This window comes from Rutidosis leptorrhynchoides, chromosome 1, assembly GCF_046630445.1.
Source record: "Rutidosis leptorrhynchoides isolate AG116_Rl617_1_P2 chromosome 1, CSIRO_AGI_Rlap_v1, whole genome shotgun sequence".
In the NCBI taxonomy this organism is placed as follows: domain Eukaryota; kingdom Viridiplantae; phylum Streptophyta; class Magnoliopsida; order Asterales; family Asteraceae; genus Rutidosis; species Rutidosis leptorrhynchoides.
Window position 1 is genome coordinate 456,319,342 of NC_092333.1, and position 72,089 is coordinate 456,391,430.

The 72,089-nt window shown below is 33.3% G+C and overlaps 1 protein-coding gene across 1 annotated transcript; it reads right to left on the reverse strand.

The window, feature by feature from the left end:
• Window positions 1-12,784: 12,784 nt before the first annotated feature.
• Window positions 12,785-18,559, reverse strand: LOC139903828 (NAD-dependent malic enzyme 59 kDa isoform, mitochondrial-like). Its single transcript, XM_071885828.1, has 19 exons — window positions 18,404-18,559; window positions 16,960-17,056; window positions 16,708-16,826; window positions 16,452-16,619; window positions 16,185-16,313; window positions 16,030-16,090; window positions 15,768-15,871; window positions 15,587-15,670; window positions 15,382-15,488; window positions 15,184-15,277; window positions 14,909-15,022; window positions 14,758-14,823; window positions 14,503-14,575; window positions 14,333-14,419; window positions 13,869-13,923; window positions 13,715-13,786; window positions 13,546-13,608; window positions 13,285-13,399; window positions 12,785-13,018 (listed from the first exon to the last, which is right to left on the reverse strand). The coding sequence occupies exons 1-19, from the start codon at window positions 18,557-18,559 to the stop codon at window positions 12,947-12,949; spliced, it is 1,836 nt and encodes a 611-aa protein (XP_071741929.1). The 3' UTR covers window positions 12,785-12,946.
• Between the last annotated feature and the right edge of the window lie 53,530 nt (window positions 18,560-72,089).

A 72,089-nucleotide genomic window follows, 5' to 3' on the forward strand; every position in this document is an offset into this window, starting at 1 on the left:
ATTATTTCATATAATATTTTACATCTTTAATTAAATCGTATTTTATTTCAAATTATCATACACGCGCACATATATATATATATATATATATATATATATATATATATATATATATATATATATATATATATATATATATATATATATATATATACACACACACATATACATATTTATTTACAAGTAATTGTTCGTGAATCATCGGGAATGGTCGAATATCAATTGAATATATGAAATAGTTCAAAAAAATTTTCAGACTCAACCTAACAGATTTTGCTTATCATGTTGAAACCATATAAAGATCAAGTTTAAATTTGGTCGGAAATTCCCGGGTCGTCACAGTACCTACCCGTTAAAGAAATTTCATCCCGAAATTTGATCGAGGTCGTCATGGCTAACACTAAAAGGTTTTTCATGACGAATATGGATTGATAAATAGAGTTTTATCATTATTGATTAATATATATAAAACGATTTGATTATGTGAAGCGTACGAGTGAAGCTGTCACAAAAGATTGAGATAGAGATTTAACTTTTGACGTAGTCATGGTGGATGTCCAGAATTCTAGGAATTTAAGAAAATCTTCTATTCAGAAAGAAAACGTAATCGCATGATTTATTAGTAATTTGTTGGAATTACGGAAGAACAGAAATATCAAAGGAAATAATTCCTTGATATGCTTAGAGCTTAAGTAGAATGAAAGAGTCGTGTAACATGGCACATGATGACGTTATGATCTGTGAATCATCATGTTTCATTAGAACTTTCAGCATGACTTACTGTAATATAACCACGTTGGCCGGACGTCATTATATTATACTAACCCATGCTTCAATTCCCAACACTTCTACACAATTCATTCATAATTTATACTTAGATTTTATAGAAGTTTCCAATATAATGGAATACAGATAGTACGAAGAGGTAGATAATTTCGGACGAGAATATTTATGAAAATATCTACAGAAATATCGAAGATATTTATGATGATATTTTGGAATTTTTAAGTTCGAAGGTTGATGAAGAAAAATTTTCCACAAGATTTTAACATGACCTCGGAGCAAGATATTCTCTAAAGATTTCATCGAATCTAGAATTACCTGGATTCCTTGAATATAGGGTTTGGTCCTTGTCTTTGTCCTTGGTCTCCTTTATGGTTAGCTCAATCTGTTTTTCAGTACCAAATTTTCTATCAAGCGCTCCTAACACTTCCTTCTTTATCATCAACTTTTGGCCATTAAGACCATCTACAACATGCTGCTTCGTCAGTATTTTCAAAGTTAACAGATCTGGATCATCGGTTATCAAACCGAGGTGGTTTCAGGAGAATTGTGTTTTTAGATGATTAAACGCTGATGGTAATATGGTGGAATATAAAAGGTTTTTCGGTAACGAAGGCGAAAAGACAACGTATATATAGAGGTTATAATAAGGTTAGTCCGACTGAAAAGTCGAAGTTGACTTGCTGGAGCTGTGACAAAATTTGCTACTTTGAAGAAGAACTGCAAAGTTATTTTGGGTAATAATAATACTAAAGGAATTAGCATAGCTACGTGTTAAACGTTTACTCAGGTTTTGAGTGTTATATGCATCAATCTTTCCTTTCGTGGATGAGGTGTGGTTGGTTTATCCTCTCGTTTGAGGTGTTTTCAAGAATTATGAAAGGTTTGAACGCAGATTGTAATCGCTAAAATACAAATGAAGTTTAAAATGAAATCAAGTGGCAAACTTGAAGAAATGTTTAGTTTCATATGTTATAATCAATATTTTAATTCATTTTAATTGTCCAATATTATTAGTCCACAGTCGATAATCCACAGTTAACAGTCCAATAATTCATATATAGTTTAATATATAATATTCGAATTAATTAATACGTTTCGTGACCCGTATACGTCTCAGACTCGATCACAACTCAAACTATATATATTATTGTAGAATCAACCTCAACCCTGTATAGCTAACTCCCGTATTACTGCATATAGAGTGTCTATGGTTATTCCAAATAATATATATATAGATGCGTCGATATGATATGTCAAAACCTTGTATACATGTCCCGATATTTAAAGTGCGTAAAAATAAATAACAGAAATTAAATGACGATAAATAAAATTGCGAGAATGTAAATTGCGATAATTAAAATGCGATAAATAAATTGCGATAAATAAATTGCGATAAATAGATTGCGATAAATAAAATGTAATCAGTTAGCTAGGAACAGTTAGCGTGGATTCTTAACAGAATTCTTCTCATAGTTAAATTGTTTGTTTCTATCAAATTTTATTTTGTCCAATGTTTTCTTCATTATGCCACTTGTTGGATTCTGATATGTCAAAATTCAAATATGAAATTAAATTTGAATGAGAATAGTTATTCTTTGGTGAACGGATACGTATATCGGTGATTGTAATTAGGATAGTAAATGACTGTTGAATCAAATTCGAAGAATGTACAATCTAACTTATTAATGTGAAATCTAAATATTCCTCGAGTATTACCTACCCGTTAAAATATTTTCACCATTAACAGTTTGTACGAGAGAATTTTTAATTACAATCTTTATGAAAATATACATACATATATATTTTCTTCAGATGTAATCATGGATTTAATGAGTCAATAAGATATTAAACTCGTTTGATTTACCGTTAGAATAAGAATATATAACCTCTAAAACATTAGAGATTACATATTCGCCATGTCGAACGAAGATAATCGATGTAAAACGATATCCAGAACGTAGATTAATGATATATAGCGATATGTAGAACGATGGTTATGCTCAAGATACAGATTGTGATGTCAAGGCCGGTGATGCGGATGTTGCTGTCGGTGGTACTTGGGATGTTGGTGCTGATGTTATTGATGTAAGTCTATCTTCCAAATTGCATACTGTACTTTCTAGATACTCCATTCTTTCTTCAAACCTAGCATGATGCTCCCTGACTTCTTCCACTAATCCTACTTGATTAGTAGTCGGGAGTAGAGGTTGAATCACCAACATAACTCTATGAATGCGTTCTTCGAGGCGGAATATTCTGACAAAGAGTGTAAAAACGGTATTGCGTATTGGTTGACCGGTGAGTGCGTCAAGTTCTCCGATGTCAGGAGGTAAATTTGGTTCGCCGTAGGGTTCTCCCTATTCATTTCTCCAGCGAGTGAGTATGTCTCGAATCCATCCCCATCTCCTCCAGAAAGAAGTGCAGTCAACCAGTTGGGGCACTTCGGTCACACCACCTTCAAAGTCTTCAGAATCGCCTTCGGAATTATATGAATTCGAATTTGGTACAGGATCCATTTGACACGATCAGCTAAAGAATTTTTGATATGAAATGATTTTTGAATGATATTCTAATTATATATAATATCTATACATACTTCCAAAGATCCCGTGGATTACGGAGGAAATTAAGGAAACGTGTCAGATAAAGTCTACAGTAACAGATACGCTAAGATATGAATTAGCAGATACGCTAAGATATGAATTTATCTGTACACTATCTATCAAACAAGTGCAGGAAGTCGTGTCTAGACTTAGGAATGATAAGCAGGTAATTTTCGACACGAAATGATAAGCAAAACTTTTGACATGCAGACACGGTCGAAGTTCAGACCCACTAATGCATCTAAACAACTATCAGTTAGACACACTAATGCAAGACCTGGTTCGCTAAGACCAACGCTCTGATACCACCTGTAGTAACAGTGGGGACGCATCCCACTCAGTGCCTTCCCAGCTAACCGCCTGGTGACCACTGAGCGTACCTCAGACACTGATTTTATGGCCCACCTCTCGGCAACGTACAGCCAACCCTAATAGGGACCTCGAGGAGTAAGAGCCAATGCTTCATCACAGGTAACACTGTGAGAACCTCCTCTACGATTAACACACTAATAAACGGCATTAAACCAGTTCTGATACCAACTGTAGAGACCCGTCCTTATCCACCTGGACGAAGTCATCAACATTTGGTCCCATTGCGATGATCGAGTCCAAGTAATGTCCTTAAATTGAGCAAATGCATAGCGGAATACTTAATTCGTACCTGAGAATAAACATGCTTTAAAGTGTCAACCAAAAGGTTGGTGAGTTCATAGGTTTATCATAACAATCATTTCAATATATTAATAGACCACAAGATTTCATAATCATAAACATAATACACTCGCAAGTGTATGTAAAGCATTCTAAGTGATTGAGCACTTGGTAACCATACTTAACTATTAATCAACGTCGCATATTCCCTTTATTATGAAATCTCACTACACTGTACCAAATGTAGCCTACAAAACGAAGTACTGTGCAACCGTTGAATACTGGTCGTCCAGTCCAGTTGGGGTTGTCAGGCCCGATAGATCTATCAACAGGATTCGCGTTTACAATACCCATGTAAATAGTAGTTACCAAGCTACAGGGAAATATGCCAGTGGTACAACTCAACGTAGAATATATTTTTAAGTACTTGTGTCTATTTTGTAAACATTTATAAAAGCAGCGCATGTATTCTCAGCCCAAAATATATATTGCAAAAGCAATTAAAAAGGGAGCAAATGAAACTCACCATACTGTATTTTGTAGTAAAAATACATATGACGACATTTGAACAAGTGTAGGGTTAGTCTCGGATTCACGAACCTATATCATTTATATATATATTAACACATATAATTGTAATCGAACGAATTTACATATTAATAGTGATATAATTGTTATCTTAATTAAGTGTTTCATTAAAACCCTAATAAGTTACATTTATTAATATTTATTATTATAATATTAATATAGTTATGTTATACGTAGTAAATATATCTTTATATAACTAATAGTTATTTGACAAAATAATATTGATAATAATAATAACTAAAAGTTGTTTTATTTTACAATAATAATAATAATAATAGTTGTTATGATAATAATATTGATAATATGAAAATAATAATATTAATTTCAAAATAATAATAATGATAGTAATAATAATAATTTTGATAAATATGATAATCTTTCTAATAATGATAATATTAATAGTAATGATGATACTTTTAATATAAATGATAGTTTTTAATAAAAATGATACTAATAATAATATTAATGATATTTTTAATAATAATAATAATAATAATAATAATAATAATAATAATAATAATAATAATAATAATAATAATAATAATAATAATAATAATAATAATAATAATAATAATAATAATTAGATAAATAACTACCTTAAGGAAGTAGCCTTAAAAATAATGCCCAAGTCTAGGTTTGAACCCGCGACATCCCACTAACCCGATAACATCCTTAATCATTTCCTTGCCTTGTATCTTTCTGATTTAATTCATACATCATTCCTTTTAATCCATTATTTTTCTGTTTTAAAACCCATTCCATTAACCTTATCATTATCATATCCTAACTTCATCATCTCCATATCATGATTCATCATCATTTCCGTAATCATAATCTTCATCATCGTTCCTTTAAATCTAAAATCATCATCATATATCGCTACCTCCATCTTTACATACTATATAAATGTCATCATTTACGGTATCTTAATCCCATCATTATCGTAATTATTAACAACCATGCCTTAATCTAGTGATCTTAACTTTTATACTTAATCATCATCAACAATCATTAATCTTCACTGTGATTTTATCTATCATTAATAACATCAACATGAAACCACAATTTCTTATTATATTCAATATTGTAAAATCATCCATACCACCTCATCATTTAATCTTGATCTCATCATTACCATTTTATAACTCGTTTGTTGTTATCAACTATATCATCGTCATGATCATCATTAATAGTTTTGAAATTCATATGCAACTGAAAACTTGCGAGGTATATACTGTAAACGAAATAGATTACATTTGCATGTATATTAGGCTTATTTAAATTGGGTCTTGGCCTAATATCTCAACAATATATACGGCCCAAAGTTGCAACAATAATCAGCCCAAGTGACAAAAGAAATCGGCCCAAGTTGTAGCCTATTTACCCGTTGAAATTATTAAATAGCTGGAATTGTGTTTCTGTCGGTGGAAAGTAACAAATGAAAAGGAGAAAAATTATCATCTTCTTCCTTGTGAACGTAACAGGAACCAGGCCCCTCAATAGCCATTTGTTTCTCCTCATCGTATCACTTCATCTTAGTTCCATTAATATAAATGAAATTGGAATAGAAACGTATCGGTAATTGAACTGTTGCAGCAGTAGGTTGTCGTCAGAAAACAGAAACGCTAATCGTGGGTTGCAGTAGCTTTTTGTATAGTAAACCGAGGATCATGATGGTGGTGGTTTATGATTGTTTATAGTAGCAGCCAAGATAGATAGTTGGGGTTGTTCATGAGACGAAAACAGTAACAATAAAACGGGTACCAACAGTCCTTCGAGGAGTCTCAGATGTGAGGTGTGAGGTGTGAGGTGTTCAGTGATGGTTTCATTATCGTGTTGGAGGTTGACGATGGATATTGTGGTAGTAGTAGAGGGTTGAAGATGGTGGTGATTCTTGGGTTCGTTGGGGTTTACGAGTTCAAAAGAAAAACAAAATAGAGAGAGATTGATAGAAAGAGAGGGGTGAGAGAGAGACGATGAGGGTGGTTCAAGGTGACAACGGTGGAGTGGTTCTTGGTGTTCACGGCTTCGAACAAAAAAAGGAACCCAGCTGCAACAGTGGCATTTGGTCGTCACTTGAAACAGTATGTAGCAGCAATAAAGCTTCGATGGTGGTTCTCGGTGGTGAGGGAAGAGGTGGCGATTGAAGGATGGTTATGGTGACGGTTAATTAGGTGATGAAGGCTTGAAACGAGAGTGAGATGGAATCAATCGTTCCTTTCCTATTCTAAGGATGGATATATGTATTGTATATCTAGTAGTTAAATGGATTACAGTAATATATATTAATATCTATATCTATCAATCAATAATAGATTAGTAATAATGTCCACAATTATATTATATTTAACACTTTATGAATGAATCCAACATACAACAGTGATGCCACAGTGAAGCCATCGGCTTCTTGTCGTAATATGTAGATATTTCAGTTTACAGACTGTTATATTGTGGTTCATTGCTAAACAGTTAACCTCTAAAAGTGTTCCTAAAAATCACAAACTTTTAGATTAAATATAATTAATTATTCCACTCATTAACTGTTTGAAACCTGATCAAAAAGGTTCATCTATAATTTATATTTAATTCCAAGTAATATATACGGAGTACTAAAACTCAACTTTTCAAAGTAAAAATATTTTTAATGATCCCAAATTTTATATATCTTAATTATGGATCATCACTTATTTTTTTTTAAATCACATAAGTTGGAATTAAGTTTATCTACATAATAATCGAATGATCAACGAGGGTTACAATCATTTAATAATTTCATTTATTATATATATAGACCCATTTTATTAACAATTTTATTATTTCATATAATATTTTACATCTTTAATTAAATCGTATTTTATTTCAAATTATCATATACAAACATATATATATATATATATATATATATATATATATATATATATATATATATATATATATATATATACATATACATATTTATTTACAAGTAATTATTCGTGAATCGTCGGGAATGGTCGAATATCAATTGAATATATGAAATAGTTCAAAAATTTTTTGATGCTCAACCTAACAGATTTTGCTTATCATGTTGAAACCATATAAAGATCAAGTTTAAATTTGGTCGGAAATTCCCGGGTCGTCAGAATTTTGATGTCATATGATTATATATAGTGTTTATATATTTTATTCATCGCGTATCTATTATCTCTCCGAATAATTAATCGCGTAGTAGCGTTTTCGCGTTTCGGGCTTCGTTCGGGCGTTCGTGCTAAGAGCTATTAGTCTATGTATCATTTTGGCCCACAAATGGGGCCCATCCTACACTAAATGGCCGGACACCCCATGGAGAGGGGGTGTTTAGCTTTTTTTTCCCATTTTTTTTGATTTTTGCATTCCATTTAACACATTTCCTTAAAACCTAATATTTCTCTCTAGCATTTTTCTCCCTCCATCTTTCTTTTTTTTGGCCATCGACAACCACATCAACGTCATCATCATCTCATCAAAAATTCTTGCTTGGATCATAGGGCTTTCAACATAATCGGGTTGCCTCGTTCTTCTCTACACGCACATATCTTTTATTTCTCGATTAGGGTATAAACCCTAACCCTAGATTTTTAATTTTTCTTTACTTTTCTGTTTTTGATGATTATCTTGATAGTATGATAGTTACATGTTATTGTATTGATGATTGTATGCGTAGAATTGCTCAAATACATATGTTTTCGGTTTGATTTGGTTGGGACAGCAGCATATTCGTTCATTTCTGGTTATATAACTGATATAAAAGTGAAATTGAAGTATCTAGATGAGTTTTTCTCATCAAGACATTAATTTTAGACTCCGGATTCATGTCATTTCGATTCCCGGAGCGTAAGATATGATTAAAATGGTGTTATGTTGAGATTAAACTATGAAAACGAATTGAACCAGGTTTGGTCCGACTTTGTGACCATTTTTAGAGTCCTTAGATTGTAATAGTGTGTTAGGATTGATGATGGGATGAACTTTCATGTTCTGGTCATCGAAATCCGAGTCACGGATCACCCGTTATGACTAAAACACGTTTTTGAGCGGATTAAAGGTCCAAACTGATTAAGAGCTGTAAGTCACGACTTTGTGACTGTTCTTGGGATGTTCTTGAGCACACTAATGTGTCGGGTGGGTTGGTTAGGCGAAGTTATATATAAGGCTCGCCGAAAACTGATTCCCGGGGCTCAAGTTATGACCCGATGAACTTTTGATTAAAACTTATGGTTATTAAATAAAACTTATGATATAAATAATGATTTTCATTATTATTAAATTACTTATGATATAAAAAGTAATTATTATAGTTTAAGACTTATGATACATATTTATTATATCATTTAATTATTACTTATGATTTAATTAAACTTTTAATTAAACTTATGATTAATAATACTTGTATTATTAATGGAAAATACTTATGATAAGTATTAAACTTATGTTATAAGATTATTATTATAAGACTTATAATAAGGATTAAATAATTATTTAATTATTATAAGGCTTAGTTATTATCTAAATATAATTTAATTATTAAATACTTATGGTTTAATAATTATAATTAGAAACTTATGATATGATTAATAATTCATTATTAATTAATAATACTTATGATATGATTTAAATTTTATTATTAATTAATAATACTTATATTATGACTAATATTTAATTAATTAATTAAATACTTATGTTATATTAAATATATCATTTAAACTTATGTTAACTTTAATAATTCATTTTAATTTAATTAAACTTATGTTATGACATAATTATACATATTTAACTTAACTAACATTATAACTTATATTATTATTATAACTTATACTTTTAAAATTAATGTTGGCTATGTTTGACCGAGGTTGACTTTTGAGTTGACTTTCGATTGACTTTGACTTTTAGTTGACTTTTGTTGACTTTCTAAATAAGGAAACTTTCCTAACTTAAAACTTTCTAAAAATAGAAACTTTCTAAATTTGGAAACTTTCCAAAAATAGAAACTTTCAAAAAATAGAAACTTTCCTAAAATAGAAACTTTTCAAAAATAGAAACTTTTCAAAAATGAAAACCTGCTAAAAATAGAAACTTTCTAAAAATAGAAAGTGTGTGTCCGTACGCTGTTTCGATCAAACCGATGCATGTTGAGTATTGTTCTATGTCTACTTGCAACATGTACAATAGCTATCATACTAAGACTTGACTTAAGTTAGTTATTTATATCGACCTGCTTTATTTATAGGTCGGCGTTATGATCATTCCTGATCACTTTACTTCGATTGCTGTTTGCTTATTTGTGTGGTTACTTCGTTTGCAATTAAGGTGAGTTATAGTCCCATTTTTCTATTTTAAATCTTTTGGGATGAGAATACATGCAATTTATTTTATATTTTGGACACAAGTGGAAGTTGGTTTAAATTATTCATTGTGAATCGAACAAAAATATTCCCTAATCTGGTAATTTTAATCACTGATTTCTACTGGTGAACGCGAATCCTATGGATAGATCTATTGGGTTTGACAACCCCATTTCGAGCTAGTCGCACTAGCAATTTATAATCGGAATGTTTAGTACTTCGTATTTAGTTGAAGATACACTTGTTCGGTGTATATTATTTATTGTGTTTGGCAAGGGTAAATAAATGGTTAAGTGGTTACCAGGTGGCTCACGGAAAATGAAATAATGTTTTTATATGTTTTCTAGCATATAATTTTGTGGTCCAGAAAGGAGTTGTTATGTTTTCAAACATAAATTTTATGGTTTAAATTAAATATTGTTTGCAATATTAAACCTATAATTCACTCAACATTTTTGTTGACAGTTACTCGCATGTTTTATTCTCAGGTTCATGATTGATTGCTTCTGCTGTGCTTAGAGAGTCTGCATATTTATGATGGCAGCTTTTGTTAAACATTAACTTGCATTCTATTTTGATACATTTAATAGTGGATGTTGTTGACTTGTTTTGGTCAACTTTTGGTTAAGTAATAATGTACGGTTTTTCTAAACTTACATATTTTGGTAGGTTTTCTTTATAGGAAATCATTTTTAAATAAAGAATGCAAGGTTATTTATTAAATTCATATAGAGTTATGATCAAGCTGTGGGACCAAGATAACGATGGTCGTCAAGTGTACTTTGACAGGTTGTTAAATATGCTTATCGAACACATTTGGAACCATCCACCTAATTATCGTGTTCGAAATCATCTAGTCATGGGATCTTCAAACAATCAAGAGGTGAGACCTTCTCACATTCAAGATGACGAAGTCGAAGAAGAATTCGATGAGGACTCCGAAGACGATGAGTAGTTCTATTGTATTTTTTGTTTTAAAATGTAATGTTTTTTATTTTAGTTTTAATGTAATGTTTTTTATTTTAATTTTTAATGTAATATTTTTTATATTAACTAGTAATGTAAATGTAATGTAATGTTGTTTAGTTTCAATTATAATTATAATGTAATGTTATTTATTTTTAATTTTAATGAAAGTAGTATATTTAAAAAAAAAAATTTAATGTAATGTTATTAATTTTAGTTTTAATGAAAGTAGTTTTTTTATAATATAAATATTTTTGAGGAAATATGTCGTGGTTGTTAAGATTTTTCGTCAAGATTGTGGGAGTGGGCTTAAAGTTTGAGAGTATTTGGGTGATTCTAGTTACAGTTACGGGTTTGTTAGTGATTTGTGGTGATGTGTTTGGTCTTGTGATTCACTATTATCGGTTGTTTATGGATCTTGGGGACATTGGAAGGAGTTTTTAGGTGAAGTTAGGCGTATGGGTGGTTTCGTTTCCGTGTGTGCAAGCATTTGGAGCGTATCAGTTTGTTTCAAGTTTTCTCATCGGCGCTTATAGTTTGTTTCAATCGTTTGTTGCATTATTGTGTACTATATTGCTGAAATAGTTTGTCTCTTCTTGATTGGGTAGATCATACTCTCTCCGTCCCATATTAATGGTCCAATATTCATTTTAGGTTGTCCTAAATTATTATTTCACTTCCATAAATAAATAAGAATAATAAGGTAAAATTATTAGAGATTTTCTAACTTATGCCCTAGGGCATGTTATAACAACCATTTATTAAAGCAAAACCTTCCATGAATAATATAATTTGTACATAATATGTTTACATATATGGAAAATAGAGAGTTCATTAAATGCATATTGTATTATATTTAGAAAGTTTTAGGTGTGTTTAATGATTATTATCTTATGCCCTTGGGGCATGAGTTAGCCATTCCCAAATTATTATGCCCTTAATTTTTGTATATAAGACCAAAATATATTGAAAGAGTAAGAGGTAAAACCGTAAACTAAAGAAAAAGTACAGTGTAATGATGAAATTTCTTAAACTGAGTATTTTTTGTCTAGGACTATTAATATGGGACGGATGGAGTATTTGTGTAATTTGATTCGTATGTACGATAATATTGTTTGGTCAAGTAGATCGTGGGATCTATCTAGTCAAGCAGGTCGTTGAATTTGCATCATTTGTATCATTTCTAGATCATTATACCTATTTTTATTTAATTTATGGTTTTTTTTGCCATTGATAGAATATTATTGAGAATAAAGAGTGGATACTAAAAAGATCGTTAAAAAAAAATATGTAGCATTTGTTGGCAAGATGGTACTTGATGCATAAAAGTAGCATTTATTTGTAAAAATGAATGACTTTTGAATGTAAATCAAACTTCTATCACATGACAAGTTTTTTTTTAAATGGATTTGACTTGTATTTATATGTGTCAAGTACAGTTTAACAAGTTTTCTTAAATTGAGAAAAAGAAGTCTTATATAACTTGATGATTATCATTTTTAACAACTAGACATGGATTGCATGATCCAGAGTCCAAACTACATATATTATAACTTAATGTTGATGTTAATTGATGAATTTTGTGAAAGACATAGTAACTCTTTTAAGAGAAGTTGATGAATTTTGTTAATGTTAACTTGATAGTTAGATAAGCCTTCATGACAGTCTAGCTCTTACACATGGAAGGTTCAGGTAAGACTCATTTTATATCCAGAGGAAGACATATAACTCTTTCAGAGAAAATCGAGAACAAATTCAATAATCAAATTATAATGTAACACTGTACAGTGACAGCTACAAATACTCATCAATGATCAAAAATTGGTTTCAGTTACATAAATAAAAAAAACCACAATGATAGACAAGTTGAGTCACCCTAACCTCTACTTTAGCCGCTAACTGGACCCTGTTATATGTTCAATCAGACTTAACTAAACTGCAGGACATACGGACGGTACTACAATTTGTAGCTAGCCTCACTCAAACCACATATTATTTCTCGTGAACAAGGGGACTATAAACGGGATACCACATGTGCCTCGTTACATATTCCACAGTTTCTTCCTGCATTCAACAATAACATTAGCGATTAGTATTTCTTATATCCAAACAGAACACAACAGGCTTAGGTTGAAACAGATAATTGTAGTACAAGTCCGAACAGACCCTGCTAATGTGCCATGTGCCATTATAATAATAATTACATAAATAATATGATACATTGAAATTCTAAATATTTGAGTAAAATCATTTAAGAGATATGTTATATGTTTTTTTTTTTTGAACGGCAATTTTTTGGCATCAGTAGATATGTTATATGTTATACGTACTTTTGACATGCGTGTGAGCTCCTTCACTCCCACTTCACCTCGTCCTTCTGCTACTTCTTCATTGACTGCTGTCCGAAGCACAGCAGCTCCTACTTCAGCAGTAATATCTCGAATACTAAAATCATCATCATAAAATTAAAATCAGATAATAATGTAATAATGGCAATTGAATAAAAATCTTGTTTTTTTTCCTTTTTTATATTTCCAAATGCAGCTTGTTCAGTATTGCTAACTATTATTGGAGGACGAAGAGAATGATACCTGTCGATCGATGGGTAGAATTTACCCTTCTGAATCTCTTCCTCTGTCATATATGAGGCAAGACTGAATAAAATGATAAAAAGAAATCAGTTAGCAATAAAAAAAAAAGTATCCGGAAAATAATGTCATCATCTTAATCAAGTCAAAAATGTGTTTGATTAGTTCGTACCATTCAGACGCTGCTTGCAACATTCCATCAGAGATAATATGAGCACCAGAAAGCAAAGCTCCCAAGCCAATCCTGGATCCGCAAAAGATATACATTTTTAATAAATATAATAACACTCGAACAAACAAACATCGTACCAGAAATAAGTACATACCCGGGGAACAGATACATATTATTTGCTTGATTTACATAGCCAACTTTTCCATTTCCTGCCAACGTGTAAATAAATCATCAAAAAATAAACAAACACGAAACAGCAGAACCAAATATGTACAATGGTGTCAACTATGGTATGATTTGTATGCAAACATCATGTTACCTAGACTGGCAATTTCAACCCATTGACTTGGCAATGAGTTGGCTCAAGAGGTAAATATCAAATACAGTAAAAAGAAAAAAAGAAAAAAAAGCTACTTATTAGTGAAACAAGAACAAAATTTGTAAATATACTTGACACACATTATCCATATAGGAAGTGTTTGATCAACCCAGCCAGGCCGGTCCATTTCAAACTGAAAGATATAAGTTACCCATTTTGACCCATGACCCAATCTGCCGGACCATCCATTTTCATCCTTATAGGTATAACCGAACGAAATGCAACAAAAAGAAATATACCAAGATCAACATTCTGAAAAGGGCTTCCGCTTCCAAAAACTATGTTATCTCCAGCATATTTAAACGCATCGGCAGCAGTGCATTCAGCTGTATCAGAAATTACATTAGTCTATAGAAACCTGTTGGGGGTCCCACAAATGGACATATATAAGGGCTTTACGAACACGAACCGTTATTTGTTGGATTTGACATGGCAAAGATAGCCGGTTTAGAGGAGTCAGAATCTCGCATGGCTTTCAGCACCTGAATGTATGACAAGAAGCAAAGATCTGATTTTTAATGAAATAAACAGAAGATTATAACTACATGTAATCCTGATCTTAACTCATTAATTGTGGTTTATAAAGATTCAGAATACTCTTTTAAAGAAGCAAGACACTAAACTTAGAATTATCAAGAGAAAAAGACAGAAAAAAAGTAAGCACCTGTTCATTGAAAATACCTCCAACTCCAGATAAGCCAACAAGGACATGAGGCTTGACCTTTTTTACCTGTGAATCATCAAATGTTAAAGTCCCCGTATGCAGAAGAATTTGTAAAAAAGAAAAAAAAAATCGATTATTTGAAAACATGTACCACTTCAAGGATACCAGATCCCTCCCGAAGACCTACGCTTTCAACCTCTTCGACGGCTTTCGCAAATGGTGCAGCTGATGGGTTAACACCACTTCTCTGTTTTGTGATTAAACCCTGGAATCAAAACTAGAACTTATCAGAAGCGAACACTAGTTTCGTGAACGATCCATAATTAATCCAGAAAACGCTCATTTTTGTGACATGCAGTGTGTTTATTTTATTATATATTTATTTCAATTTTGCAATTAATGAATGATGGAAATTTGGAAGCATACATCTTTATCAATTAAGTAAAACTGGGGTCTTGCTTTTGTTCCTGCCATTCTTGAAACAGCCTGATACGCCATATTAAGAACACCAAGCCCTGCACTGAAAAAACAACATACACAATAAGAGGTTTTGTACACTTCTATATAACACCAATAGTCTTAATAATTAACATAAAATACTAACAAAATCGAGTTTTGCACTACCTTCCAGCTCCAACAACAACAATCTTTTGGTTTACAAAGTCAGACAATGATTGACCTTGTGCTCTAACAGTTCCGAGCAGTCCAGCTAACGCAACACCGGCAGTCCCCTAAAATTACAATTAAAATAATCCTTGATATTAACATGAATGTATATTCAGATGTTTTTTTTTACAAAATCAAAACTCAAAATGATAGATAAGCTAACCTGTATGTCATCATTAAACATGCAGTACTTTTTTCTGTATCTTTGAAGAGTTTCAAATGCCCACTTGAATTGAAAATCTTCAAACTGATTCAACACAGCCATTTAAAACAATGTTCATGTTAAAAAAAATAATAATGAATAAATAAAGAATACAACATTTAAACTTATGACAATAAAAAACCTGGATAATAGCTTTTGGCCAACGTGTATAAAGTGCTTCCATCAATTCATCCACTACTGATATATATTCTTCTCCTTCCAATCTTCGTTCCCGTAATCCTAAATCTGTCAAAGTTAACAACATGAAATGAAATTATTGCTGCAACCTAATAATTATAGTACGAGGAAGATAGTTTCAGCCAATTAAGATGTACAGTTCAGTAGGCTTATATATAATCTATGTATGAAGTATTTTCATTTTGTATGTACGTTTGGATACTTACAGAGACTGTCTTCTAGTAGCTTTTCGTTGTTGGTTCCAACATCAAGCATAATAGGAAGGACCTGTAATAGCAAGATTAAATACCAACTATCATTTTGTATGTTGATGCTAATGGTATAGTACATATTGTTATAATTTTAACTTATAAATTCATACCCTTTGTGGATTGATACCAGCAGCAGCAACATACATATCAAGTTTCCCAATAGGAATTCCAATTCCCTGAACTCCGAGATCACCTAACCCCAGTATACGACTGCCATCTGTAAGCACTATCATGTCCACCTGAATAATTTGTTTACAAACCATACTTAGTCAATAATGGATTCAACCGATTTATTCCTTTGGCTCAAATTCACTTGAGGAGAAATTCATGAATTCAGTATATATTAGAGGTGTCAAAATGGGTAAGTCAAAGCATACCTCAGGAGCTGGCCAGTTATAGACAATCGACATCATCTCTCCTTTATCTTTCGCACTGAAATACATGCCACGTGGACGTCTAAACAATCCTGAATAGTTTTGGCATACCAAGCCTACTGTAGGAGTGTAGATTATTGGAGCAAAAGTTTTAATATTATCAATAAGTACCTGCATAAGAAACACACAAATCATTAAATATTAGTCCGTATATGTGTAAGCATTCATATAGTTTGGGTACTGTCAACAACGAACATACTTTATAGTATAATGTCTCGTTCCTGTCATGTAGTCTATTTAAGATTCTCCATTTTGCCAAGGCTACGGTATCATCTGGTTGACCGGTTGTATTCTTTTCCAACGATCGATACGAATCCACTAGCAATAGACAGATTATAAGTCATTGAATGTTAGAAAAAGTATGCAAATTCATAGTTAAAATAGTAGAAACCAAAAAAAAAAAAAAAAAAAAAAAAAAAAAAAAAAAAAATTTAAGAGACGCGTAACGCACTGAATCTCTCATATTGCTGTTCAAATGATATAACACGAGGTGGGAGAAGACCACGAAGCCCAAGACGGTCTCTTTCTGTTAAAGGAAATCCAGTATCCTGTATTTGTATATTTCATAACCCATGGTTAATTAAGTATAATGAAAAATAATTACATTAAACATAATCATCATCTAAATATATAAAACATGAAACATGTAAATGTAAAACAACCTTTAAAGTATAAGACTAACAAGTCTTCACAATTAGTTGGTACTTGGTAGATATATATACAACTTCTCTAGCAACAAATATGTTGGCCAATTAAACAAGAATACTTAGAGCACGATTTATGTAGTGATAGTCCTCTGTCTTCCAATCGTTAGATTCATCCGTCTAGGGTAGAACGTGCGCCTTTGAGTTTATGTTTGGGTGCGGCCGAGAAAAAGCATGCAACCGCGTAACTTTATTGTTTTTCTTAATAAAACAAGGGCTGATTTTGTAGAAAAACTAGTATAATGTAATGAAATCGTTAGCATAATGTTTGATTTCATAGTTTTAATTTTTTTTTTTATTTATCAATGCTATGATTTTAATTAATTAATGTAGTTTCATTATAACTTAATAATTGTTCGAAATATAAATATCTTTGTGTTAAAATATATGAATAATCCTATTAATGCTAACGTGATAACAAGTTCGGTCCTTCAAACACCATAAGCAACATTCAGTTCTAGCTTGTTCAGTTCTTCAGTCTTAATGCTGACATAGCGCTGAGGGCTTACATTAGCTAAAGAAGTTTAATACTTCAATCCTGAATATCACGTAATGATCTTGATGACAACTATCTCAACAAGTATGTGACCTTCATCTTCATTATACGAAAGAAATCGTCAAATATGTTGGTTGTTTCAAAACATATACAGTACAAAATGTTCAAATAAGCATATCTACATTGTCTACCACAATCACCAAATTTAACATGAAATTCACAATTTACAAACTTCATTTAAAAAAGGAGAATGTTAAGTCGTCTTAAAACAAATACCTTTGTTTCTTGACTCATATATTTAAAAGAATAAAAAATTAGCAATAGCATCTTTAGGTGGTCCCCGTGCCTCCATGGTCAAAATATATATATAAATAAATTACTGTACTTAAAAGTCAAACAAAATACGGAGTATTACGAAGCACTCCGTAATATTATTATTATTATTATTATTATTATTATTATTATTATTATTATTATTATTATTATTATTATTATATTATTTTAAAGTGATTATAATAACAATATATATTTTTACATTCGCAGCATGATTCCTGAATCAGATTAACGATTCAATAGCCTGTTAATAAAAATAATAGTGCAAACCTAAACCTAATTACTACATTCACCATTAAACAATACATTACATTAATCAATAATCAAGACAAGATTATAAATATATCAAATCAACAATTTACCTTATTAAACCATGGATCATGAAGAATATCAGCTCCACGCTTATGAACAATACACGGACTAGGAATTACCGTCGACGACGCCGCTATTGAAAACCGTCGTGAATGACGTAAGTTTCCGGCGACCGTAGCAGATCGAGCCACCGTCCTTCTCAACATCTTATCTTATCAAACAATGAATTCCAAATAATAATGTAATTAATCGTCACAAAACTTTTTAAAATTTACGAGTTAATTGTTTGTTTAAATATATAGTAGATACACAAAACTATTCATAGATTTGGTCTACGTATATATGTATATGTATATGTGTGTATATATACGTATAAAAATGGAAACAATGGATATATGTATGGATAGGTTGATATTCTCAGTGTCGTCTTGTAGTTAAATGAAGCCTGTTGAACAGAAGACTGACCAAGATGTAGGGGCAGGAGAAAAAGGGATAAATGTGGAAGAATCCAATAACGGGCAGGGGAATGTACGGTCGAATTGAGGTGACCGGAAGGGTATTTTGGGGATTTTAATGGATGGAAAAGGTCGTTCTGAAAGGAGGTTCACACGTTTTTGGCTGATTTGGGGGACGTATGTTTAGGGTTCGCCGCGTTTTGGACAAAACTTCCTTTTATCCGTACTTGATTTTTCTATTATTAGATCGCCTTAATTTTTTCTAATTATTTCTAAGATTTTAACAAAATATATTCCTTAATTACTTAAATTAATAAATTTATACGTAGATTTATTACCTTATATTATGATGTTACTTATATTAGTTATATAACTATTACCTTATATTATGTTGTTTTTAGGGGTGTGCGGGGTACTATTCTGGACCAAACTTGTTCGGTTCGGTTCGGTTCCGTCCCGAATCCCAATTTGAAGCAAAATCATGGATCGGGAATCGGATCAAATATTATCGGTTCGGTTCGGTACGGTACGGTACGGTTCGGGTATTTTTAGTGTTTTTTTTAGGTTTTGGTCTGGTTCGGTCCGGACCGAAGACCGAAAATCCGTAAAATTATGGGCCAAGGACCGGACCGAAAAAGCTCAGTTCGGTTCGAAATCGGTTCGGTCCGGTACGATCTTCGGTTCTTCCCGTACCATGCACACCCTTATTTTTCTTATTACTATTACCTTATATTATACTATATGTTGTTTTTCTTATTACCGGCCAAAAACTGCAGATAAGAACTCGGATAGGAAATGTGTGACAGCCCGGAAATTTCCAATCAAATTTAAACTTTATCTTTATATTATTCCGACACGATAAGCAAAGTTTGTTAAGTTAAATCTCAAGAATTTTAAACTGTGTTCATACATTCATTATAACCTCGACCAAATTCCGATGATTCACGAACCGTTATATATAAATAGATATGTATATATATATATATATATATATATATATATATATATATATATATATATATATATATATATATATATATATATATATATATATATATATATATATTATAACTTGAGAATATTAATAAAGTATTAAACGTATAATACTTTACACGAACGTATTTGTTCCAATATGTTTATCGATGGAATTAGAAGATAATATCAAATGATTGATTTATCAGATACATTGTGATATGATTATGGGTCTATGTTATGAGGTCCACTGTGATTTAAGAAATCTATTTTTTTTTGACAACATTCGAAAAATGGTAAAGTGATTTATAAGTAAGAACGTGGAGTGTAAATAACTTAGATGTTGGATATCGACAAGTTAAGTAACTCGACATTTTTCATTAAGATGATTTCATACGTTTATTTAACCTTTGGACTTTATCTCATTCTTTACCAACAGACTGTAATTTAAAAACTTGAAACCTATTATGAATATATATGATTCTACTTTTCTAAAACGTTTTATGATATAACGATTTCCATTATTTTAACCTTTTAACAAAATGATTCTTAAATATATTTAGTTTTGGAAAACAAAATTATCATATTTATTTAATTTAGTTTCAAAAGTACAAAAAACGTTTTCAGTTTAAAAAGAACTTTATTATTAAAACGTATATATCTTTTATAAATATCTAGAACCACTTTTGACAACTCATTACTTAACCAGTATGATAAAGATAACGATATTTATATTTTATTTTATTAAATATATATAACGATTTAAATTAATATTATATATATTTATACGCGTATTATACGTATATAGTTTTAAACTTTTACTATACTTTAACTTTACCTTTACTTTACTTTTACTTTACTTTAACTTTAATAATTCACTTTAATAATTCACTTTAATAATTTATACTTTAATAATTCACTTTAATAATTAAAAAATCTATTATAAATAGAATTGAATAGGTTTCATTATTTCATAGAGACTTCAAAATATTTTTTTCTAAACTCTCTCAATCGATTTACATATATATATTTACTCCGTATTATTTCAAGATATTATTAGTATACATAAAATATTACGACGGAGTGCTGTCCGGGTGATTTCAAAATTGTTTTTCGAGCGAGATAGAGCTAAGGAAAGTATGGGTTATAGCTATGGAGGTTATGGGTATGGTTCGGGAGTATTGCTCGTGAGCCAAACTAGTGTTTATCATCTCCGTTGCGTCTACGTACTTTTCCTGCAATATTGAATCTCAATATTGATACGTTCGTGAATCCAAGGTCAACCTTGCACTTGTTCAATGACGTCATATGTATTTTTACTACAAAATACAGTATTGTGAGTTTCATTACTCCCTTTATATATATATATATATATATATATATATATATATATTTGGAACTGAGAATACATGCGTTGCTTTTATAAATGTTTTACGAAATAGACACAAGTACTTAAAATTACATTCTATGGTTGGATTATTAAACTGAATATCGCCCTTCAAGTCTGGTAACCTAAGAATTTAGGGAAATAGCCCCTGATTGACGCGAATCCTAAAGATAGATCTATGGACCTTGACAAGTCCCATTCGGGGTACGAATGCTTTAGTACTTCGAGATTATTATTATACAGACGAGAGGTTCTGTTTGGGGATATTCTATGCATTAAAGTTAACGTCGGTTACTAGGTGTTCAATCCATATGAATGATTTTTAATTCGCGGGTTACGCGTATTATTTTGTACTCGGGTTACGTGTACAATTAAATATATGAAATCTTGTGGTCTATTAAAATGATGGAAATGAATGATTATGATAAACTAATGAACTCACCAACCTTTTGGTTGACACTTTAAAGCATGTTTATTCTCAGGTATTAAAGAAATCTTTCGCTGTGCATTAGCTCATTTTAAGGATATTACTTGGAGTCATTCATGGCATATTTCGAAAGACGTTGCATTCGAGTCATTGAGTTCATCAAGATTATTATTAAGTCAATTATAGTTGGATGTATTATGAAATGGTATGCATGCCGTCAACTTTAGATGTAAAAAAAGTTTGTCTTTTAAAAACGAATGCAATGTTTGTAAAATGTATCATATAGAGGTCAAATACCTCGCGATGTAATCAACTATTGTGAATCGTTTATAATGTATATGAACGGGTCCTTTCAAAATGCATTAGTGAAAGGCGTAAATCATGTGCAGAATTCAAAAGCCGCTACAATCCCGCCAATTGTTCTAAAGAAATCCTTTTAGAACCCAAAGTTGGAAGTAAGAAAAACAACAAAGTTAAAGCGTATAATTGAATTGATGAAGTCCCAAATATTTCTGATGTGTTCGCTACCGCAAGTGACATTAATCATGTTGTCTTGCAATCTTCTAAAAATAATATAATTGGCCAACAACAATTTGGGTCTAAATAACTAATTTATAAAGAAGATATGCAGAATTTCGGTATTTTGATGAAAAACATGTCGGATGATGATACACCAACTAAACCTCAAAAGCAATGAGGCTCGCATCATTGAACCCGTTTTAAACGATATTTGGAAACCCTACATACAATAACAACAAAACTCAATTCTGGCGCGAGCTTACCAGGCTAAAGCTACTCAAAGTGTAAGACCCAAATATTTATGGTACATAATGTATTTATGGTGTACGATGCGTGTATGAGGTGTACGAAGCATGTATGAAAGGACCCGTTCATATACATTATAAATGATTCACAATAGTTGATTACATCGCGAGGTATTTGACCTCTATATGATACGTTTTACAAATATTGCATTCATTTTTAAAAGACAAACTTTCTTTACATCAAAAATTAACGGCATGCATATCATTTCATATTACATCCAACTATAATTGACTTAATATTAATCTTGATGAACTCAACGACTCGAATGCAACGTCTTTTAAAGTATGTCATGAATGACTCCAGGTAATATCCTTAAAATGAGCTAATGCACAGCGGAAGATTTCTTTAATACCTGAGAATAAACATGCTTTAAAGTGTCAACCAAAAGGTTGGTGAGTTCATTAGTTTATCATAATCAATCATTTACGTAATAGTAATAGACCACAAGATTTCAGTTTCCATAAATATCCGTACACTCGCAAGTGTTTAAAAGTATTCTATAAGTTGTAGGCACCCGGTAACAAGCCTTAACGTTCATGTTTTACCCTCTGAAGTACACCAGATCAGGTGTGTTTAAAATAACCTCGAAGTACTAAAGCATCCCATAGTCAGGATGGGGTTTTTCAGCCCAATAGATCTATCTTTAGGATTCGCGCCTACCGTACATAGACAAGTAGTTTAATGTTACCAAGCTAAGGGTATATTTCTGGTTTAAACCCACATAGAATTAGTTTTAGTACTTGTGCATATTTCGTAAAACATTTATAAAATAGCGCATGTATTCTCAGCCCAAAAATATATAAAAAGGGAGTAATGAAACTCACAATACTGTATTTCATAGCAATTATGTATATGACGGCACTGAACAAGTGCATGGTTTGTCTCGGATTCACGAACGTATCAATATTGTGATTCAATATTGCAGGAAAGTACGTAGACGCAACGAAAATGATAAACGTTAGGTTGATCTCACGAGCAATACCCTCGATCAATACCCATAACCTCCATAGCTATAACCCATAATTTCTTTAGCTCTATCCCGTTTGAAAACTTATTTTGAAATCGTCTGAGTATAACTCTGTCATAGTATTTTATGTATACTAATAATATCTTGAAATAATACAAAGAAAATATATATATGTAATTCGATTGAGAGAGTTTAGAGAAATATATTTTCAAGTTTCTATGAAATAATGAAACCTATTGAATTCTATTTATAATAGATTTTTGAATTATTAAAGTGAATTATTAAAGTATGAATTATTAAAGTGAATTATTAAAGTATGAATTATTAAAGTGAATTATTAAAGTGAATTATTAAAGTATGAATTATTAAAGTGAATTATTAAAGTGAATTATTAAAGTATGAATTATTAAAGTGAATTATTAAAGTATGAATTATTAAAGTGAATTATTAAAGTATGAATTATTAAAGTTAAAGTAAAATAAAAGTAAAGTAAAGGTAAAGTTAAAGTATAGTAAAAGTATAAAACTATATACGTATAATACGCGTATAAATATATATAATATTAATTTAAATCGTTATATATATTTAATAAAATAAAATATAAATATCGTTATCTTTATCATACTGGTTAAGTAATGAGTTGTCAAAAGTGGTTCTAAATATTTATAAAAGATATATACGGTTTAATAATAAAGTTCTTTTTAAACTGAAAACGTTTTTTATACTTTTGAAACTAAATCAAATAAATATGATAATTTTGTTTTCCAAAACTAAATATATTTAAGAATCATTTTTTTAAAAGGTTAAAATAATAGAAATCGTTATATCACAAAACATTTTAGAAAAGTAGAATTATATATATTCATAATAGGTTTCAAGTTTTTAAATTACAGTCTGTTGGTGAAGCATGGGATAAAGTCCAAAGGTTAAATAAACGTATGAAATCATCTTAATGAAAAATGTCGAGTTACTTAACTTGTCGATATCCAACATCTAAGTTATTTACACTCCACGTTCTTATTTTCATATTAAATAAAATGAAAGTTAACATAGTTATCTTATCAAGGTCATGGGGAAAATATTATATAACATGCATTGAAAATTAAACAGGAATTTCCACTAACCCTTGTCTAGTTCCCGTTAATTGACACATTTGTTCTTATTTATAAATCACTTTACCATTTTCCGAATATTGTCAAAAAGAATAGATTTCTTAAATCACAGTGGACCTCATAACATAGGCCCGTAATCATATCATAATGTATCTAATAATTCAATCATTTGATATTATCTTTTAATTCTGTCGATAAATATATCGAAACAAATACGTTCATGTAAAGTATCATATATCTAATACTTTGTTAATGTTTTCAGTTAATATTATATATTATATATACATATCTATATACTCATAATTGTTCGTGAATCGTCGAACACGGTCAAAGGGTAATTGATTACATGAATGTAGTTCCAAACTTTTTGAGATTCAACATTACAAATTCTGCTTATCGTGTCGGAAACATATAAAGGTTAAGTTTAAATTTGGTCGGAAATTTCCGGGTCGTCACAGTACCTACTCGTTAAAGAAATTTCGTCCCAAAATTTGATCGAGGTCGTCATGGCTAATAATAAGAATGTTATTATGATGAATATAAGTTGATTCGTAGGGTTTTATCATGATTGAGAAATATGGATAAAATAATTTGATTACTCGAAACGTATGAGTGAAGCTATCGTAAAAGAGTGAAATGAGAAAATAGGGATTCGTCTTATCTTTTGAAGTCATCACGGTTGATCTCCGGATTAAAGAAAATCTTTGTAATCTATATAGGATTTGATTCTTCGGTGATTAAGGAAATTATGATCCTCTTCGATTTAATGCGATGATTCATCTCGATTTTTCTGTCGGATATTTCACTATAAATCCACCTCCTTCGTTTCCTTTTAATTCACACCTTCTATTCTTTCTCCCTCAATTCTTACTTTAAAATTATTCGTCAATATGCTTCATCCAGTGCTGATTCTCGATATACTCCTTACTTTCATATCTGTCGTTCTTCTTTTTCATCTACCTCCGGAAGAATCTATTTACTTCTACTATACTCTTGGTTTTATAGTGTTTTTAGTTCTCCCTTATCTTTATATTGCTATATGCATCGATATATACGGTTTATAGTTTCTGGGTTGTTGTTGGGTTTTATATCTTCCCTTATATTTCGATGTCACTGCTTCTGTCTTCTATAATCATTGTCATCCCCAATTAATGCTCTCTTTTATTTGCTTCGATTTATACCCCAATTTCTATTTAGAAGTTTTATCCTTTCGTTTCTTCTTCTTGCGATTAAGCACCGCTTGTAATGGTCCAGAATTCGCATATATGAATTTCGGAATGAACATTGTTAATGTTCTAAGAAGGAAATTGTAATGGCACGATCTTGACTTGTCAAATTACTAGAATACCTCGGAAAAGGCCGAATCATCAAGAAATATTTTCTTGATATTTTAGAGGTTAAAGAGAATACAAGAGTCGTGTAACATAGCACATGATGACGTTATGATATGTGAATAATCACGTTCCATTTAGAAACTCAGCATGACTTACTGTAATATAATCACGTTGATCAAGTGTCATTATATTATACTAGTTCATGCTTCAGTTCCCAATACTACTTCAAAAATATTCCTATTTTAAATTCGAAAGTTTCAGAATTTAGAAACTAAAATAGTTTCTTTTATGATGTAATACAGACAGCACGAAGAGGTAAATGATTTCAGATAAGAATAATTATGGAAATATCTTCAAAAATATGGAGGATATTTATAATGAAAGATACGATGATATCTTAAAATTTCTAATATCAGAGGATGATGAAGAATATTGTCCGTAAGGGTTTAGAGTCAGGAGCAAGGTATTCGATAATGACTTCAGCAGACACGGAATCATTTGGATTCATTAAAGGTAGATTTCGTCCTTGTGATTTATCCACAGCCTTCTTCATGGTTTGCTCAATCCGTATTTTTCAATACCAAATCTTCTCTTTTTCTGAGCTTTGCCAACACACTACTCTTTATCAGCAAACTTTTTACTGTTAAGGTTGTTTATAGTTTTTGCTGCTTCATCAGTATTTCGAGAACTAGTTCGCAGTTTAGGGTGTTTTTCAGAAACTTCACATTCAAAGTATATAAGACATGCTGCGAGATTTCAAAATACTGATTGCTGATTTCCGATGATTCGTATGGCAATTCTCATTACAAGATGCAGATGAGTAAATGACGGGGTTTTGATAAATATAAAGATTTTTCAGAAAGTCAAAGATCAATGAAGTTGTTAATAAGTTTACTGCTAATGTGGCGAGATATGAAAGGTTCCCCGGTAATAATGATGAAGGGGTAATCAATATAATAAGGCTTATTCGATTGAATAATTGAAGTTGGTTTGCTGGAGCTGTGACAAAACCGTCTATTTTTAGAAGGGGTTGAAAAGTTATTTTAGTTAGTAAATGCCAAAAGGTCTGACATGGATACATGTTAAATTATGACTTTGGTTTCAAGAGTTTTTCAGGTACGTAACTGTGGATAACATGTGGTTGGATCATCATCTCGATTGTTCATTATTTGAAGTGTCTTCAGGTATTTCGAAGGGCTTGAACATAGATAATAATCGTTAATATACATACGATGTTCTAACACAGTTTTGAAGTTAAAGTATAGCTTTGAAAGATGTAAGAATCTACGAGTGATGATACCGGTTATAACTTGAATTGAATTCGGCGATTTCAAAATCAGAATATGTAATTAGATTTTTGAATGAGTATGGTTGTTTTGATTTCTATAAAAGAATGTATATTGTTGTGAAAGTAGGGAGTATAATTGATGATTTGCTGAATCAGATTCGAAGAATGTAACATATTAATTGTGAATTTATATATCTCTCGAGTATTACCTGAAATGTCCCGTTCTTATTGATTAAAAACGTTCCATATTAATTGATTTCGTTGCGAGGTTTTGACCTCTATATGAGACGTTTTTCAAAGACTGCATTCATTTTTAAAACAAACCATAACCTTTATTTCATAAATAAAGGTTTAAAAAGCTTTACGTAGATTATCAAATAATGATAATCTAAAATATCCTGTTTACACACGACCATTACATAATGGTTTACAATACAAATATGTTACATCGAAATCAGTTTCTTGAATGCAGTTTTTACACAATATCATACAAACATGGACTCCAAATCTTGTCCTTATTTTAGTATGCAACAGCGGAAGCTTTTAGTATTCACCTGAGAATAAACATGCTTTAAACGTCAACAAAAATGTTGGTGAGTTATAGGTTTAACCTATATATATCAAATCGTAACAATAGACCACAAGATTTCATATTTCAATACACATCCCGTACATAGAGATAAAAATCATTCATATAGTGAACACCTGGTAACCGACATTAACAAGATGCATATATAAGAATATCCCCATCATTCCGGGACACCCTTCGGATATGATATAAATTTCGAAGTACTAAAGCATCCGGTACTTTGGATGGGGTTTGTTAGGCCCAATAGATCTATCTTTAGGATTCGCGTCAATTAGGGTGTCTGTTCCCTAATTCTTAGATTACCAGACTTAATAAAAAAGGGCATATTCGATTTCGATAATTCATCCATAGAATGTAGTTTCACGTACTTGTGTCTATTTTGTAAATCATTTATAAAACCTGCATGTATTCTCATCCCAAAAATATTAGATTTTAAAAGTGGGACTATAACTCACTTTCACAGATTTTTACTTCGTCGGAAAGTAAGACTTGGCCACTGGTTGATTCACGAACCTATAACAATATATACATATATATCAAAGTATGTTCAAAATATATTTACAATACTTTTAATACATTTTGATGTTTTAAGTTTATTAAGTCAGCTGTCCTCGTTAGTAACCTACAACTAGTTGTCCACAGTTAGATGTACAGAAATAAATCGATAAATATTATCTTGAATCAATCCACGACCCAGTGTATACGTATCTCAGTATTGATCACAACTCAAACTATATATATTTTGGAATCAACCTCAACCCTGTATAGCTAACTCCAACATTCACATATAGAGTGTCTATGGTTGTTCCGAAATATATATAGATGTGTCGACATGATAGGTCGAAACATTGTATACATGTCTATGGTATCTCAAGATTACATAATATACAATACAAGTTGATTAAGTTATGGTTAGAATAGATTTGTTACCAATTTTCACGTAGCTAAAATGAGAAAAATTATCCAATCTTGTTTTACCCATAAATTCTTCATTTTAAATCCGTTTTGAGTGAATCAAATTGCTATGGTTTCATATTGAACTCTATTTTATGAATATATATAGAAAAAGTATAGGTTTATAGTCAGAAAAATAAGTTACAAGTCATTTTTGTAAAGGTAGTCATTTCAGTCGAAAGAACGACGTCTAGATGACCATTTTAGAAAACATACTTCCACTTTGAGTTTAATCATAATTTTTGGATATAGTTTCATGTTCATAATAAAAATCATTTTCCCAGAATAACAATTTTTAAATCAAAGTTTATCATAGTTTTTAATTAACTAACCCAAAACAGCCCGCGGTGTTACTACGACGGCGTAAATCCGGTTTTACGGTGTTTTTCATGTTTCCAGGTTTTAAATCATTAAGTTAGCATATCATATAGATATAGAACATGTGTTTAGTTGATTTTAAAAGTCAAGTTAGAAGGATTAACTTTTATTTGCGAACAAGTTTAGAATTAACTAAACTATGTTCTAGTGATTACAAGTTTAAACCTTCGAATAAGATAGCTTTATATGTATGAATCGAATGATGTTATGAACATCATTACTACCTCAAGTTCCTTGGATAAACCTACTGGAAATGAAAAAAATATATCTAGCTTCAAAGGTTCCTTGGATGGCTTGAAAGTTCTTGAAGCAGAATCATGACACGAAAACAATTTCAAGTAAGATTTCCACTCGAAATAAGATTGTTATAGTTATAGAAATTGAATTAAAGTTTGAATATGATTATTACCTTGTATTAGAAAGATAACCTACTGTATGTAACAAAGGTTTCTTGATCTTGGATGATTACTTGGAATGGATTTAGAAAACTTGGAAGTAAACTTGCAATCTTGGAAGTATTCTTGATTTTATGAAACTAGAACTTTTGGAATTTATGAAGAACACTTAGAACTTGAAGATAGAACTTGAGAGAGATCAATTAGATGAAGAAAATTGAAGAATGAAAGTGTTTTTAGGTGTTTTTGGTCGTTGGTGTATGGATTAGATATAAAGGATATGTAATTTTGTTTTCATGTAAATAAGTCATGAATGATTACTCATATTTTTGTAATTTTATGAGATATTTCATGCTAGTTGCCAAATGATGGTTCCCACATGTGTTAGGTGACTCACATGGGCTGCTAAGAGCTGATCATTGGAGTGTATATACCAATAGTACATACATCTAAAAGCTGTGTATTGTACGAGTACGAATACAGGTGCATACGAGTAGAATTGTTGATGAAACTGAACGAGGATGTATTTGTAAGCATTTTTGTTAAGTAGAAGTATTTTGATAAGTGTATTAAAGTCTTTCAAAAGTGTATAAATACATATTAAAACACTACATGTATATACATTTTAACTGAGTCGTTAAGTCATCGTTAGTCGTTACATGTAAGTGTTGTTTTGAAACCTTTAGGTTAACGATCTTGTTAATTGTTGTTAACCCAATGTTTATAATATCAAATGAGATTTTAAATTATTATATTATCATGATATTATCATGTATGAATATCTCTTAATATGATATATATACATTAAATGTCTGTACAACGATAATCGTTACATATATGTCTCGTTTAAAAATCATTAAGTTAGTAGTCTTGTTTTTACATATGTAGTTCATTGTTAATATACTTAATGATATGTTTACTTATCATAGTATCATGTTAACTATATATATCCATATATATGTCATCATATAATTTTTACAAGTTTTAACGTTCGTGAATCACCTGTCAACTTGGGTGGTCAATTGTCTATATGAAACATATTTCAATTAATCAAGTCTTAACAAGTTTGATTGCTTAACATGTTGGAAACATTTAATCATGTAAATATCAATCTCAATTAATATATATAAACATGTAAAAGTTCGGGTCACTACAGTACCTACCAAATAAAATAAATTTCGTCCCGAAATTTTAAGCTGTTGAAGGTGTTGACGAATCTTCTGGAAATAGATGCGGGTATTTCTTCTTCATCTGATCTTCACGCTCCCAGGTGAACTCGGGTCCTCTACGAGCATTCCATCGAACCTTAACAATTGGTATCTTGTTTTGCTTAAGTCTTTTAACCTCACGATCCATTATTTCGACGGGTTCTTCGATGAATTGAAGTTTTTCGTTGATTTGGATTTCATCTAACGGAATAGTGAGATCTTCTTTAGCAAAACATTTCTTCAAATTTGAGACGTGGAAAGTGTTATATACAGCCGCGAGTTGTTGAGGTAACTCAAGTCGGTAAGCTACTGGTCCGACACGATCAATAATCTTGAATGGTCCAATAAACCTTGGATTTAATTTCCCTCGTTTACCAAATCGAACAACGCCTTTCCAAGGTGCAACTTTAAGCATGACCATCTCTCCAATTTCAAATTCTATATCTTTTCTTTTAATGTCAGCGTAGCTCTTTTGTCGACTTTGGGACGGTTTTCAACCGTTGTTGAATTTGGATGATCTTCTCGGTAGTTTCTTGTATTATCTCCGGACCCGTAATCTGTCTATCCCCCACTTCACTCCAACAAATCGAAGACCTGCACTTTCTACCATAAAGTGCTTCAAATGGCGCCATCTCAATGCTTGAATGGTAGCTGTTGTTGTAGGAAAATTCTGCTAACGGTAGATGTCGATCCCAACTATTTCCGAAATCAATAACACAAGCTCGTAGCATGTCTTCAAGCGTTTGTATCGTCCTTTCGCTCTGCCCATCAGTTTGTGGATGATAGGCAGTACTCATGTCTAGACGAGTTCCCAATGCTTGCTGTAATGTCTGCCAGAATCTTGAAATAAATCTGCCATCCCTATCAGAGATAATAGAGATTGGTATTCCATGTCTGAAGACGACTTCCTTCAAATACAGTCGTGCTAACTTTTCCATCTTGTCATCTTCTCTTATTGGCAGGAAATGTGCTGACTTGGTGAGACGATCAACTATTACCCAAATATTATCATAGCCACTTGCAGTCCTTGGCAATTTAGTAATGAAATCCATGGTAATGTTTTCCCATTTCCATTCAGGGATTTCAGGTTGTTGTAGTAGACCTGATGGTTTCTGATGTTCAGCTTTGATCTTAGAACACGTCAAACATTCTCCTACATATTTAGCAATATCGGCTTTCATACCTGGCTACCAAAAATGTTTCTTAAGATCCTTGTACATCTTCCCCGTTCCAGGATGTATTGAGTATCTGGTTTTATGAGCTTCTCTAAGTACCATTTCTCTCATATCTCCAAATTTGGTACCCAAATTCTTTCAGCCCTATACCAGGTTCTGGCTTCCCGAATATTAAGATGCTTCTCCGATCCTTTGGGTATTTCATCCTTTAAATTTCCCTCTTTTAAAACTCCTTGTTGCGCCTCCTTTATTTGAGTAGTAAGGTTAGTGTGAATCATTATATTCATAGATTTTACTCGAATGGGTTCTCTGTCCTTTCTGCTCAAGGCGTCGGCTACCACATTTGCCTTCCCCGGGTGGTAACGAATCTCAAAGTCGTAATCATTCAATAATTCAATCCACCTACGCTGCCTCATATTCAGTTGTTTCTGATTAAATATGTGTTGAAGACTTTTGTGGTCGGTATATATAATACTTTTGACCCCATATAAGTAGTGCCTCCAAGTCTTTAATGCAAAAACAACCACGCCTAATTCCAAATCATGCGTCGTATAATTTTGTTCGTGAATCTTCAATTGTCTAGAAGCATAAGCAATCACTTTCGTTCGTTGCATTAATACACAACCGAGACCTTGCTTAGATGCGTCACAATAAATCACAAAATCATCATTCCCTTCAGGCAATGACAATATAGGTGCCGTAGTTAGCTTTTTCTTCAATAACTGAAACGCTTTCTATTGTTCATCCTTCCATTCAAATTTCTTCCCTTTATGCGTTAATGCAATCAAGGGTTTTGCTATTCTGGAAAAGTCTTGGATGAACCTTCTGTAGTAACCAGCTAGTCCTAAAAACTGGCGTATGTGTTTCAGAGTTTTTGGGGTTTCCCACTTTTCAACAGTTTCTATCTTTGCCGGATCCACCTTAATACCTTCTTTGTTCACTATGTGACCGAGGAATTGAACTTCTTCCAACCAAAATGCATACTTTGAAAACTTAGCGTACAGTTTTTCTTTCCTCAATACTTCTAGCACTTTTCTCAAATGTTCTTCGTGCTCTTGATCATTCTTTGAGTAAATAAGTATGTCATCGATGAAAACAATGACAAACTTGTCAAGATATGGCCCACACACTCGGTTCATAAGGTCTATGAACACAGCTGGTGCGTTAGTCAATCCAAACGGCATAACCATAAACTCGTAATGACCATAACGCGTCCTAAAAGCAGTTTTTGGAATATCATCCTCCTTTACTCGCATTTGATGATATCCAGAACGTAAATCGATCTTCGAATAAACCGACGAGCCTTGTAGTTGATCAAATAAGTCGTCAATTCTCGGCAGTGGATAACGGTTTTTGATGGTAAGTTTGTTCAACTCTCTGTAGTCAATACACAACCTAAATGTACCATCCTTCTTCTTGACAAACAAAACAGGAGCTCCCCATGGTGATGTGCTTGGTCGAATGAAACCACGTTCTAATAGTTCTTGCAGTTGGCTTTACAGTTCTTTCATCTCGCTGGGTGCGAGTCTATAAGGAGCATGAGCTATTGGTGCAGCTCCTGGTACAAGATTTATTTGAAATTCAACAGATCGATGTGGAGGTAGTCCCGGTAATACTTTCGAAAATACATCGGGAAATTCTTTTGCGACGGGAACATCATTGATGCTCTTTTCTTCAGTTTGTACTTTCTCGACGTGTGCTAGAACAGCATAGCAACCTTTTCTTATTAGTTTTTGTGCCTTCAAATTACTAATAAGATGTAGCTTCATGTTGCCCTTTTCTCCGTACACCATTAAGGGTTCTCCTTCTTCTCGTACAATGCGAATTGTATTTTTATAACATACGATCTCTGCTTTCACCTTCTTCAGCCAGTCCATGCCAAGTATTACATCAAAACTCCCTAACTCTACTGGTATCAAATCAATCTTAAATATTTCGCTACCCAGTTTAATTTCTCGATTCCAGCATATATTATCTGCTGAAATTAATTTACCGTTTGCTAATTCGAGTAAAAATTTACTATCTAACGGCGTTAATGGACAACTTAATTTAGCACAAAAATCTCTACTCATATAGCTTCTATCCGCACCCGAATCAAATAAAACGTAAGCAGACTTATTGTCAATAAGAAACGTACCCGTAATAAGCTCCGGGTCTTCCTGTGCCTCTGCCGCATTAATATTAAAAACTCTTCCGCGGCCTTGTCCATTCGTGTTCTCCTGGTTCGGGCAATTTCTAATAATGTGGCCCGGTTTTCCACATTTATAACAAACTACATTGGCATAACTTGCTCCGACACTACTTGCTCCGCCATTACTCGTTCTGACACCATTTGTTCCTTTCGTTCTGTTAACCCCTGGTCCATAGACCTCACACTTCGCTGCGCTATGACCATTTCTTTTACACTTGTTGCAAAATTTGGTGCAGAACCCCGAGTGATACTTTTCACACCTTTGGCATAGCTGCTTCTGATTGTTGTTGTTGTTGTTGTTGCGGTTGTTATTGTTGTTGGGATGATTGTTGTAGTTGTTGTTGTTGTTGTTGTTGTTGTTGTTGTTGTTGTTGTTGTTGTTGTTGGGCCATTTGTTGTAGTTGCGATTGATGTTGCGATTGTTGGGATAATTGTTGCGATTATTATTGTAATTGCTGTTGTTGTTGTATTGGTGATTCTTATCACCGTTTTCCTCCCACTTTCTTTTGACTTGCTTCACATTGACCTCTTCAGCCGTCTGTTCTTTAATTCTTTCCTCAATCTGGTTCACTAGTTTGTGAGCCATTCTACATGCCTGTTGTATGGAGGCGGGCTCGTGTGAACTTATATCTTCTTGGATTCTTTCCGGTAATCCTTTCACAAACGCGTCGATCTTCTCTTCCTCATCTTCGAATGCTCCCGGACACAATAGGTACAATTCTGTGAATCGTCTTTCGTACGTGGTAATATCAAATCCTTGGGTTCGTAACCCTCTAAGTTCTGTCTTGAGCTTATTGACCTCGGTTCTGGGACGGTACTTCTCGTTCATCAAGTGCTTGAATGCTGACCACGGTAGTGCGTAAGCATCATCTTGTCCCACTTGCTCTAGATAGGTATTCCACCATGTTAACGCAGAACCTGTGAAGGTATGCGTAGCGTACTTCACTTTGTCCTCTTCAGTACACTTACTTATGGCAAACACCGATTCGACCTTCTCGGTCCACCGTTTCAATCCGATCGGTCCTTCGGTTTCATCAAATTCTAAAGGTTTGCAGGCAGTGAATTCTTTGTAGGTGCATCCTACACGATTTCCTGTACTGCGAGATCCAAGGTTATTGTTGGTATGTAGCGCAGCTTGTACTGCGGCTATGTTTGAAGCAAGAAAGGCACGAAATTCCTCTTCGCTCATATTCAAGGTGTGTCGAGTAGTCGGTGCCATTTCCTTCAAAATAGTCAAATGAAATGAGTTAATCATATAGAATATCAAGAGTAGTCAATAGTATTTCGTAGCGTAATATGAACTTATTTATAAAAGCTTTTTCTTCATATTAGCATTTTATAAGTTTAAATTCGGGTAGTACCTACCCGTTAAGTTCATACTTAGTAGCTAATATACAATTCAACTACTACAATTCTATATGAAAAACTGATTATAATAATATTTCGCGTTCAAACTTTTACACAATATTTTACAAACTTACAATACCGCTTATTTCACATATAGCATGAAATATAGCACACAATAACTTTGATACAAGATAGTTGTGAAGATAATTCTAGCTAGTACACAAGTCGTTCAGCAAAGGCAATAAAGACACGTAATTCATACGTCCAGAAACAAGTTATGCATTCTGGTTTTACTAGGACTACTTCCCATCCTTGGTCTTGTGGAACATAACCGTTATGGCCGTTGATAAGACAGCGTGTTGTAACGTCGTCAAAGGGACGAGGGTTACGTAATGACCAACAGTCTCGTAATAACCTAAAAACCTCATTTCTTTCCCCAATTACCGACTCCGTCACTTGTGGGAACGTTTTGTTTAATAGTTGTAGCCCGATGTTCTTTTTCTCACTTTGGTGAGAAGCGAACATTACTAACCCGAAAGCATAGCATGCTTCTTTATGTTGCATGTTAGCCGCTTTTTCTAAATCATGAAGTCCTATATTCGGATACATTGAGTCAAAATAATTTCTTAACCCGTTGCGTAAAATAGCATTTGGGTTCCCCGCAATATATGCGTCAAAGTAAACACATCGTAACTTATGGATTTCCCAATGTGATATCCCCCATCTTTCGAACGAAAGCCTTTTATAAACCAAGGCATTCTTGGAACGTTCTTCGAATGTCTTACAAACTGATCTCGCCTTAAATAGTTGTGCCGAAGAATTCTGACCGACTCTAGACAAGATTTCATCAATCATGTCTCCGGGTAGGTCTCTTAAAATATTGGGTTGTCTATCCATTTTGTGTTTTTATACTGTAAAATAGACAAGAGTTAGATTCATAAAAAAAATACTTATTAATACAAGCAATTTTTACATATATCATAAAGCATAAGCACACTATATTACTTATATTACACCACACGAATACAACTATCTTATTCTGACTCGCTTATTTCTTCTTCTTCGGTTTTGGTTCGTTTTGCCAAGTTTCTAGGGATATATGATGTTCCCCTAATACGAGCCGTCGTTATCCACATTGGTTTAGAAAAACCTGGTGGTTTAGAGGTTCCCGGGTCATTGTTACAACTTAAGGACTTCGGGGGTTGACGATACATATAAAGTTCATCGGGGTTGGAATTAGATTTCTCTATTTTTATGCCTATTCCCTTATTATTTTCTTTTGCCTTTTTAAATTCAGTTGGGGTAATTTCTATAACATCATCGGAATTCTCGTCGGAATCCAATTCATCAGAGAATTGGTAATCCTCCCAATATTTTGCTTCCTTGGCGGAAACACCATTGACCATAATTAACCTTGGTCGGTTGGTTGAGGATTTTCTTTTACTTAACCATTTTATTATTTCCACCACCGGTTCTATTTCCTCCTCCGGTTCCTCCTCTTCCGGTTCTGATTCTTCTTCCGGTTCTAATTCTTCTTCCGGTTCTTCTTCGGGAACTTGTGAATCAGTCCAATATATATTCGACTCTTCGTTATTATTAGGTGAGTCAATGGGATGTGTGCTAGAGGTAGACATCTATCACACAATATCAAACATGTTAAGAGATTAATATATCACATAATATATACATGTTAATAATATATAGTTTCCAACAAAAATGTTCAATCATTTTTAAAGAAAACACGGTCGAAGTCCAGACTCACTAATGCATCCTAACAAACTCGATAAGACACACTAATGCAAATTTCTGGTTCTCTAAGACCAACGCTCGGATACCAACTGAAATGTCCCGTTCTTATTGATTAAAAACGTTCCATATTAATTGATTTCGTTGCGAGGTTTTGACCTCTATATGAGACGTTTTTCAAAGACTGCATTCATTTTTAAAACAAACCATAACCTTTATTTCATAAATAAAGGTTTAAAAAGCTTTACGTAGATTATCAAATAATGATAATCTAAAATATCCTGTTTACACACGACCATTACATAATGGTTTACAATACAAATATGTTACATCGAAATCAGTTTCTTGAATGCAGTTTTTACACAATATCATACAAACATGGACTCCAAATCTTGTCCTTATTTTAGTATGCAACAGCGGAAGCTCTTAGTATTCACCTGAGAATAAACATGCTTTAAACGTCAACAAAAATGTTGGTGAGTTATAGGTTTAACCTATATATATCAAATCGTAACAATAGACCACAAGATTTCATATTTCAATACATATCCCATACATAGAGATAAAAATCATTCATATGGTGAACACCTGGTAACCGACATTAACAAGATGCATATATAAGAATATCCCCATCATTCCGGGACACCCTTCGGATATGATATAAATTTTGAAGTACTAAAGCATCCGGTACTTTGGATGGGGTTTGTTAGGCCCAATAGATCTATCTTTAGGATTCGCGTCAATTAGGGTGTCTGTTCCCTAATTCTTAGATTACCAGACTTAATAAAAAAGGGCATATTCGATTTCGATAATTCATCCATAGAATGTAGTTTCACGTACTTGTGTCTATTTTGTAAATCATTTATAAAACCTGCATGTATTCTCATCCCAAAAATATTAGATTTTAAAAGTGGGACTATAACTCACTTTCACAGATTTTTACTTCGTCGGGAAGTAAGACTTGGCCACTGGTTGATTCACGAACCTATAACAATATATACATATATATCAAAGTATGTTCAAAATATATTTACAATACTTTTAATACATTTTGATGTTTTAAGTTTATTAAGTCAGCTGTCCTCGTTAGTAACCTACAACTAGTTGTCCACAGTTAGATGTACAGAAATAAATCGATAAATATTATCTTGAATCAATCCACGACCCAGTGTATACGTATCTCAGTATTGATCACAACTCAAACTATATATATTTTGGAATCAACCTCAACCCTGTATAGCTAACTCCAACATTCACATATAGAGTGTCTATGGTTGTTCCGAAATATATATAGATGTGTCGACATGATAGGTCGAAACATTGTATGCGTGTCTATGGTATCTTAAGATTACATAATATACAATACAAGTTGATTAAGTTATGGTTGGAATAGATTTGTTACCAATTTTCACGTAGCTAAAATGAGAAAAAATTATCCAATCTTGTTTTACCCATAAATTCTTCATTTTAAATCCGTTTTGAGTGAATCAAATTGCTATGGTTTCATATTGAACTCTATTTTATGAATATATATAGAAAAAGTATAGGTTTATAGTCAGAAAAATAAGTTACAAGTCATTTTTGTAAAGGTAGTCATTTCAGTCGAAAGAACGACGTCTAGATGACCATTTTAGAAAACATACTTCCACTTTGAGTTTAATCATAATTTTTGGATATAGTTTCATGTTCATAATAAAAATCATTTTCCCAGAATAATAATTTTTAAATCAAAGTTTATCATAGTTTTTAATTAACTAACCCAAAACAGCCCGCGGTGTTACTACGACGGCGTAAATCCGGTTTTACGGTGTTTTTCATGTTTCCAGGTTTTAAATCATTAAGTTAGCATATCATATAGATATAGAACATGTGTTTAGTTGATTTTAAAAGTCAAGTTAGAAGGATTAACTTTTATTTGCAAACAAGTTTAGAATTAACTAAACTATGTTCTAGTGATTAAAAGTTTAAACCTTCGAATAAGATAGCTTTATATGTATGAATCAAATGATGTTATGAACATCATTACTACCTCAAGTTCCTTGGATAAACCTACTGGAAATGAGAAAAATAGATCTAGCTTCAAAGGTTCCTTGGATGGCTTGAAAGTTCTTGAAGTAGAATCATGACACGAAAACAATTTCAAGTAAGATTTCCACTCGAAATAAGATTGTTATAGTTATAGAAATTGAATTAAAGTTTGAATATGATTATTACCTTTTATTAGAAAGATAACCTACTGTAAGTAACAAAGGTTTCTTGATCTTGGATGATTACTTGGAATTGATTTAGAAAACTTGGAAGTAAACTTGCAATCTTGGAAGTATTCTTGATTTTATGAAACTAGAACTTTTGGAATTTATGAAGAACACTTAGAACTTGAAGATAGAACTTGAGAGAGATCAATTAGATGAAGAAAATTGAAGAATGAAAGTGTTTGTAGGTGTTTTTGGTCGTTGGTGTATGGATTAGATATAAAGGATATGTAATTTTGTTTTCATGTAAATAAGTCATGAATGATTACTCATATTTTTGTAATTTTATGAGATATTTCATGCTAGTTGCCAAATGATGGTTCCCAAATGTGTTAGGTGACTCACATGGGCTGCTAAGAGCTGATCATTGGAGTGTATATATCAATAGTACATACATCTAAAAGTTGTGTATTGTACGAGTACGAATACGGGTGCATACGAGTAGAATTGTTGATGAAACTGAACGAGGATGTAATTTTAAGCATTTTTGTTAAGTAGAAGTATTTTGATAAGTGTCTTGAAGTCTTTCAAAAGTGTATGAATACATATTAAAACACTACATGTATATACATTTTAACTGAGTCGTAAAGTCATCGTTAGTCGTTACATGTAAGTGTTGTTTTGAAACCTTTAGGTTAACGATCTTGTTAAATGTTGTTAACCCAATGTTTATAATATCAAATGAGATTTTAAATTATTATATTATCATGATAATATGATGTATGAATATCTCTTAATATGATATATATACATTAAATGTCGTTACAATGATAATCGTTACATATATGTCTCGTTTCAAAATCATTAAGTTAGTAGTCTTGCTTTTACGTATGTAGTTCATTGTTAATATACTTAATGATATGTTTACTTATCATAATATCATGTTAACTATATATATATCCATATATATGTCATCATATAGTTTTTACAAGTTTTAACGTTCGTGAATCACCGGTCAACTTGGCTGGTCAATTGTCTATATGAAACCTATTTCAATTAATCAAGTCTTAACAAATTTGATTACTTAACATGTTGGAAACACTTAATCATGTAAATAACAATTTCATTTAATATATAAAAACTTGGAAAAGTTCGGGTCACTACATTACCTACCCATTAAAAAAAATATCACAATTAATATTTTGTACAAAAGAATTTTATTACAGTCTTTATGGAAATATATGTGTATATTTCTTCAGATGTAATATAGATTTAATGAGTTAATATTAAATTAAACTCACTTGATTTATGGTTAAGGCTAGGATAGATAATTTCTAAACTTTAGAAATTACATAATCGCCGTAGAATGTTTTCCCAATGAAGTTATGAATCAATACTTCATCGTTGTGGTATTCCTTAGCATCTACAGGGCGTATGATGTCAATGCTCATGGGACAGATTGTGAAGTTGAGGTTTGCGATGCGGTTGTTGTTGGTGGTGGTAATGGTACTGTTGATGTTGTTGATGGTGGTACTGGTTATGTTGCTGGTGATGCTGCTGGTGTTTGTAACCTTTGCACCATATTCTACAAAGCCACTACCAGAGCGCGAAGCTCGTTGACTTCTTCTATTACATCGGGATGATTGTTGGTTCGGACGAGCAGATAAATAAGATCTAGAATTTGGTGTAGTATGTAATCATGATGAGATACTCTGGAAATGAGAGAAAAAAATGGTGTTTCGAACAGGTTCGCCGGTAAGTGCTTCAGGTTCATTGCCAAGAGGGCAATGTGGTGGATGGAAAGGATCGCCTTCTTCTTGTCTCCATTGATTAAGGAGGCTACGAACCCATCCCCAATTCATCCAGAATAGATGATGGCTGATTGGTTGATCCATTCCAGTCACACTGCTTTCGGAGCTTGAGTGGGATTCCATTTCGGAATCCGAGGAACTTGAACTGATGACGAATTCCATTTCGTACGATTTGATAAAGGATTTTTCGATACGAAATGATTTTCAGGCTATCGGGTGGTATTCTAACTACATAGAATATCTATATATATATATAGATCAAAAGATTTCATAGATTACGGAGGAATTTATGGAATATGTCAGGAAAAGTTTACGGTAATAGATACGATAAGATATGATATAGCAGATACGCTAAGATATGAATTTTGTCTATACACTATTCATGCAATCAATGCAGCAAGACGTGTCTAGACTAAGAATGATAAGCAGGTAATTTCCTAAGGATGGTAAGTAGATGATTTCCGACTAAAAATGATAACAAAATGAAACAACCCAACCCGTATTCCATACGATAAATTTTTTTTTTATAATACACATTTACGCGCCAATTAAATATGCAAACCATTCCACAATTTCCATTTAAACGTACAACAATTTAAATGTTTACAAAAAGGCACGAAGGCCATTAATTAAGTTTAATACAACCTCGACCCACTACAATGATAGTTTATAATCCAAACGACACTCGAGCATGGTTTAGGGCTAAACTACCCAAAACGTTAGGCCAACTTCAAAAGCTATGCCAAAAGCACCCCCTGTCAACATAAACGGGAGACAACTAATCCAACCGTATGCCCTTACCCTTGTCCAAGCCGAAACCTATAAATTGATAAACAATGAGAGGGTAAGCAATGCTTAGTGAGTGCAACAATTATACATGCATATATATAACCTATCCATTTGCAATCACAACACCAAATACCTCATACGAACTTGTAACTCAAATAGCATGTCAACATACCCGTAACACTAACAAGTCGTACATTATCACACCACTTCATTAGCATATACTCAACTCAGTTGATATATGATATGCTAAACAAAACAACAATCTCAATATGGTTAACCAATATCGCTATGGTGCTACCGGCTATGGTTCACACCGTACGCGTTTGAGTCATACTCCTTTATAGTGCTACCGGCTCGTGGTTCACACTCGATGCTACCGGCTCGTGGTTCACATCTTAGTTTATAGTGCTACCGGCTCGTGGTTCACACTCGATGCTACCTGCTCGTAGTTCACATCCTAACCTACACATGTTATGACACTACCGGCTCGGTGGTTCATACCATAACATTCACAAATAAATACGCTATATACACATACATATAATTACTCCACTCACCTTGTCACAAGGATGATGATTTAGCACTTCTGAACATCAACGCAATGTACCTAAATCATTAAGTGCACATTCAATTTCACAACTAGTGGGATTAACCACAATACTCCCACTTGAGCATTTAATGACCCAATTTGCATTAAATGACTCAACTACACACAACCGCCCATAAATGGCCAAGACTCGACTTTAATCACTAAGGCTAGTGAATTAAAGTCTACTAACTTCAATTAACACAAAACTTAGGGTAATCCATACCCATTTCATCTAATTAGGTCAACTAGTACATTTTGACCCATTTTATATTACTTAGACTCACAATCAAGTCAAACTTACACATTAACACTTCTTTCATTAATCTTAAAGTGCATTAGTGACTAACAACACCATTTGACTCTTACAACCTCAAATCATAATGCCAAAACCCTAGATTGTGGCTATTAGGGTTTCATTACAACAACACAACCCAAATTCACCCATTTTACCCTCAAATGGGTCATACAAATCTCTAGTAACCAAAACCCTAGCCATTAACCAATTAAAACTTAAAACATAAAGTTAGAACTTACCAAGACTATCCTCTTGTAGCTAACAACAAGGAGAACAACTTTAATTCTTGCTCCTAGGTTTAATTCTTGCGGTATTTGGTTTTGTGTTGCGTGTCCATTTTATGCATATATATGTATGTAGTATATTCTCACTCACTAAGCGTTAGCTTACCCTCTCGTTGTTTACCTTTTTATAGATTTGCATGGATGTGGTGGCTCGGGTAAGCGTGGGACTAGTGGACTCGCGTAGTTACTTTAGAAGGCTTGCTTTTGGATTGATTAGGATTGGGTAGCGTATCCCCAATCGCCATGCTCGGCTTTATTTTGTGTTAAAAGTCGTGTGGTCGAAAACTTGAAATTGGTACTTAAAGGGTAATTTGGGCATATGTGGGCCCGGTGTCGTAAAACCCTTTTTATTGATGGAACGTGTTAGTTTTAACTATTATACTATGTTGTGAAAACCGTTTAGTCTAAATGTGTCGGGAAGTGGTCAAACATTTTCGCATTTGGGACTTTTTGGGTCAACAACCTGTCCAGGCCCTTTTGCGCGCCGCGCGGGGTCATAGCGCGCCGCGCCATTTGCTGCATAAAGAAATTTTTTTTTTATTCCGCGTTATTAGTTGTTTAACGGGTTGGGTTATTACAAGTGGTATCAGAGCATGGTCTAAGGGATTTAGGTGACTTGAGATAGGTGTCTAGACTTAGACTTTTGTGTGTGCTAAATTGTTGCGGGACTTGTAGGGTTCTAGCTAGTGCCTTGTTTATAGGTTGACTAACGTTTATATTAGTAATGCGGATATTATTAATATGCTATTGTGATAATAATTCTCGCGTGTGTTTATATCGCGTAGAATTTTGTTTGTGTTTGTTTATATCATCGAGCGAGGCGGTCGTTGTACTAACGAGTTGATACGGTGTGTGTGCGTAATAAGGACTTGCAAACCTTATTACGGGTGCAAATCGTGTCTAACAAGTGATGTACGACAAGTGTTTAGCAAGATGGGACGGTGTTGTGTGTGTGGTTTTATACGTTCGTGATCTAATCGCTTTGCATTCCTTAGAATGGCTACGGGAAATGGGATCGAGACGAACGACGCGGAGTTTAATGCTAGAGTTGCGGCCGCCGTTGCGGAGCAAATGAGTACGTTACGAGAAGAAATGGATAGGAAGTATTCCAAACTTCAAAGTAGTGGTGAAATGGAGCGTTGTCTTAAGAGCTTCATAAGGACTAAACCCTCAATGTATGATGGGAAACCGGATCCTTTAGTGAGCACAACTTGGATCTCGGATGTCGAAGGGTATTTTCGTACTATTGAATGCCCTCCCGAGAAGAGGACAAGACTCGCTACTAGTTTGTTGCGAGGTAGGGCGAAGGATTGGTTGGATGGTAAGATTGATCTTGTCGGTGGCAAAACGTTTATGACTTTGTCGTGGGACGAATTTAAGAAGGAATTCTTCGAGGAGTTTCGAATTTCAGCCGATTTGTCGAAAATGCATAATGAGTTACGAAATTTGCAACAAGGTTCTATAGACTTGAATACTCTCAAGACGACCTTTATGACGAAGGCTCGTTTTTGCCTGGAGTATTTGGGGAATGACCATTTGTTGATACAAGATTTCTATCGGACCTTGAATGATGACTTGAAGAGTAAAATTAGTCGGGGTCAAGCAAAATTGTTTGCGGAATTATTCGCCTTGGCTAGAGGTTTCGAGTCGTATTCACGATCCAAGAAGAGTGAACCTGCAAGTGAGAGAAGGGTTGTTTTGTATGGTGCTCCGAGTAAGAGGACTAAGGGTCCGAGTGTGAGCACGGGTGGTACACGGACGGGTATATCAGATTCTAATGCATCTAGGTGTTACAATTGTGGCGTGAGGGGTCACAAGTCTTGGGAATGTCTGGTGCCAAAGGGTGATGGCACAGTATGTTTCAATTGCCAAGAAGAAGGACATCGTAAGTCCGAATGTCCCGAGTTAGCGGGGACGGGGGCGGCAAGGAGACGTTAAGGTACGTTTCGTTTTAATAAATATATCCTTTGATTATTTATTATGTGCCGTTTGAGTTGGAGTATGTTAAATGCATCGTGTTGTGCATGTTATCGTCATGGGTGGCGTTCCTAATGGAAGTAACCTATGGTGACGTTTTGATTGTTGGGCGAAGGGCGTAAGACTTGGTGCAACCAAGCATTCCTTGGTATTTGGGAAATGTTTCTATTAAACCATGGAAATGGGTTTTGGTGTTCGGTCGTTAAGCGCGTGTTCGCTTTTATGTTGAAGTTGATGAACCATGAGGTTCGTCGGGTGGATTGGAACCCGAAAAAGATCGAGTGTTTGATCTCGATGTATGTTGGTAAAGGAGTCTACGTGACGCGACATTAGGTGCCTCTTTTATACCTACTAGCGTGGTGTTCGACTCCGATTGTGTTGTGGTTACATTGTACTTAGGGTACCGGGAGAAACCCTTAGGTACATGAGTGACTAGGTGGAATTTGACAAACTAAAGCAATTGGATGATTGTGAGGGTATGGTTTGTGTAATTGTGGTATACTTTTCATTCGAAGTGTTTAAGGATTGATTGAAATTCTTCGTGTGCCCAAGATTGGAGCAAGATGTGGTGATGGGTCGTGTGAGCCCAATTGTTGGTAAAGTCTACCTTTGGTAGCATTATACGAGTTGTGGATATGGAACGTAGTTCCAAGTGGGGGAGTTACACTCCCGCACTAGGAGATCCTTAGGGTGAGAATTCGGATAATGCTTATGGTAGATCCGAAACTTGTGTTGGGACCTAGTTTTGGTCGATTTGTGGTAGAGTACAATTTTGGTTAAATTGTACTTATGATTTTGGATTTAGAAATTATCACCGAGGTGGTAATGTGGTAAATCTCGTTGAGAGATAATGGACGTGTTTGGCGAGCAAGGTGAAATCCCTCGGTTAAGGGATGTGTGTGTCGGATTCTCTTTTAGAGAATATTTGTTTTGTGCCTATGTTCGATATAGGTGGTTCTTGCTCGATTGTGTGAATGGTTAGTGGTATCCGTTAGGATTCACTATGGCGTAGCAGAGCGCGATGTTACGCTACTCGTTGTTCGACGCCAAAAGGGCGTTGATTGGTGAAGCGTGACCTTCGGGGTCCGCTGACTTCATCATGGTATTGTTGATTGGTGAAGCATGACCTTCGGGGTCCGCTGACTTCATCATGGGAGTAGTGATATATCGGTGAAGCATGACCGTTGACGGGGTCCGCTGACTTCATCCGGTGTTGAGTGATCTATCGGTTGTTTTATACACCGATGGTGGGGTCGTGAGGACCATGTTGTGTGATTAGTGATGTGATAGCCGTGTTTCGCTCACATGTTATTACGGGTGTAACAATAGTCGATTTTTGTGCACCTTGGGTTTAGCGTTGCCATAGTCGTTTTGGGCGCTTTTGGTTTTAGCCGTTGCTTATGATGTTAGGATAGTGGCGTATTGGTTATATTGTGCACTACAAAGGATGTTTAGTGGTAAGTGTAATCCGTAAGGATTCATGTGGTTCGATCTTCAACGTTCGGATTGTTGACTTTAGGTTGAGACTTGGTCACTTTTAGCGTTGTCCTTGGTAAAGGTACGCTAAGGAATTGATATCTCGGTACGAGATTGGTTGAGTTTTTCCCGATATGGGGAAAAGAGCAGGTTTTAGTGCTCGGATTGTGGTTTTGATAAATCGTGGGTGACGATTATAGATGTTAAAGGTGATTCATTGGGAAGAATTGTCCAGGAAAGTTCGGATTGGGACTTATAATTGAGGACCGTTGAGTAGGTCCGAATTGGTTAAGTGGAGAAGATCACGAGGACGTGATCGAGTTTAAGTGGGGGAGAGTTGTAAGACCCAAATATTTATGGTACATAATGTATTTATGGTGTACGATGCGTGTATGAGGTGTACGAAGCATGTACGTGTTGCTTGCTCGAACATCGAAGGAAACTGGACGTTGTCTGAAGTGACAAAGTGTGTACGTATCTTTTCAACCCCAAATAAAGTTTGTGTTGGTGTTTCAAAGACTTACCATTGGAAAGAAAATCTTATTACGTTTCCAACGATATTTGATTCATCGAAAACGGAGCTACGGTCAAAAAGTTATGGCCAAAACAAGTTTCTGAAAACTGAACTGAAGATTGGAGCGGCGCTCCACCTTGTGGAGCGGCGCTCCGATCGCGTCAGAAGCAATTTTCAACTTTTTTAAAAGGTTTAAATGAGGGGTACTTTGGTCTTTTCAATTGGGGTCGGTTTAGGGTCACTAAAACTGATCTAGAACTCCATTGGAGCTCATTTCTCACCCACACAAACACTCTCATCCATATTTAGAGAGAGGGGAAGAGTTCTAGAGTGAGAGAGCTTGATTTGGAAAAGAAGAAGTCGAATTCTAGCCAAAGCTCGGGTTTTAAAGTTGTTCATCTCGCTCCTAGCTATGTTTTGGTAGTATTGGTACATTCCATCGGCGATTGCGGATTATTCGGTAGCATTCTTCAAGGTGACAAGGTGAGTGTTAATATCCTATATGCATATGTATGTGTAGGATGGGTGCGGGTCGGGTGAAGGGGTTCTCGCTTGTAGAGCTCGCTTCTCGTATAAGTGGAATTGTTGGACTTGTGTATAGGTCCAATTGGCACGGTTGTGCGTTTTGGTTGACCACTTTGGCGAGGTGCACACTTTGCGTGTACGTTATCACATGGGCATGTGATGTGGACTTATATAACCCCATGACGAAGGGTTAATATAGTGATTAGAATAATTATATGCGTAGGTATATAATGTATTTATTTGTTGTAGCGTGAGATGTGAAGTGTCGATGTGCTAAGACACCACATTTCACGTGACGAGTGAAGTGTCGATGTGCTAAGACACCACTCAAAGCAATGTGACGGGTGAAGTGTCGATGTGTTAAGACGCCACTCGGGGTGAAGTGTCGATGTGTTAAGACACCACCCGGTGTGAAGTATCGATGTGCTAAGATGCCACTCCAAGAGAATAATGGGTGAAGTGCCGATGTGTTAAGGCGCCACTCGAGGTGAAGTATCGACGTGTTAAGATGTCACCTCAAGTAAAATGAAGAGTGAAGTGTCGAAGTGTTAAGACACCACTCGGGGTGAAGTGTCGACGTGTTAAGACGCCACCCGGGGTGAAGTATCGAAGTGTTAAGATGCCACCCGTGGGGTTAGTGTACGAAGTGTTAAGTGCACTAATGGTTGTTATGAACATCGATGACTTGTTTCGCGAAGTCATTCCCTTGCGAAGATTTGGTTAACCATGGTTATTGTGTTGTAAGCGTAAGCAAATTATGTTATTCGATATATATATATATATATATATATATATATATATATATATATATATATATATATATATATATATATATATATATATTGTATACATATAATGTTGTATTGTCGTGATGTAGCTAACCCTCCGGGTGTAGCTTATTAGCATTGTTCACATCATTGTTGGTGAACTTATATTTTGTTGATGTATCTTTAGCTCGTTGCTTAGTGATCTTACGGTATGCTTAGACTAGCTTGCCTTTATGCTTGGATGCTCCGGTATGCGGTATTTGGTTTTGTGTGGCGTGTCCATTTTATGCATATATATGTATGTAGTATATTCTCACTCACTAAGCGTTAGCTTACCCTCTCGTTGTTTACCTTTTTATAGATTTGCATGGATGCGGTGGCTCGGGTAAGCGTGGGACTAGTGGACTCGCGTAGTTACTTTAGAAGGCTTGCTTTTGGATTGATTAGGATTGGGTAGCGTATCCCCAATCGCCATGCTCGGCTTTATTTTGTGTTAAAAGTCGTGTGGTCGAAAACTTGAAATTGGTACTTAAAGGGTAATTTGGGCATATGTGGGCCCGGTGTCGTAAAACCCTTTTTATTGATGGAACGTGTTAGTTTTAACTATTATACTATGTTGTGAAAACCGTTTAGTCTAAATGTGTCGGGAAGTGGTCAAACATTTTCGCATTTAGGACTTTTTGGGACAGCAGCCTGTCCAGGCCCTTTTGCGCGCCGCGCCATTTGCTGCACAAAGAAAATTTTTTTTTTATTCCGCGTTATTGGTTGGTTAACGGGTTGGGTTGTGACACAAAGATTCATGTATGCGTGTATCATTCTGCATAACATGATTGTTGAAGACAACAAATATAACCTTGATGAGAATATTGAGGTTTATGAACCGGTTGTGAACATGCACTAGTTGGATCGAGACGGAGGAACTACACAAACAGAGGTGCACGAAGGTTTACGATCATTGAGATTATTGTTATTGAAACCAACTTCATTAATAATATTTGAATCGAGATTCTAAATCATATGATAAATAATTTATTCCCCACTCTATATTGACACAACTAAATGGAGCCCTCCCATTGGTTGAGACCCATTTTGACAACTGTTCATAACCAAATATTAACCCAAAATCGAAGTCCACTGTAGCATAGTAGAAATTCCAAATAGTAGTGTTCGGCAAAAAAAACGACATGTTTTTATGTTTTTAATTACAACTCAAACTGTTGATATGTGTGTAACCGTTAAACACTTTACTATGTAGATTATGCTTGTAATGAATCGCCGGCAAAGTAATCGTTGACAATTTTCAGCTGCGAAGCGCGCACCCTTTATCTTGTTTTTATCAAACACATCTTTAGTCTCAATTTTTGAAGTAAAAAATTGAAAAAAGTTTCATGATAGTCCTCAAACTTTGTACCAAAAATCAGGATGAGACCTGAAGTTTAAATCGATCGTAGTTGGTTCCAAGTTTTTGACATAATACATGAATGGTCCCAAATTTAACTGACCGTTATAATTTTCTGTTATATGCAAGGGCATATTCATCATTATGTTTTCCTCTTCTTTCAAGCACTAAAGTTCCTGAACCACTAAATTAAAAGTTAAAAACCATGTTTCCTCAAATTTTTATTTTCATTGTATATAAAACAGAAATTGTTGATGGTAAATTATTTCACAAAAAATCATTCTTTCCTGCTTATTTATTCAGTATGCCGACTATCATTAATGGTGTTACAAAAACTAAAAAAAAAAAAAAATAGCAAAAAGAATTCGATGATATATAGTTGAGATCTTTTGCCGAGGCCTCGAACATCGTTCACCGTTTTAATTCCGCAAAGGATTTGATGAAACAAACGATTTGTTCAATTTGTTCACAGATTCCAAAGAATTTTTACATGTTTCTTGAAATGGGCATTTTGTTAAGCGTGGTTTGTTCAAATTATCATTACAACATCTAAACTTTTTTTGTTTGCGTAATTGATATCTATGTTTTGTTTAACTTTCGTGAATGGTACCTCTAGCTAACTGTGGTTAAATTTTAACAGCTAACCCCTCACATGTGCCACACATGTGAGGGTATATTTGTCCACTTTATTATAAGGTTATAAAGAACCTGGTATTTAAATCCAGACCATTTTGACCACACGGGCAACATTAATTAATACAGTATGTTTGCTCAAAATCAGAGAATGATGTGCTAAACCAACAAAACATGAAGATATATGCGTTCACTCAATCATTACAAAGAATAAAGTATGATAAAATGATTTTTTTTTCTTTTTAAAAAGTTTATGTCATGTTTGTACCGACTGTAGTGACCCGAACTTTTCTATGTTTATATATATTAAATGAAATTGATATTTACATGATTAAATGTTTCCAACATGTTAAGAAATCAAACTTGTTAAGACTTGATTAATTGAAATATGTTTCATATAGACAATTGACCACCCAAGTTGACCAGCGATTCACGAACGTTAAAACTTGTAAAAACTATATGATGACATATATATGGATATATATATATATATATATATATACATATATATATATATATATATATATATATATATATATATATATATATATATATATATATATATATATATATATATAGTTAACATGATATTATGATAAGTAAGTATCTCATTAGGTATTTTAACAATGAGTTATATACATAAAAATGAGACTACTGAATTAAGAAACTCGAAAACGATATATATAACGATTATCGTTATAACAACGTCTTACTAAATACATATGAATCATATTAAGATATTGATACACTATATTTAAACATGATAAATGATAAGTAAACATATCATTAAGTGTATTAACAACGAACTACATATGTAAAAACAAGACTACTAACTTAAGGACTTCGAAACGAGACATATATGTAACGATTATCGTTGTAACGACATTTAAGTGTATATATATCATATTAAGATATATTAATATATCATAATATCATGATAACATAATAATTTAACATCTTATTAGATATAATAAACAATGGGTTAACAACATTTAACAAGATCGTTAACTTAAGGGTTTCAAAACAACACTTACATGTAATGACTAACGATGACTTAACGACTCAGTTAAAATGTATATACATGTAGTGTTTTAATATGTATTCATACAATTTTGAAAGACTTCAAGACACTTATCAAAGTACTTCTACTTAACAAAAATACTTACAATTACATCCTCGTTCATTTTCATCAACAATTCTACTCGTATGCACTCGTATTTATACTCGTACAATACCCAACTTCTAAATGTATTTATTATTGGTATATACACTCCAATGATCAGCTCTTAGCAGACCTTGTGAGTCACCTAACACATGTGAAAACCATCATTTAACATCTAGCAAGAAATATCTAACAAAACAACAAACTAATGGAGACTATATGACACCATGTAATTCACGTTTTTTAGCAATCTCATAAACACTTTCACTTTTCAATTTTTATGCATCAAACTAAACTCTCTCAAGTGTTCTTCGAATGTTCTAAGTGTTCTTTATCATCTTCATCAAAATCTATCTCAATCTAGTTCATAAATCCATACATAAACCAAGATACAAAACAACTACTCAAGAACACACCAACAACACTTCCAAGTTTGCTAGCTTACTTTCAATCTTGCAAATCCATTTCAAGTGATCATCCAACCTCAAGAAATCTTTCTTATTCACAGTAAGATATCTTTCTACTATAAGGTAATACTCATATTCAAACTTTGATTCAATTTCTATAACTATAACAATCTTATTTCGAGTGGAAATCTTACTTGAACTTGTTTTCGTGTCATGATTTTGCTTCAAGAACTTTCAAGCCATCCAAGGATCCTTTGAAGCTAGATCTATTTTTCTCATTTCCATTAGGTTTATCCACAAAACTTGAGGTAGTAATGATGTTCATAACATCATTTGAATCATATATATAAAACTATCTTATTCGAAGGTTTAAACTTGTAATCACTAGAACATAGCTTAGTTAATTCTAAACTTGTTCGCAAACAAAAGTTAATCCTTCTAACTTGACTTTTAAAATCAACTAGACATATGTTCTATATCTATATTATATGCTAACTTAATGATTTAAAACCTAAAAACACGAAAAACACCGTAAAACCGGATATACGCCGTCGTAGTAACACCGAGGGCTGTTTTGGATTAGTTAATTAAAAACTATGATAAACTTTGATTTAAAAGTTGTTCTTCTGGGAAAATGATTTTTCTTATGAACATGAAACTATATCCAATAATCATGGTTAAACTCAAAGTGGAAGTATGTTTTTCAAAATGGTCATCAAGACGTCATTCTTTCGACTGAAATGACTACCTCTTATAATATTGACTTGTAACCTGTATTTCCGACTATAAACTTAAAATTTTTCTATTTAGATTCATAAACTTAAGTTCAATATGAAACCATAGAAACTTGAATTACTAAAAACGGATTTAAAACGAAGAAGTTATGGGTAAAACAAGATTGGATAATTTTGCTTGTTGTAGCTACGTGAAAATTAGTAACAAATCTCTATTAATCATATCCTAGCTAACTTATATTATATTATACATGTATTCTAATATATTATGTCATCTTGGAATACCATAGACACGTATACAAATGTTTTGACATATCATATCGACCCATGTATATATATTATTTGGAACAACCATAGACACTTTATAGGCAGTAATGTTTGAGTTAGCTATACAGGGTTGAGGTTGATTCCAAAAATATATATACTTTGAGTTGTGATCTAGCCTGAGACGTGTATACACTGGGTCACGGATTGATTCAAGATATTATATATCGATTTATTTTCGTACATCTAACTGTGGACAACTAGTTGTAGGTTACTAACGAGGACAACTGACTTAATAAACTTAAAACAGTAAAACGTATTAAAAATATTGTAAATATATTTTGAACATACTTTGATATATATTGAAACGACCCGACCCAATCCATAGGGACGAATACAATAACATATGATTACATCGCGAGGCATTTGACCTCTATATGATACGTTTTATAAACATTGCATTCTTTTGAAAAGATATACCATAAATGAATATTTAAAATTCAATGTTTTCGACATCTGATGATTTCTACATATAGACAATCACCGTAAATAACAGTTTACAAGAATACTTTCGTTGACAATGCAGTCAAAATAAATACACGGTGATGATTTTGTGAATGCAATGCTTCCTCGAATAAAACATGTATGACTCCATGCACATGGTTTCTCTAACATATATTCAAACAGCGGAAGACTTCTAGGAACCTGAGAATAAACATGCTTTAAACGTCAACATAAAGTTGGTGAGATATAGGTTTAATGCTAGCAGCGTTATAAATATAGACCACAAGATTTCATATACATAAACGTTTTAATAAAAAATATTCTAAGTTGTTGAGCACTTGATAACCATACTTAACATTTAATCAACGTCGCATATTCCCTTTATTATAAAATCTTACTACACCGTACCAAGTGTAGTCACCGAAACGAAGTACTCTGCAACCGTTGAATACTGGTCGTCCAGTCCGGTTGGGGTTGTCAGGCCCGATAGATCTATCAACAGGATTCGCGTTTACAATACCTCATGTAAATAGTAGTTACCAAGTTACAGGGAAGTATGCCAGTGGTACAACTCAACGTAGAATATATATTTTTAATCACTTGTGTCCATAACGTAAATCATAAAATGCATGTATTCTCATCCCGAAATATTTAGAGTTTAAAAGTGGGACTATATACTCACTTTTGCCTTGAAGGTATTTAACTCGACTTGGTCTCCGATAGATATCACGAACCTAACCATATATATATAATATATCAACATATTTTCTTTTCAAGTAATCGTTATATATATATATATATATATATATATATATATATATATATATATATATATATATATATATATATATATATATATATACACACTTATAATACTTTTAATATTTTCTTTGTCCGTAGTTAGCAGTCCGATGTTAGTGGTCTACAATTAGTTGCTCAATAAAATAAATAAAGACCCCATCGTATTCGTATTGATCAGAATTAATCTCGACCCATGGTACCATGTTGTCAAATGACGTGTTGCGTACATAAAGTACCGTGTTGTCAAATGACGTGTTGCGTACAATCATGAGGTCTTATGATTAATCTTCTCGTGTTGTTTACGGGTGGTCCTGAAATATATAAAATCAAATCATAAGTAATTATATATAAAATATCATATTAATTAGAAAAGATATGATTAATTTACTTTATCTCCAAATATTTTCGTAGCTAAACTAGCTTCGGATACCCAATCTTGTTTTAGTCGTAGTTTCTTCATTACAACTCCGTTTTTGTTGGTTCAACTTGCCACTTCCTTGGATCGAGTCAAATTTTAAGAATATGAACTAAAAATACCTTAGTTTGTATTCGAAATCACAGGTTATAGGTCAAACTTTGGTAAAACTTATGAAAGTGATCATTTTCCATCATAAAAACAACATTTAATGATCATTTTTCTAAAAATACTTACACTTTGAGTTAAACCATGAAATTTTTATGTGTTAACATATTCAAAAGAAATATCATTTTTTTCAGAACATGAACTTCCAATTCAAAGTTCAAGATGGTGTTTAATTATCCAACCCAAAACAGCCCCCGGTTGCACTCCGACGACGTAGATTCAGTTTTTAAGGTGTTCTTTGTAAAACCAAATTATATCTTGTTAAGTTAGCATATCATTATGATATATTACAGGTCTTGAAGTATTTTAAAAGTTAAGTTAGAAGGATCTATTTAGTTTGCAAACAAGTTTGAAATCATTCAAACTATGTTCTTGTTGTTAAAATTTTACAACATAAAATAAGATAGCTATATAATTACGAATCGAACAAGATTATGAACAAGGTTACTACCTCAAGTTACTTGGACAAAGTTACTGTAAGAGATAAGAAAAAATCTTGGAATCAAAGAGTGGTGGAGTTAGATCAAAAGGTTGGAAGTATACTTCTTCAAATGGGTGGTTATTTTGATATGTTCTTGAAAGAGTTTTCTTATGGTGTTTAAGGCTTGTAATTGAAGCTAAATGATGGGGAAAATGCTTGGAGATGATCAAGTATGAAGTTAAGAGTATTTTGAGAGAGAAATGAGGGTGTAGGTATGAGAAAATGGAGTAAAGAAATGGTGTTCATTCATAAAAACGTTTTTAGTTTATAAAGAAAGAAAAGGATTCCTAATTTTGTTTTCTTACTAATAATTCATGCTACTTGACCAATCCTAGTTACCTCATATCTAGGGCAGTAATAATGTTGATTAGGATGTTGATTTGATGTGTATATACCAATAATAAATACATATAGAAGCTGGGTATGATACGGGTACATATACCCAAGATATACGTATAGAAATCTTGAGGAAACGAAATGAGAATTCAAATATAGCTATCTTTTGTGAATATAATTATATTGTTTTATGTATTTAAGTCCTTAAAAAGTGATTAGATACATTATATATACGATACATGTATAAGCATTATAGGTTATAAGTATATATATCAAAGAATGTTACGTATAGTTATCGTTTTGAAAACTTAAGTTGGTAGTTTCAAAATATACTTATAACTCATTGTCATTAGTACACAATGAGATGTTAAACCATCCTTAGATCATGTTAAATATATATATATATACACAAACATATAATTATCGTATGTTATATAGTTCGTGATATCATCGGTCAAATTGGACGGTCAAACGTTGTGTAAAACTCTTTTCAAAAACACAAGTCTCAACAATTTGGATTGCTTATCATGTTGGTAAGGTTTAATTTATGTAAATATTAATCTCATAAGTATAAAACGATTGGAAAAATCTGGGTCATTACAGTACCTACCCGTTAAATAAATTTCGTCCCGAAATTTGAATGGGATAGTCATGGCTGACAATAAGTATGTTTTCATGACGTATACGAGTTGGAAATTAGAATTTTATTATCATCAAGTAATATTGATAAATCAATTTGATTTTTGTGAAGAGTACGAGTGAGGCTATCACCAAAGGGTGAAATGAGTAGGTATAGATTCGTCATATCTTTTGATGTAGATAGGATTGATTTCCAAGTTCAAGAGATTTGGAGTAAAATCTTCATAATGAGATTTGATTCTTCGATAATCAAGGAAATTAGAATCCGCTTTAAATACGATCATCTATTTTAATTGCTCTGTCGGATCTTTTACTATAAATCCACCTCCTTTCATTTCCTTACAACTCATACCTTCTATTCTTCCTCCCTCAATTCATACTTTAAACATTTATCAGTATGCTTCATCCAGTACTAATCCTGGATATACTCTTAACTTTCATCTCTGTCATTCTTCTTTTTCATCTACCTCCGGAGGATTTTATTTATTTCTACTATTACCTTAGGGTTATAGTATTGTTAATTCTCCCGTGCCTTTACGTTGCAATACGTATTGATATACACGGTTTGTAATTTATTTGTTGTTGTCGAGCTTTATATTTTCTTTTATATTCAACAGTTCCATACTTCTGTTTTCTCTTCCCGACTTCGAGTCAAGCGAATAATGGTCCGGAATTTGTAGGTATGAATTTTGAAATAAACATAGTTAATGTTCTAAGAAGGAAATAGTAATTTCACGATCTTGATTTGGTAAGTTACCAGAATGTCCGAAAAGATAGAATTATCAAGGAGATATGTTCTTAATATGTTTGGAGATTGGGTAGAATGTAAGAGTTGTGTAACATGGCACATGATGACGTTATGATCTGTGAATCATTATGTTCCATTTAGAAACTCAGCATGAATTACTGTAATATAATCACGTTGATCAAGTGTCATTATATTATACTAATTCATGCTTCAGTTTCCAACACTACTTCAAAACATTCATATTTTAAACTCGAATTTTTCAGAATTTAGAAACTAACACAGTTTCTTTTATGTTGTAACGCAGATATTGTGAAGAGATAAATGATTTTTGATGAGGATAGTTGGGAATATATCTTCAGGAATATCGGAGATATTTATAATGAAAGATACGATGATATCTTAGAATATCTAAGATCAGAGAATGACGCAGAAAATCTGTCTGTGAAGGTTTAGAATAAGGAGTAAGGTTCTTACTAACGGTTTCAGCAGACACTGAATCATTTGAATCCTTTGAAGGTAGATTTCATCCTTATGATTTGTCCACGGCCTCCTTTATACTTTGCTCAATCCGTTTTCCAGTACCAAATTTTTCGTTCGAGCTTTTTCAATCTATTATTCTTTATTGTCAAACTTCTGACCGTAATTGTTGTCTACTGTCTTTACCACTTTATCAGTCTTTTCCAAAACTTCATAGCACTAATTCGTAGGGTGGAGCGTTTTTCAGAAACTTCACATTTGAAATATGTAATTCTTGGGGATAGACGTTGTATATATATATATAACTGCTGAAATAGAAACGCTGCGAGATTTCAAAATACCAATTGTTGATTCCGCCAAAGGGGTAACGAGTTGCTGGTACATCTGTTGATAATGTCGTGGAATATAAAAGGTTCCCCGGTAACAAAAGGGTAATCATATGTATTACAGGTTATAATAAGGCTACTTCGAATGGAAAGTCGAGGTTGACTTGCTGAAACTGTGACAAAATTTGCTATTTTGGGAAAGGAATCGCAAAGTTATTTTTGCTAATAAATGCTAAAAGATTTAACGCGGATACGTGTTAAATTATGTCCTTAGTTTCGAGAGCTTTTCAGATGCAAGACTGCGGGTAATGTGTGGTTGGATCATCATCTCGATTGTCCATTATTTGAAGTGTCTTCAGGAATTTCGAAGGGTTTGATCATAGATTGTAATTGTTAATATACATATGATGTTTTAGGACTTTGAATGATACAAATATTTTTCTGGGTTCCAAGGATCGAATGATGTTCTAGCATAGTTTTAAAGTCAAAGTATAGTTTTGAAAGATGTAAGAGTCCTAAGAGTGATGTCTTCTGTTAAGTCTTAACTTGGATTTCGTTTTGTCGTAATCAAATTTGGATGAGAATGGTTGTTTTGATTTCTATGAAAGAATGTATATTATTGTGAAGGTAGTGAGTATAGTTGATGATTGTTGAATTAGAGTCGAAGAATATAATCATATTAATTGTGAATTTATATATCTCTCGGGTATTACCTACCCGTTAAAAAAATTTCACAAGTAATGTTTTGTACCAGAGAATTTTATTACAATATTTATGAAAATATATGTACATATATATTTTCTTCAGATGTAATCATGAATTTAATAAGTCAATATAATATTAGACTCATTTGATTTTCGGTTTGAGCTAGAATAAGTAATCTCTAAAACGATTAGGAAGCACATATTCTTCACAGAATATTAATGAAGTTATGGATCAATACTTCATTATTTATTCTTATATATATTTCCTTAGTGAATCATGCTGATACTCATTGAACTCTTGCTAACTTCGCAAGATATAAATGTTGTTTCCCAGTAAGCTTCGAGTACATTGAAGATGAAAGTGTAAAATCAAACATATTATTGAATAATACACTTGGTTTATTATAAAATGGAATTCATTGAATTGAAACAGGGATTGTAGTTAACGATGATTAAGTTGCTGACGAAGGACGTACATCATTGCATATTTGTAGTATGAATTTAAACGAGTAGTATCTACCCTTTTTCAATTCATACTTAATAGCTTAGTACGAAAAGATTTATTTTGGTTTCCGAATTCATATATATAAAATATTTATATAAATTCTTCAGAAGAATGATTTAATACTTCATAATTCGTTGATGCAATATACGCGTTATTGATGATGTCCACGGTGATTCTTGAACTGGTGGAGCTTGTGATGTTAAAGTTGCTGACGATTCTAACGATGTTGACAGCACTGACTGTGTTGGTGAGGCTAAGGGTACTGCTGATGCTGTTGGTAAAACAAGTCTAGCTTGTACCTTACGCATCATTCTTGTCGGGGTTTCTACTGTTCCTTTTATCATTTCTGTCCACTCATCTGATTTATGGTTAAGGCAGAAATAGGTAATCTCTATGTCTTTAGAGATTACATAATCACCATAGAATTTTTCTCCGATGAAGTTATGAATCAATACTTCATCGTTTGTTGTTGTTGGTACTTCTTGGTATCTATGGTGCGTGTGACGTTGATATCCGAGGTACGGATGGTGATATTGAGGCGTGTGATGCGGATGTGATTGTTGGTGGTGGTAATGATCCTGTTGATGTTGATGATGGTGATAACGTTGATGTTGGTGATGCTGCTGGTGCTTAGGGTATTGAGGCTTGCGATGTTGATGTTATTGACGGTACTGGTTATGCTGCTGATGCTGCTGATGGTGTTTGTAACCTTCGTACCGTATTCTCCAAAGCCACTACCCGAGTGCAAAGCTCGTTGAGTTCTTCTATTACACCGGGGTGATTTTCGGTTCGGACGAGCGGATAAATAAAATCTAGAATTTGATGTAGTATATAATCGTGACGAGATACTCTGGAAATGAGAGAGAAAATGGTTTCTCGAACAGGTTCGCCGGTAAGTGCTTCAGGTTCATCGTCAAGAGGGCCATTTGGTGGATGGAAGGGATCACCTTCTTCTTGTCTCCAATGATTGAGGAGGCTACGAACCCATCCCCAATCCATCCAAAATAGATGATGACTGATTGGTTGATCCATTCCGGTCACACTGCTTTCGGAGCTTGAGTGGAATTCCATATCTGAATCCGAGGGACTTCAACTAGTGACGAGTTCCATTTCGTATGATTGAATAAAGGATTTTTCGATATGAAATGATTTTTCGGCTATCGGGTGGTATTCTAATTATATAGAATATCCACATATATAGAACAAAAGATCTCATAGATTACGGAGGGATTTACGGAATATGTCAGACAAAGTTTACAGTAACAGATACGCGTAGATATGAATTAGCAAATACGCTAAGATATAAATTTTGTCTATACACCATTCATGCAATGAATGCAGTAAGACGCGTTTAGACTTAAGATGATAAGCAGGTAATTTCCTACAGATGATAAGTAGATGATTTTCGACACAAAATGATAAGCAAAATTTTGACATGCAGACACGGTCGAAGTCCAGACTCACTAATGCAACCTAACGAGCTATCAGTTAGACACACTAATGCAGACCTGGTTCGCTAAGACCACCGCTCTGATACCACATGAAACGACCCGACCCAATCCATAGGGACGAATACAATAACATATGATTACATCGCGAGGCATTTGACCTCTATATGATACGTTTTATAAACATTGCATTCTTTGGAAAAGATATACCATAAATGAATATTTAAAATTCAATGTTTTCGACATCTGATGATTTCTACATATAGACAATCACCGTAAATAACAGTTTACAAGAATACTTCCGTTGACAATGCAGTCAAAATAAATACACGGTGATGATTTTGTGAATGCAATGCTTCCTCGAATAAAACATGTATGACTCCATGCACATGGTTTCTCTAACATATATTCAAACAGCGGAAGACTTCTAGGAACCTGAGAATAAACATGCTTTAAACGTCAACATAAAGTTAGTGAGATATAGGTTTAATGCTAGCAGCGCTATAAATATAGACCACAAGATTTCATATACATAAACGTTTTAATAAAACATATTCTAAGTTGTTGAGCACTTGATAACCATACTTAACATTTAATCAACGTCGCATATTCCCTTTATTATAAAATCTTACTACATCGTACCAAGTGTAGTCACCGAAACGAAGTACTGTGCAACCGTTGAATACTGGTCGTCCAGTCCGGTTGGGGTTGTCAGGCCCGATATATCTATCAACAGGATTCGCGTTTACAATACCTCATGTAAATAGTAGTTACCAAGTTACAGGGAAGTATGCCAATGGTACAACTCAACGTAGAATATATATTTTTAATCACTTGTGTCCATAACGTAAATCATAAAATGCATGTATTCTCATCCCGAAATATTTAGAGTTTAAAAGTGGGACTATATACTCACTTTTGCCTTGAAGGTATTTAACTCGACTTGGTCTCCGATAGATATCACGAACCTAACCATATATATATATATATATAATATATCAACATATTTTCTTTTCAAGTAATCGTTACATATATATATATATATATATATATATATATATATATATATATATATATATATATATATATATATACTTATAATACTTTTAATATTTTCTTAGTCCGTAGTTAGCAGTCCGATGTTACTGGTCCACAATTAGTTGCTCAATAAAATAAATAAAGACCCCATCGTATTCGTATTGATCAGAATTAATCTCGACCCATGGTACCATGTTGTCAAATGACGTGTTGCGTACATAAAGTACTGTGTTGTCAAATGACGTGTTGCGTACAATCATGAGGTCTTATGATTAATCTTCTCGTGTTGTTTACGGGTGGTCCTGAAATATATAAAATCAAATCATAAGTAATTATATATAAAATATCATATTAATTAGAAAAGATATGATTAATTTACTTTATCTCCAAATATTTTCGTAGCTAAACTAGCTTCGGATACCCAATCTTGTTTTAGTCGTAGTTTCTTCATTACAACTCCGTTTTTGTTGGTTCAACTTGCCACTTCCTTGGATCGAGTCAAATTTTAAGAATATGAACTAAAAATACCTTAGTTTGTATTCGAAATCACAGGTTATAGGTCAAACTTTGGTAAAACTTATGAAAGTGATCATTTTCCATCATAAAAACAACATTTAATGATCATTTTTCTAAAAATACTTACACTTTGAGTTAAACCATGAAATTTTTATGTGTTAACATATTCAAAAGAAATATCATTTTTTTCCGAACATGAACTTCCAATTCAAAGTTCAAGATGGTGTTTAATTATCCAACCCAAAACAGCCCCCGGTTGCACTCCGACGACGTAGATTCAGTTTTTAAGGTGTTCTTTGTAAAACCAAGTTATATCTTGTTAAGTTAGCATATCATTATGATATATTACAGGTCTTGAAGTATTTTAAAAGTTAAGTTAGAAGGATCTATTTAGTTTGCAAACAAGTTTGAAATCATTCAAACTATGTTCTTGTTGTTAAAATTTTACAACATAAAATAAGATAGCTATATAATTATGAATCGAACAAGATTATGAACAAGGTTACTACCTCAAGTTACTTGGACAAAGTTACTGTAAGAGATAAGAAAAAATCTTGGAATCAAAGAGTGGTGGAGTTAGATTAAAAGGTTGGAAGTATACTTCTTCAAATGGGTGGTTATTTTGATATGTTCTTGAAAGAGTTTTCTTATGGTGTTTAAGGCTTGTAATTGAAGCTAAATGATGGGGAAAATGCTTGGAGATGATCAAGTATGAAGTTAAGAGTATTTTGAGAGAGAAATGAGGGTGTAGGTATGAGAAAATGGAGTAAAGAAATGGTGTTCATTCATAAAAACGTTTTTAGTTTATAAAGAAAGAAAAGGATTCCTAATTTTGTTTTCTTACTAATAATTCATGCTACTTGACAAATCCTAGTTACCTCATATCTAGGGCAGTAATAATGTTGATTAGGATGTTGATTTGATGTGTATATACCAATAGTAAATACATATAGAAGCTGGGTATGATACGGGTACATATACCCAAGATATACGTATAGAAATCTTGAGGAAACGGATTGAGAATTCAAATATAGCTATCTTTTGTGAATATACTTATATTGTTTTATGTATTTAAGTCCTTAAAAAGTGATTAGATACATTATATATACGATACATGTATAAGCATTATAGGTTATAAGTATATATATCAAAGAATGTTACGTATAGTTATCGTTTTGAAAACTTAAGTTGGTAGTTTCAAAATATACTTATAACTCATTGTCATTAGTACACAATGAGATGTTAAACCATCCTTAGATCATTTTAAATATATATATATACACAAACATATAATTATCGTATGTTATATAGTTCGTGATATCATCGGTCAAATTGGACGGTCAAACGTTGTGTAAAACTCTTTTCAAAAACACAAGTCTCAACAATTTGGATTGCTTATCATGTTGGTAAGGTTTAATTTATGTAAATATTAATCTCATAAGTATAAAACGATTGGAAAAATCCGGGTCATTACATATATGTACATATTTTTTATAGGTTCGTGAATCGACCAGTGACCAAGTCTTACTTCCCGACTAAGTAAAAATCTGTGAGAGTGAGTTATAGTCCCACTTTTAAAATCTAATATTTTTGGGATGAGAATACATGCAGTTTTATAAATGTTTTACGAAATAGACACAAGTAAATGAAACTACATTATATGGGTGAATAATCGAAGCCGAATATGCCCCTTTTTGCTTGGTAGCCTAAGAATTAGTAAACCGATCTAATAATTGACGCGAATCCTAAAGATAGATCTATTGGGCCTAACAAACCCCGTCCAAAGTACCGAATGCTTTAGTACTTCGAGTTTTTATATCATGTCCGAAGGATTTCCCGGAATGATAGGGGATATTCTTATATGCATCTTGTTAATGTCGGTTACCAGGTGTTCACCATATGAATGATTTTTATCTCTATGTATGGGATGTATATTGAAATATAAAATCTTGTGGTCTATTATTACTATTTGATAAATATATAGGTTAAACCTATAACTCACCAACATTTTTGTTGACGTTCAAAGCATGTTTATTCTCAGGTGATTATTAAGAGCTTCCGCTGTTGCATGCTAAAATATGGACAAGATTTGGTGTCAGCATGCTTGTATAATATTGTTTAAAACTGCATTCGAGATTTACTTTGTTGTAACATATTAATATTGTAAACCAATATGTATTGGTAGTGTGTAAGTGTGATATTTTTAGATTATCATTTCTTGATAATCTAGGTGGTGTCCTTTTAACCTTGTCGATAAAATAAAGGTTATGATTTGTTTTTAAAACGAATGCAGCCTTTGAAAAATGTCTCATATAGAGGTCAAAACCTCGCAAAGAGATCAATTAATATGAAACGTTTATAATCGATATAAACGGGACATTTTAGTTGGTATCCGAGCATTGGTCTTAGAGAACCAGAAATTTGCATTAGTGTACCTTATTGAGTTTGTTAGGATACATTAGTGAGTCTGGACTTCGACCGTGTTTTTCTTTAAAAACGATTGCTTAACACTTTTTTTGGAAACTATATATTACTAACATGTAAATATTATGTGATATATTAACCTCTTAATGTGTTTGATATTGTGTGATAGATGTAGTGACCCGAACTTTTCCATGTTTATATATATTAATTGAGATTGATATTTACATGATTAAATGTTTCCAACATGTTAAGCAATCAAACTTGTTAAGACTTGATTAATTGAAATATGTTTCATATAGACAATTGACCACCCAAGTTGACAGGTGATTCACGAATGTTAAAACTTGTAAAAATTATATGATGACATATATATGGATATATATATAGTTAACATGATACTATGATAAGTAAACATATCATTAAGTATATTAACAATGAACTACATATGTAAAAACAAGACTACTAACTTAATGATTTTTAAACGAGACATATATGTAACGATTATCGTTGTACAGACATTTAATGTATATATATCATATTAAGAGATATTCATACATGATAATATCATGATAATATAATAATTTAAAATCTCATTTGATATTATAAACATTGGGTTAACAACAATTAACAAGATCGTTAACCTAAAGGTTTCAAAACAACACTTACATGTAACGACTAACGATGACTTAACGACTCAGTTAAAATGTATATACATGTAGTGTTTTAATATGTATCTATACACTTTTGAAAGACTTCAATACACTTATCAAAATACTTCTACTTAACAAAAATGCTTACAATTACATCCTCGTTCAGTTTCATCAACAATTCTACTCGTATGCACCCGTATTCGTACTCGTACAATACACAGCTTTTAGATGTATGTACTATTGGTATATACACTCCAATGATCAGCTCTTAGCAGCCCATGTGAGTCACCTAACACATGTGGGAACCATCATTTGGCAACTAGCATGAAATATCTCATAAAATTACAAAAATATGAGTAATCATTCATGACTTATTTACATGAAAACAAAATTACATATCCTTTATATCTAATCCATACACCAATGACCAAAAACACCTACAAACACTTTCATTATTCAATTTTCTTCATCTAATTGATCTCTCTCAAGTTCTATCTTCAAGTTCTAAGTGTTCTTCATATATTCTACAAGTTCTAGTTACATAAAATCAAGAATACTTTCAAGTTTGCTAGCTCACTTCCAATCTTGTAAGGTGATCATCCAACCTCAAGAAATCTTTGTTTCTTACAGTAGGTTATCATTCTAATACAAGGTAATAATCATATTCAAACTTTGGTTCAATTTCTATAACTATAACAATCTTATTTCAAGTGATGATCTTACTTGAACTTGTTTTCGTGTCATGATTCTGCTTCAAGAACTTCGAGCCATCCAAAGATCCGTTGAAGCTAGATCCATTTTTCTCTTTTCTAGTAGGTTTATCCAAGGAACTTAAGGTAGTAATGATGTTCATAACATCATTCGATTCATACATATAAAGCTATCTTATTCGAAGGTTTAAACTTGTAATCACTAGAACATAGTTTAGTTAATTCTAAACTTGTTCGCAAACAAAAGTTAATCCTTCTAACTTGACTTTTAAAATCAACTAAACACATGTTCTATATCTATATTATATGCTAACTTAATGATTTAAAACCCGGAAACACGAAAAACACCGTAAAACCGAATTTACGCCGTCGTAGTAACACCGCGGGCTGTTTTGGGTTAGTTAATTAAAAACTATGATAAACTTTGATTTAAAAGTTGTTATTCTGGGAAAATGATTTTTATTATGAACATGAAACTATATCCAAAAATTATGGTTAAACTCAAAGTGGAAGTATGTTTTCTAAAATGGTCATCTAGACGTCGTTCTTTCGACTAAAATGACTACCTTTACAAAAATGACTTGTAACTTATTTTTCTGACTATAAACCTATACTTTTTCTGTTTAGATTCATAAAATATAGTTCAATATGAAACCATAGCAATTTGATTCACTCAAAACGGATTTAAAATGAAGAAGTTATGGGTAAAACAAGATTGGATAATTTTTCTCATTTTAGCTACGTGAAAATTGGTAACAAATCTATTCCAACCATAACTTAATCAACTTGTATTGTATATTATGTAATCTTGAGATACCATAGACACGTATACAATGTTTCGACCTATCATGTCGACACATCTATATATATTTCGGAACAACCATAGACACTCTATATGTGAATGTTGGAGTTAGCTATACAGGGTTGAGGTTGATTCCAAAATATATATAGTTTGAGTTGTGATCAATACTGAGATACGTATACACTGGGTCGTGGATTGATTCAAGATAATATTTATCGATTTATTTCTGTACATCTAACTGTGGACAACTAGTTGTAGGTTACTAACGAGGACAGCTGACTTAATAAACTTAAAACATCAAAATATATTAAAAGTGTTGTAAATATATTTTGAACATACTTTGATATATATGTATATATTGTTATAGGTTCGTGAATCAACCAGTGGCCAAGTCTTACTTCCCGACGAAGTAAAAATCTGTGAAAGTGAGTTATAGTCCCACTTTTAAAATCTAATATTTTTGGGATGAGAATACATGCAGGTTTTATAAATGATTTACAAAATAGATACAAGTACGTGAAACTACATTCTATGGTTGAATTATCGAAATCGAATATGCCCCTTTTTATTAAGTCTGGTAATCTAAGAATTAGGGAACAGACACCCTAATTGACGCGAATCCTAAAGATAGATCTATTGGGCCTAACAAACCCCATCCAAAGTACCGGATGCTTTAGTACTTCGAAATTTATATCATATCCGAAGGGTGTCCCGGAATGATGGGGATATTCTTATATATGCATCTTGTTAATGTCGGTTACCAGGTGTTCACCATATGAATGATTTTTATCTCTATGTATGGGATGTGTATTGAAATATGAAATCTTGTGGTCTATTATTATGATTTGATATATATAGGTTAAACCTATAACTCACCAACATTTTTGTTGACCTTTTAAGCATGTATATTCTCAGGTGATTATTAAGAGCTTCCGCTGTCGCATACTTAAATAAGGACGAGATTTGGAGTCCATGCTTGTATGATATTGTGTAAAAACTGCATTCAAGAAACTTATTTTGTTGTAACATATTTGTATTGTAAACCATTATGTAATGGTCGTGTGTAAACAGGATATTTTAGATTATCATTATTTGATAATCTACATAAAGCTTTTTAAACCTTTATTGATGAAATAAAGGTTATAGTTTGTTTTAAAATGAATGCAGTCTTTGAAAAACGTCTCATATAGAGGTCAAAACCTCGCAACGAAATCAATTAATATGGAACGTTTTTAATCAATAAGAACGGGACATTTCAGTTGGTATCCGAGCGTTGGTCTTAGAGAACCAGAATTTTGCATTAGTGTGTCTTATCTAGTTTGTTAGGATGCATTAGTGAGTCTGGACTTCGACCGTGTTTACTTGAAAAATGATTGTTTAACAAATTTTGTTGGAAACTATATATTTTTTAACATGTGAATATTATGTGATATATTAATCTCTTAACGCGTTTGATATTATGTGATAGATGTCTACCTCTAGAACAAGTCCCATTGACTCACCTAATAATAATGAAGAGTCAAATGTAAATTGGAATGATTCGTGGACTGATTCACAAGTTCCCGAAGAGGAACCGGAAGAAGAGTCGGAACCGGAAGAAGAATTGGAACCGGAAGAAGAATCGGAACCGGATGGAGAAATAGAACCGGTGGGGGAAATAATAAAACGGTTAAGTAAAAGAAAATCCTCAACCAACCGACCAAGGTTAATTATATTCAATGGTGTTTCCGCCAAGGAAGCAAAATATTGGGAGGATTACCAATTCTCCGATGAATCGGATTCCGACGAGAATTCCGATGATGTTATAGAAATTACCCCAACTGAATTTAAAAAGGCAAAAGAAAATAATAAGGGAAAGGGCATAAAAATAGAGAAATCTAATTCCAACCCCGATGAACTTTATATGTATCGTCAACCCCCGAAGTCCTTAAGTTGTAACAATGACCCGGGAACCTCTAAACCACCAGGTTTTTCTAAACCAATGTGGATAACGAAGGCTCGTATTAGGGGAACATCATATATCCCTAGAAACTTGGCAAAACGAACCAAAACCGAAGAAGAAGAAATAAGCGAGTCAGAATAAGATAGTTGTATTCGTGTGGTGTAATATAAGTAATATAGTGTGCTTATGCTTTATGATATATGTAAAAATTGCTTGTATTAATAAGTATTTTTTTTATGAATCTAACTCTTGTCTATTTTACAGTATAAAAACACAAAATGGATAGACAACCCAATATTTTAAGAGACCTACCCGGAGACATGATTGATGAAATCTTGTCTAGAGTCGGTCAGAATTCTTCGGCACAACTATTTAAGGCGAGATCAGTTTGTAAGACATTCGAAGAACGTTCCAAGAATGCCTTGGTTTATAAAAGGCTTTCGTTCGAAAGATGGGGGATATCACATTGGGAAATCCATAAGTTACGATGTGTTTACTTTGACGCATATATTGCGGGGAACCCAAATGCTATTTTACGCAATGGGTTAAGAAATTATTTTGAATCAATATATCCGAATATTGGACTTCGTGATTTAGAAAAAGCGGCTAACATGCAACATAAAGAAGCATGTTATGCTTACGGATTAGTAATGTTCGCTTCTCACCAAAGTGAGAACAAGAACATCGGGCTACAACTATTAAACAAAACGTTCCCACAATGACGGAGTCGGTAATTGGGGTAAGAAATGAGGTTTTTAGATTGTTACGGGACTGTTGGACATTACGTAACCCTCGTCCCTTTGACGACGTTACAACACGTTGTCTTATCAACGGCCATAACGGTTATATTCCACCAGACCAAGGATGGGAAGTAATCCTAGTAAAACCAGAATGCATGACTTGTTTCTGGACGTATGAATTACGTGTCTTTATTGCCTTTGCTGAATGACTTGTGTACTAGCTAGAATTATCTTCACAACCATCTTGTATCAAATTTATTTTGTGCTATATTTCTTGCTATATGTAAAATAAGCGGTATTGTAAGTTTGTAAAATATTGTGTAAAAGTTTGAACGCGAAATATTATTATAATCAGTTTTTCATATAGAATTGTAGTAGTTGAATTGTATATTAGCTACTAAGTATGAACTTAACGGGTAGGTACTACCCGAATTTAAACTTATAAAACGCTAATATGAAGAAAAAGCTTTTATAAATGAGTTCATATTATGCTACGAAATACTATTAACTACTCTTAATATTCTGTATGATTAACTTGTTCCATTTGACTATTTGAACGAAATGGCACCGACTACTCGACACACCGTGAATATGAATGAAGAGGAATTCCGTACTTTTCTAGCTTCAAACATAGCCGCAGTACAGGCTGCGCTACATACCAACAATAACCTTGGATCTAGCAGTACAGGAAATCGTGTAGGATGCACCTACAAAGAATTCACTGCCTGCAAACCTTTGGAATTTGATGGAACCGAAGGACCGATCGGATTGAAACGGTGGACCGAAAAGGTCGAATCGGTGTTTGCCATAAGTAAGTGTACTGAAGAGGACAAAGTGAAGTACGCTACGCATACCTTTACAGGTTCTGCGTTAACATGGTGGAATACCTATCTAGAGCAAGTGGGACAAGACGATGCGTACGCACTACCGTGGTCAGCATTCAAGCACTTGATGAACGAGAAGTACCGTCCCAGAACCAAGGTCAATAAGCTCAAGACAGAACTTAGAGGGTTACGAACCCAAGGATTTGATATTACCACGTACGAAAGATGATTCACAGAATTGTGCCTATTGTGTCCGGGAGCATTCGAAGATGAGGAAGAGAAGATCGACGCATTTGTGAAAGGATTACCGGAAAGAATCCAAGAAGATATAAGTTCACACGAGCCCGCCTCCATACAACAGGAATGTAGAATGGCTCACAAACTAGTGAACCAGATTGAAGAAAGAATTAAAGAACAGACTGCTGAAGAGGCCAATGTGAAGCAAGTCAAAAGAAAGTAGGAGGAAAACGGTGATAAGAATCACCAATACAACAACAACAGCAATTACAACAATAATCGCAACAATTATCCCAACAATCGCAACATTAATCGCAACTACAACAAACGGCCCAACAACAACAACAACAACAACAACAACAGCAGCTACAACAATCATCCTAACAACAATAATAACCGCAACAACAACAACAACAATCAGAAGCAGCTATGCCAAAGGTGTGAAAAGTATCACTCGGGGTTCTGCACCAAATTTTGCAACAAGTGTAAAAGAAATGGTCATAGCGCGGCGAAGTGTGAGGTCTACGGACCAGGGGTTAACAGAACGAAAGGAACAAATGGTGTCGAAACGAGTAATGGCGGAGCAAGTAGTGTCGGAGCAAGTTATGCCAATATAGTTTGTTATAAATGTGGAAAACCGGGCCACATTATTAGAAATTGCCCGAACCAGGAGAACACGAATGGACAAGGCCGCGGAAGAGTTTTCAATATTAATGCGGCAGAGGCACAGGAAGACCCGGAGCTTGTTACGGGTACGTTTCTTATTGACAATAAATCTGCTTACGTTTTATTTGATTCGGGTGCGGATAGAAGCTATATGAGTAGAGATTTTTGTGCTAAATTAAGTTGTCCATTGACGCCTTTGGATAGTAAATTTTTACTCGAATTAGCAAATGGTAAATTAATTTCAGCAGATAATATATGTCGGAATCGAGAAATTAAACTGGTTAGCGAAACATTTAAGATTGATTTGATACCAGTAGAGTTAGGGAGTTTTAATGTGATAATCGGTATGGACTGGTTGAAAGAAGTGAAAGTAGAGATCGTTTGTTACAAAAATGCAATTCGCATTATACGAGAAAAAGGAAAACCCTTAATGGTGTACGGAGAAAAGGGCAACACGAAGCTACATCTTATTAGTAATTTGAAGGCACAAAAACTAATAAGAAAAGGTTGCTATGCTGTTCTAGCACACGTCGAGAAAGTACAAACTGAAGAAAAGAGCATCAATGATGTTCCCATTGCAAAAGAATTTCCCGATGTATTTCCGAAAGAATTACCGGGATTACCCCCACATCGATCCGTTGAATTTCAAATAGATCTTGTACCAGGAGCTGCACCAATAGCTCGTGCTCCTTACAGACTCGCACCCAGCGAGATGAAAGAACTGCAAAGCCAATTACAAGAACTTTTAGAGCGTGGTTTCATTCGACCAAGCACATCACCGTGGGGAGCTCCTGTTTTGTTTGTCAAGAAGAAAGATGGTACATTCAGGTTGTGTATCGACTACCGAGAGTTGAACAAACTTACCATCAAGAACCGCTACCCACTACCGAGAATCGACGACTTATTTGATCAACTACAAGGCTCGTCTGTTTATTCAAAGATTGACTTACGTTCCGGGTATCATCAAATGCGGGTGAAAGAAGATGATATTCCAAAGACTGCTTTTAGAACACGTTAAGCTCATTACGAGTTTATGGTCATGCCATTTGGTTTAACTAATGCACCAG

Coding starts and splice junctions, on each gene's coding strand:
- LOC139903828 (XM_071885828.1), bottom strand. CDS start 18,559: ATGTTGAGAAGGACGGTGGCTCGATCTGCTACGGTCGCCGGAAACTTA. Junction 16,091..16,184: donor CTGGTATCAATCCACAAAGG/GTATGAATTTAT, acceptor TTGCTATTACAG/GTCCTTCCTATTATGCTTGA. Junction 14,824..14,908: donor GATCTGGTATCCTTGAAGTG/GTACATGTTTTC, acceptor GATGATTCACAG/GTAAAAAAGGTCAAGCCTCA.